This window comes from Sciurus carolinensis, chromosome 3 (assembly GCF_902686445.1).
Source record: "Sciurus carolinensis chromosome 3, mSciCar1.2, whole genome shotgun sequence".
NCBI classification, from domain to species: Eukaryota; Metazoa; Chordata; class Mammalia; order Rodentia; family Sciuridae; genus Sciurus; species Sciurus carolinensis.
In genome coordinates, this window is record NC_062215.1 from 8,202,198 (window position 1) to 8,273,328 (window position 71,131).

Sequence of the window (71,131 nt, forward strand, 5' to 3'; positions counted from 1 at the left end):
AGCACTGCGAGGCACCTGCAAAGCTAGGACATGACGGTTCTCAAGCCAGGGGACGTCAGAGTCACTGGAGCCCTACATGAAGACATCCACGTGCAAGGCTCATTGCAGAAAGGTTGAACCCCAGATGGGGGATGGGGTGCCAGTGTCCGCCCTCCACCCCTCCCTCTTTCTCTTTTCCTTTCTTCTTTTCTTTTGACGCGTCTGTGCACAGTTGGAGTGGAGAGCCCCCCATCTGGGGGAAAACACACTCAGGAGCTGGGCAGGGTGGTCTGCAGGGCCGAGAGCTGTCCCTCTGTCTGGTCTTCCAGTCGACTTTCTGTCTCTCGCTGCCTTCCCAGCCCTGCCTTGGAGAGCCATTCGGAAGGGAAGTAGATCCAGAGTGGAGAATGGATGGCGGGTCACGGTGAGTGGCCACAGTGCCAGCCCACAGGCAGCGCGGACATGAAGGGGATGTCCGCTGTCGCAGGGCGCGCACCGCTGCCCATCCGTGAGGTCCAGATTAATATTTGACCAGCCCTTGATGAGCTCTCATTTCCTTCCGGCAACCTCTTTCCCATCGGCGGAGCGGTGGAGAGCCACGGGGGTGCTGGGGTATAAACCCAAACTTCCCTCTCCTTGTCTTCAATGACTGGGCTTGGAATGGAGGAGGTGACGTGTTCTGGGCAGTTCCTCATCGTGTCATGAGGATGGAAATGGATTCGGTGCTTGGTCATAGATCCCTTCCCCCTAGGTTGTATGACATGGTAACATCCCCATTTTGCAAGGGGAGACTGAGGCACAGCGAGGTTCAGAAACTTGTCAGAAGTAACACAGCCAGGTAGCGTCAAAGGAAGTGGTTCTCAAACCAGGTCTACGCAGCTCCAAACCCAAGCTCTCTTCTGCTGCCTTCTTCCAATAGGAGTCGAGGATGTTCTCCTGATTTCTGTAGGACTACCTTACAGCCTGTCCTGTGTCCTTGACAACGGTCATCTTTGATGGAGTCCAAAACCTTGACTGCCCTTCCCCTGGGAAGGCAGAAAAGAATCTCTGTATTGTCTGCCCTTGTTTTCAGATTAGCCTTTGGGTTTTTCACTTCCAATGAAGCCACTATGACTTTTTGTGGCACTGGACCCAGGCATTCTTCAAAAAGTTCCTTTTGAAGCCCTGTAAATGCCACCTGCCGTAACAACATGACAGCAGCCCTGACAGTTACCAGGTGTGCAGAAATGTCGCCCCTGTGCCTCATCTAGCGTCATTCCACCTCATTCGATAAGCAAATGTGGCCTCTGAGAACTTCGCTCAGCCACCCGAGGCTGCCCCACCCGCAAGTGGTCAAACCGGATTCCAATTCGAGTCTGATCTGTGGATGCTGTGCTCAGCGCCGCCCGGCCCCCTCTGGTGAAAGTTCCAGCAGAACTTTCTTTTCCACTCACTGGTGGATCTCTCCACCCTCCCCTCACTATGCCCCCAAACACTGCAACCGTTTAAGTCTCTTTCTGACCCTCCCAAGGCTGGGGAGAAGGAGGCCACGGTGCATGTAGGGACAGGACAGTTAACCCATGTCTTCCCCCACGGGCCAAATTCCAGACATGAGACTGGGGCAGAGCCTGGAGGAGGGTTAATGTCGCTGCACAGGAAAGCTGTGTGCTTTGTTGTAAAACACGGGGACAGAGGGCCATTAGCATGCAGATGCACTTTGCCCCCTGCCTTTTAATGTTTGACTTTTCTTAATTGCCGAAACCGGTTGTAATTTCTGGGCTCTGCTGGCTTCAGGGAGGCAGTTTCCTCTGAAAGGAGCTGTCATTGCACCTGGAAGGTTCTGAATTCTAATTTTATTAACCAATTGAACCACACATTTTCTCTTCTGCTCATCGAAGGCGGGGTGGTGGTGGTGGTGGGGTTCCCAGGTTGAAGTTAGAAACCTTCTTGTTTGCTCCAGAGTTGAGCTGTTTTCCTCTGAGTACTTGGGTTTAGAACTTGGCATACTCCAAAAGATCAAAAATTGCATAGGCGATTTGATGAAGATAAGAGGGAGTTTAATAAAGATTTTAGATATCCAGCCCCTGGTTATGACTTTGCAGTGAAAAATATTTTGAAATATAACCTGGATTGGAGCATAACCTAGTGTCTCGTTTCAGAGATATTCCAGATGAGCAAGGGACTTTCCGGGTGACTTCCGATGCTAAAACTTTGTTTTCAATAAAGCAGAAATGACTAGAGGAAGGAACTACTTATATGTCCTATAAGACGTGTGTTGCCATTAGCCCTGTGCTAGCCTTCTTAGCCAACTTAAGGAAAATAATCGTCCCCTTTTCCGGCACCCTGTCCACACATAACACCTCCCCACTGAGTTTTTTACTTGAGTCGGTAGTGCACAGAGAAGCTCAGAAACCAGGCTCAAGTTCTGGAAAAACAGATCATGGTTCTAGATCTCCCATGAATGCCATGGAGGGTCTAAGCCCTTTTATTTTCTAGAGGTAGTTGAATTTGGAGCTCTTGAAGGCAATCGGCTCGTCCTGAAGTTTGTCATCCGGTAGGAACACAGTCCGACGGAGCCCGACACCCCCTCAAAGGCAATGGCTCCCCTTCAAGGACCACAGGTCTGTGCTGGAGAAAGGGAGAAGCCAGCAGTGTCCACAGTGCAAGGCAAGGACCAGTGACCATGACCAGCCCCACCACCTGAAGCAAAAGAGGTCCTGTAAATGCAAACGCCGCCTCTGCTGAGTTTGTTCAGTCAATACTTACATTCCATTTGCTGTGCAGGAAGGATTAGGGTGTCTTGCTTGGCAATTATTTATCCACTACTTTGGGCAGTTCGCCTGGCTGGAATTTAGCTCTGTTGAATTCTGAGTTTCTGGAAGCCCAAGTGCAAAGGGAGAGGACAGAGAACCACGTTCTCTACCCAACGAAGGAAAGAGGAGAACACCTCCTGCAGCTGAGGCTCAGGAACCTTCTCCTGCTTGGGTTCCTTCTTCCTTGGCACCTGCCCGATCCTCTCTGTGGCCTCAGATGCGCGTCCTTGTGAGGTCCTGATCAGGGTCTGAGCCACGGTAACCTCCTCGTAGCCACGTGTTAATCAAAGCCAGGATGACGACACAAAACAGAAAATAAACCATGAGTTTTCGTGTTGACTGATTAAGGCACAAATTTTCCAGGTTGAGGGACGGCAGGAATCGGGGCAAGAAGATATTCTAAATCCCCAAAACCCCCGTTTGCCCTGAGCCTCCGAGGAAGCTGAACTGAGGGCAAGAAGCATCAGTGACCTGGGTGGAGGACCTGGGGACGTGGTCTGTGAATGAAGGGATGGGCTTCAAAGATGGCTCTACCGTCCACCCACTGCGTCCATCCCGGTCTTCCCCTTTCCCTTCTGACGTGTTCTTCCAGTGGGAGCGGGAGGGGGCGGGTGCTCCCCTTTCTTGAGCACCTCATTTATAGCAGGCACTCTACACTTTTCGACAAAGCAGAGAAATCCAACAGGTAGATTGTATCTCCATTTTGCATGAAGAAGAAACTGGGGCTCAGAGTGTCCCCAGGATGCACAGGTCATACCACCAGTGACCGTGGTGGAACCAGGGCTCACATCAATTCTCCCTGATTCCAAGACTTTCCCTTCTCCTCACTGCTTCCCGGACAGGGACCGGACTCTTCCATTTATCTCAGCAAATCCCAGAGTAGAGCTGGTGGTGGGGAGGCGCTCCCCAAGGCCAACGTGGTTACAAGTGACCTGGCAGTGTCCCCAAGCCACCCCACAAGCCTTTCCCCTCCCCGACAATTTCAACTTGTTTCCTTCAGAGAAAACATGACTTTTCCCATTGATGGAACTCACAGGCCAACAATAGGGGCCCATGGCATGCCCCCCCTCGGGGACCAGTCTTTAAGGCTGGCTTGTCCCCCCCAGGCCCCCGCCCCACCTGCCCTGACCTTCCCTTGGGGGGAACTTTCTGCATAACAATGTGCCATCGGGCTGCCCTCTTGCTATTAGCACCTAATGAAAATGTAACCATATTTAACCCCCCACCGTCCTGATCGGCCAGAGAGCCCAAGTGGGCTTAATTCCTTTGTATGATAAGCACCCTGCTCTCCATGTGGATGGTCCATCCCCTTTCTCCCTGGAGAGGACTCTGAGCTGTGTATGGCTAACCGGACTCTCAGCTGTCCGGGGCACAATGGGGAAAGTATCTTTTGTGGCATTAACGGCTTTGGGGAAGGGAGAGGGGAGGGTTCGGTTGGTGGGGAGGGGGTGCCGCTGAAGAGGAGCAGAACAATGTGTGAGAAGCTGAGGCTGTGGGTTTCCCACACGGACCAATATGTGCCCCCCGCCCCCCTCTGGGAGAGACAGACCTGCGGCGACCAGCACACAGCTGATCCCGCCTTGATTGGCTTTTTTTTTTTTTTCCTCATTGTGCTCTCAAGGGACGAAAATCCTTTTGTGGCGTGAAAGGAGAGGCGTTCCTGCCATCCCCTCCCTCGAACTGATTGGCTATGTCACAAGATGGCCAAATCCACCCGGATTAATGTGCGGCCGGCCGGCCCGCGGTGTGGGGACGTCTGAGTCCGCCCCTTCGGGCAAGCGTGTCTGCTGCCCTGGGAGCAGGGGAGGGGACACGGAGGGGCCGGCCACCACCTTCTTCGTATTTATTATTCCCCCAACCCCGCGGCCCCGCGGGGATGTTTATTCATGGGCCACATCTGCTGGCTGGCAGGCGACATGTCTCTTGTTAGAAAGAATGCCTGGGAGTCCCCAAGGAGCCAGAAAAATGGGGCACATTCCGTAGGACCTGCCTCTCTGCTTGGCTGGGGCAGTCCTTCCGCTCTCTAGACCCACCTGTAATCTTAGCCCCCCGACTGCACGGCTTCCAGCCCTGCGGGGACCCCGCTCCTCACCCGGAGGTGCTGGGCGCCCAGTCCAGGAGGACCCCCTCTCTGCTCCTCTCCTCTCTCCCCTCTTACCTGGATCGTTCTTTCCTGCCTCGCTTCTGGCACGCATGGCTCCCAGGCCTGTGAGGGACGGTTCAGCTTGGTGTCCCCGACTCTCCCAGTGGAAAGAAGGTGGCTTTCTCTGATGTCTTACATTGCTTTCGAACCTCTTCCATCACGCTTACCAATTTTTACCTTAAGTAACCATGATGTGAGGGTTTGCTGTCCCTTGAGGGACCGCCTGTCACCTCCCCTGCCCCATCCGGTGTGGGTTGCACATGAGTGTGCTGGGGTGGCATCCTTCAAGAGCTGTTGGCTGAGTGACATGGGTGGAGGTGAGGAGAGGCTTACAGCCCAGGGCCCCTCTGGGATGCTGGGATCAGTCTGGAAGATAGGCAACACCTCTTTCCCTGTTTGCACTGGGTTTGTTCTAACTCGGCTCTCAATTTGTCCTGCATGCAGCTTTATCGGAAACACACGTTTCAAAAGATTAGAGACCCAGGGCACAGGAAGGTCCCTACACCAGGAAGGAAGAAACCCCTAGGCTCAGGTTTGGGGGGACGAGATGGTCCACTGAACCCCTCAGAGGTCCATCTGCCAGCTACATGGAGTCAGGCTGATGATTAGTTTTGGATTGGCACCTGGGAATGTCTTGCCTCTTTTCTTACAAAATTGATGCAGACTTTTGGAAATGAGGTGGCCTCCAATGTAGGAATGTGGATAAGGGAGAAAAAGAGAAAACAAACAAACAAACAAAACGGAGGGAATTGTAGCATTTTTACGGACAAGCCAGGTTAAGACTTCACAAGTTTTAAGTGAAGAAGTAATAGTTGCCATGCACGATGGTGCATGCCTGTAATCCCAGCAGCTGAGGAGGCTGAGGCAGGAGGATTGCAAGCTCAAAGCCAGCCTCGGCAATCTAGTGAGGCCCTAAGTAACTTGGTGAGACCCTGTCTCAATAAAAAATAAAAGACTTGGGATGTGGCTCAGAGGTTAAGTGCCCTTGGGTTCAATCCCTGTACCTAAAAAGAAAAGGGAAAAAAAAGTAACAGTAGATAAGTTGTGTTGGAGTCCTGTCATTTTAATGCTAGCACAAGTTCTGATTGGATAGCGGGTGGTTCTGGTTCTGCATGGGAGTTATGTCAGTAAGATTGTGGCAAAGGGTGGGTGTGGTTCTCAGTGGGATGGCCGACTTTAAGATGGGAGACACCAGACCTCTCAGGTGTCTGGTTGAGTATGGAAAGCTCCTTCTCAGAGAAACTGTAGGAATGGAGCGTGAAAGAGACATTTTCACCTCTAAGTTCTCCTTCAGTATATTGCTCTACTGTATCAGGCATTCACACTTTAGCAAGAACTGACCCAATCAAATTGCCTCTTTCATAAATCTCAGCTGTAATCAACTCTTGAGTGATGGGAACTTGATTTCTAGGAGTAGACCAGCAAGGAGCCAAATGAAGGCAAACAGAGAAAGAACCTTAGGAGAAAGGAAGGGGTGTAGTTATTGAGCAAATTTCTCTTATTTATGTTTTCCAACATTTTGTCTAAGATCATTCCCATCTGGGAAGTGTGGCAGTGACTTTTCAGTTTTTTCTTCTTCTGCTCCCTGAGTCCTATATCCAGTAGCTACTGGGACAATGTTGCTCCCTTCTAGGTTAAATAAGGAGGCCTCAGAACCAAAGCACCATTTGAAAAGAAAGAAAGGAAGGAAGGAAGGAAGAAAAAGAAAGAAAGAAAGAAATCAAGAAATCAAGAAAGAAAGAAAGAAAGAAAGAGAAAGAAAAAGAGAAAGTAAAGCCAGTGAGCCCTTGGTTCCAATTAAGCACTGCTGGAATACAATCCGTCCCTAAGGTGGGATCAGTGCTCAGACTGGATGTGGGGACCTGAGGGGAATCAGGGATGGAGGGCCTCTGATCCTCCTTGCTCCCTCAGTGCAGAATCCAGGGGTTCTGCAGAGCACACACCCCAAAGCGTCAGTCACCTGGTGTTAAGATGAAAGTGCATGTCTAGCAGCCAGGGAGACCCAGGTCATCAGCACCTGGGGTGGGGTCCCGGGATTCTGCCTCCTCCAGGTGCCCCAGGTGATCCTGACCCACCCCGGGGTTTGAGAACACTGCTGTGGCTAGCCAAACCCAGCCCCTGTGTGCCCTGCGGAGCCCGGGGTGGTCCCAGCTGTGCCCTCCTGAGCAGCCGGCCCTGAGCAGAGAGGAGCCGATGGAGGTTTCTGAGTGAAGCTGCATCAGAGTGGTGACCACCTAAAAGTGAAAAACACTTTTGATGAATAAGTTACAAAAGCCCACTTAAAAAAACATCAGTTTGTTCTAATGAGTTGTACATGACAGAATACACTGGAACATTTTGATAGGTCATACATAAATGAAGCCAACTTATTTTTTAAAAAGAGGATTGGTTTTTAATAGAAAGCAGTTAATATTCATCTGTGAGAATCTGTTCTCCAAGTCATAGGCAGTTAAAAAGGTAGATTTGGGCTGGGCACCGTGGCGCACACCTGTAATCCCAGCGACTCTGGAGGCTGAGGCAGGAGGATGGCAAGTTGGAGGCCCACCTCAGCATCTTAGTGAGGCCCTAAGCAACTCAGACCTTATCTTAAGACAAAACAGCAACAGCCAAAAGGGCTGTGGATGTGACTCTGGGTTCAATCCCCATACCAAAAGAGCAAAGGTAGATTTGGAAAAGTAATAGGATAATGAAATAGTTGAGAAGATGTTTTTAAAGATAAAATGTCTATGAAATGAAAGCCCTCTGTCGCCATGAGAAAGTTGAAGACCTCTCTCTATGTAGGCTTATGCAAACTTGGACGCACTTGCCATCTGCATATATGCATAAGTAATACACGGACTCGTCCCAGCCTTCTAAGAGCTCAGACTTGAGGAGAGAGATCTGGTTGCGAACCCGCACTGCCCGGGTTTACGAGTCTCCACCTGTGTCTGAGGGTCGGGTCGGGCTGCCTGGGATGCATGCTCGGGAAGAGGTGGTCCAATGTTCATTATGAAAAAAAGAAATCACGAGCAAGCTGGTTTTAGTCTACCAAAAGGAAGCATTGATACTCTTTTTCTAAAATTAATCTGTTAGCTCTTTTATACTTCACACACAATTTTTTTTTCTCGATTAAGGAAATTGCTTCAACTCTGATCCTGGTCTTAAGAAAATCTGCACACGTTTTATAAATGCTGAGTTAATTAGAGCCCTGTTAGTGATGTCGCTAGGAATTATTTCCCACCAAAGTGGAGGGATCCAGTGCAACCTGTCAGGACAAGCAGAGCTTACTCCCCAAAGTGAGCAAATGTTTTCTAGACCTAGTGTCTCAACAAGGTAGTTTCCTAGAACGTTCTTTGCTTCCAGTTTTTAAAACGCAACAGAGGCGGAATGTTATAAGCCTTAGAGACACTTTGTAAAATACATGTGGCTTCCTCTATCTATTATTTGGGTTTTAGTTTTAGTTCTCTGGTTCTTGGCTTTTTCTTTTTAAATATAGTAATATGTCTACAGAGAAGTGTGGGAATCATGGATGAGCAAATGGGTGAATTCCACAAATTGAACACTTTGCGCCTGGCATCCGGATCCCGAAACAGAACCTCAGGAGAAGCCCCTTCACAACCCCATCCGGCTCCTCCTGCCTCCGGCCCAGGAAGCCGGGTCCTCAGCTCTGACACCGCCCATTCACTTTGCTTACTTTTGAATTTTAAACAAAAGCACACCATGCTTTTACATACAGTTTGGGGTCTGGATCCTACTCAGCCCTCATGATGATCCTACTCATGATCCTACTCAGCCTACTCAGTCTGATGATGGTGTAAAGTCTCGGATAATTTATTCTTATTTTGGCAAAATATTCCATTGTGTAAAAATGCTGCAACCTGTCATTTTTCCGTTCTACCAGATGGATGTTTGGATGGTTCCCAGCTTGAGCTAGTCTGTTTAGGATGCACAGTCTGAAAGTCAACTTTTTTTTTTTTTTTTTGAGCCAGTTGACAAAATTTGTGAGGTGAGCACATTCTTTAATTGCTAAAATCCTCTGGAATTCTCAAAATATGATGCTAAAACTCCCACAAACTCCCAAACTGTAAACACATCCTGGTGCTAGGTGTTGTACTAAGAGAAAACAAACAGAAATGGCCCCCGGTCCCCAGAGATGATAAACTAACACAGGCAAGAGCGTCAGCGTGGGCAAGCACATTGGGGACAGAGATGTGCTGAATGAACTTGGATTGATGACCTAACATACTGAAATGTTCACAAGGAGCACTTCTGAGTTTTTACTTAGAACTATTAATGTCGCTTGTATTACCACTGCCTCAAGAGTGTTTTAGTTACCCTCGTCCTTGTTTACTCAGGGAAAGCCTAGAAAGTCTCTGGACCTCTCTCTCATCTCTCAGGAGCAAATGGTCTCTCCTCTCTGCTTTGCTCAACCCCTACATCTATTTCGCAACCCCCTTTCAGAATCGCTTGGCTGTATTTACTTGTGGTTTCTGCTGCTCTGTGACTTTGCGGCCCTGGGTCTGCTTTCTCACCTCTTGACTCTCCCAGTGGATGGGCTGCAAGGTGTCCTCTCCACTTTCCAATCCCCAGGTGCCCAGGTGGACTCTGCTTGGTCTTGCTCGTCTTTGGTCCACATGATGAATAGAGTCACTTGCCTGTGGGTCCGGGGATCCAATCAGCTCTCATTTGTGTGGTGGATCCAGATTACCTGCCTGTGCAGGGCAGGGGCCATGGAAGGGGTGGCCGGGGGTGGGGGTGAGTCCTTCAGAAGGGAGAACTGGCCAGCTTGCATCTTGGATATGCAATGAGACTCTGTGTTCCCAACTGAACTTGAATTTCTCAGAAATACCTGGGAAATAAGCTTTATCCTGCTCCATGGTGTTTCTATTGGATTTTACCCCAAAGAGAAGATTTCCTGGACAGGGTGCTAAGGAATGTCAAGTACATTCTTTAAACACTCAGCTGGCAAAGCTTCATAAACACAGGGCAAAACTAAAACTGGAACACCCTGACGTTCGCCTCTAGATCTTAACACTTTTAGGAGCAAACGCCACATGAGGCCTGGTTTAGGAGAGGTCGAGAGGAGAGCGTGACCGTCCCCTCCAAACTGGGCAGGCAGTGAGCCCACAGGTGAAGCCGGGCCCTCCAGCTCTGTGGCAGGCCCCGGATGAAGAAAGTCCTCTCTGGATACTGGAGACGGCTTTGATGTCCTCCATCATTATCATCATCAATAATCTGGATATTAAAATTAAGCAATTAACTTACTAATTTAGTACTTTTATGTACTTTTATGACCTTTCCCCTGGGTTTCCCAGAAACAAAAGCACTATCCCAGGTGCACAGGGGGGACAGTAGGCACACGTGGTGGGGTGGGGGTGTCAGTGAAAGGAAGAGATGTCCCTAAGCCTTGTTGAGACTGGGACCAGGGAAATGATTCCGGGGACATTCCGCCACCACCACCAGGGGCCCAGCCCTAAAACACTGGTCCTGTCCCAAGAGCAGTGCAGAGGTTCCTGACTCCAGCTGAGTGGAGAGCAAGGTGGGCCCCGGGCTTTTTTACGGAGAAGATGATCTATGACAGAGAACGCTGCTTCTTATCAGAAGTTGTCTGTGATTGATTAATTAATTAATTGATTTTGGTCCTGGAGATCGAACCCAGGGTGCTTAACCACTGAGCCACATCTCCAGCTTTTTTTATTTACTTATTGTTTATTTTGAAACAGGGTCTCACTAAGTTTCTTAGGGCCTCGCTAAATTGCTGAGGCCGGCCTTGAACTTGCAATCCTCCTGCCTCAGTCTCCCAAGCAGCTGGGATTATAGGTATGCGTTACCATTCCAGGTTAAGATGTCTGTATCTTTCCCGCGAATCTCTCTGCTTCTGTTCACATCAGCTCTGGTGATAATTTTTTTTTTTGGTACCGGGGATTGAACCCAGGGGCACTTTACCACTGAGGTCCATCCCCCGCCCTTTTGTTTTTATTTTGAGATAGGAGTCTCCCTAAGTTGTCCAGGCTGACTTCAAACTTGCAATCCTCCTGCCTCAGCCCCCCAAATCACTGGGATTATAGGCAGGGATTACGTCACTGCACCTGGCTACTTGGCTTTTTCAAAAAGTGATGCACGCACGTGTCCGTGTCTGCCTGTGGACATGCCACGTATTTGTATTAAAGGGATAACACACGCGCATACACCTATGTGTAGACCTGTCCGTTTGTATCAGGATTTTGTCAGAAGGTGGTCGTCAGAGCCCCTGTGACTTGCCATCCCACTTAGTTCCTAGGACATTGGCACTGGAAGATCCCTTTGCTCTGTAAAGAGAAACGAGGCCAAGTTGAAGTGCCTGAGGTCACAGGACAAGTGACGGGAGAAGAGAAGAAGGTCTCCCACCTTCCAAGCCAGCATGCTCCCTTCTGCTCTAGTCGCTTCCCTGTGCTGTGAGCCAGGAGGGCCGAGTCCAGGGCCAGGCTGGGAACCGGGCGGGGGGTGCACAGGAGGCCTCGTGAGGGGTTGTGCCCAGGCTGCTTCCTGCCCTGCAGAAGAGCAGTGACCCTGGGGCCATCCAGGAGCAGTGGCCCTGGGACTCTCTAGAGGCTGATAGCTAACATGGCCCAGGTGTGTCCTTAGGGGAGGGCTGGGGCATTTCTGTCCACTCTGCCTTCTTAGAGACGGCCTCAGTGCTTGGGAACACAGAGCTCGGCAGGCGTGGGCTGAACTTTTTGTTTTAAGTAACTTTCGAACGCTGTGGAGTGGGCACGCTTTCTTTTATTTATTGATTTTTGCAGTGTCGGGATGGAACCGGGGCCTGGCGCGTGCGAGAAGAGCCCCCTCCCAGCCCTGAAAGGAAGCGTTTTAAACTGCAACCTGTCTCCTGTTCCCACGTCGTCGATCGATGACTGAATGTTTGAGACCAGGTTTTAAGGCAGGGAAAAGGAGAGGGTGTGATATCACCGGGTTCTGGGAAGAAGGATAAAAACCGACGTTAGGACTAGTACGGACCAGAAAGACGGTAACACTGAACACTGATGTCAACAGTTTCCACATACTTTGTGCCTGGACTGTCCTGTCCTGTCTCCTGGCCTCTCTCTACAGCTGATCCAGGGCCCTGGAGACATGCAGAACCCCTACCACCTTTCTTGGCATTTGCCCATTTCTTGTTTCCTCCGAGTTAGAAGCTGTTCCCTCTCCTTCCTCAAATGGCCTTCATGTCACCATTGGTCACTTGAGACCAAGTTGTACTCCTACTCTTTGATCAGCCACTGCTATGGTAACTGCTGCAGATCCTATCCCCACATACCCTGGCACTGATCTGCTGGCCCACTGAGACCTTCAGTCCCTTCCTTAGTTCTAACCCCTGTCTACTCTGTTGTATTCCTGGCCATTGATGTTCTCCTGGCCCAGGCTCGATAGCTATGTGTTCATTACATTTAACCATCTCAACAGCCTTGTGAAATAGGAGGAGCTTGTTTTTACAGGTGAGGAAACTGAGGTTTCCTAGTAAGTGGTAGAGTTAGAATTCCAACTTTCAGTTGCCTGACATCAAAGACACCTGCCTTTGTCCTGCCCTTGAATTTTAAAACTGCTCTTCAGTAACACCAGAAAACGATCGGTGGTGGATCTTCAGCAACCTGATCCTGCTAAGATCTGTCACCTTCTTCCTTTCAGCCTGGACGCAACCTCTCTGCCCTCGTATCTGGCTGGGCTCCTCAAACCTCTGCTTTCCTGCCAGGGGTGAGGGTGCATCAGTAATTTTTTGGAGTTTCCTTTGTGCCTCAGACTATGGGTTTCATTAGTTCCAGAGCCGAGCTGGTATTTTTAAATGAAATGAGGGACCAGGGGCTTGATAATCCAATGATGTTGTGAGCAAGAGTTAACTTGGGGCAGAGAAAGTCCAGGCTTGTGTGTCCAGGTCATTCATTCAACCCACCGGCCATTTAAGCATCCCCCGAACCCAGCTGCTGAAAGAGAAGTCCCGGGTACCAATACCAGCAGAACACGGAGGCTAAGAAGCCTCACTCTTGGGACAACTTAAAGGGGTTCTGGAGAAAGACGTGAAGGTCCTCGCCAACAACGGCATCCTCGGTGACACTGTTAGACTAACCTTCCTACCAGGAAGGAGTCCTCTTCACGTTCACTGCCCCCTGCCCTCTCCCGCAGGCATCAGCGGCCGAGACAGGCTGGGAGGCATTCGGCCAAAATCAAGGGCAGATTTCTAGTCCAGACTGCAGGAGGAACACAGCGGTTTGACTCTCAGGTCCGAAGTGCTAAGGATACCTTCAGGCAGCATGCCTTGCTGCTCTGTCCTGCCAAGTTTCCAGAAGGTTAAGGAGGAATACAAAGATCGTCCAAAATACAGCAGGACAAAGAGAGAGGTGCAGAGGCAGGGTGATTTGAGGAGAGGGAACAGCTACCTTTAGGCCTGTGGGGATCAGAAACTAGGCAGGCTTCTCCCCCTGAGCCCCACAACATCCCAGAGAGATTGAGATTATCACTGGACTTTCCAACCTGAAGAAAGAGGGGCTGGCCCCAGGGGTGCAGCATGTCCCCTGCAGGGCTGGCTCTGATCAACCTTGCTTCACCCTCCCCCAGAGCAGCCCTCTCCTCTGAGGAGGGCAGTTCCATCTTGTTCCATCCTTTGCAAACTGAAGGCTTTGTGATTTGGATTCAGAATTCAGTGGAGGAGAAGGGATTCAGAAAACTCAAGCTCAAGGGTTTTGTGGGTAGGCAGACCCAGTTTCAGATCTGGACTGTACCAAAATTTTCCTGTTTACTACTTACGCAGCCTTAGGAGAATTGTTTTTTTTTTTTGGGGGGGGGGGAGGTGCGGTTGGGAATTTGACCACTGAGCCACATCCCCAGCCCTTTTTTGTATTTTATTCAGAGACAGGGTCTCACTGAGTTGCTAAGCACCTCACTTTTGGCTGAGGCTGGCTTTGATTTCACAATCCTCCTGCCTCAGCCTCCCGAGTCCCTGGGATTACAGGCATGCGTGCACCACCGCGCCCAGCAGGAGAGTTTTGAGCCTCATCTTTCCTATCTATGATGGACAGATGAAGCTTCAATGTTGAGTATAAGTTGTAAGCAATGCTTAACATGTGAGACCGGTCTCTTAACCCGCAGGCGTTGCTAATATCGGGGTCTTCACTGAGTTCAGAATTTGTGATGAATTTTCTCCTGTTGTCTTAGAAGTAGAAAATCTAGGAGTGGTGAAACATTTGGGTATCCTCTTATGCCATTGTAAACGTGAAAATTTGTAAAAGTCAAACCCAGGGAAGTTGGAAGCCTTCTGTGTTCTGTTGCAAAGGATTCCGACTCATCCCCTCTGGCTTTCAGATCTCAGAATTGGATGGGAGGAGATGGTCTGGGAGCCCACGTCGTGTCTTCCTCTACCTTACCTTTCAAAGAAGTGGAGCAGGGACCTGCAGGTGCCTCCCTGTGACTCCAGCTGGCTTAAGGACCATAAGGGGCACATAATTTGGAAATACCTTCTTTGCATCAGGCCACGGAGACCTGGCTGCAGGCAGGGACCATACATGCTGATGCCTCTCGGTGGTCTGCCCGCTGTAGAGGGCTGACCAGTCTCCCACGAGGGGGAACAACCAGCATCTCTGTGCTGCAGCTACAGGTTCCCTCCCCTCAACCCTCAAGCTTCCCCCGCTTTCCCTATCAGGGACCCCACAACAACCGGAGCTGGAAGACCATCCAAGGCAATGACTTTGGCTATTGATAGATGAAAAAGAAAAATATTTAGACAAGAACAAAAACCAGAAAACCTTCCACCTTTGAGGGGTTTCACTCATCCTTCTCTGGAGGATGCAAATATATTAAATGCATATGCAAATCCAACAATAGTTTGGCATTTTTTAAACATTGACATGGAACCAATGAACGTTCAGTTCCAACAAGAGCTCTGCAAAGATGACATGTATGTCCTCACGTGGAGGTCAGATCAGAGCTCTGCATTTAAGGTGCTGGGGAAACATCTTGCAGTGTTCTCCGTCATGCTTGGCTGGCTCGGCTGGGAATAAGAAATCTTGACTGCGTGGTCTTGCTGAGGCTCCAGGCCCCCAGGTCTTTTTTTGTAGCTTCCACTTACTATGTGAGAGTTCTTCTCAGACTCAGGACCGGGGTCAGGGTGGAGTTTTCCAGTACTCCAGCATAAAACTCAGCACGAACCTGGTTGGAATGAAAGAAGAACAGCAAAATCTGACCTCCCAAATCCCAAATGTGGCCTCCTTTATGCCTGCAGCTCCGCCCCGCCTCCATCCTGGTACCGCTCCCTCTGTATTCACGCTGCCCCCTGCAACTACCCTGGTAGCAACCGGAGCCCCAGTGTGGCAACCCCCCTCACCCCACTCCCGAAGTTCTCTGGACACTGCTCCAGCGGACTGGGGGCTGTGGAGGAGATTCGATTGTCCCGATGGAGGTGAAGTGGCCTTTGAGGCCCCTTGGAAGGGGGTGGTGGCGGGAGGCGGCAGCCTGGCCGGACGGCTGACTGTGAATGTAGCCGGCTCATTGTTCCTCAGCTTTATTCTTCAGGCCTCGATGGGGCTGATTTAGAAATCCTAATCAGGGAGTGCTCAGGGCTTCCCGGGTGTGACACAACTTGAGCAGCTCTGGGGGACTCTTTGTTCTCCGATGACAGCTGACTTGGTCGCCAGTGGGAACAGTTTGAGCATAACTCTACCCCGCGGGCGAGCACGCTGGCAGCTGCGGCCTTAACTCTTTGTTATCCACTCCTGAGGTCCCTTCACTTGCCTGATCCTTCCTCAGAATGACAGCTCTTAAAATCACCTTCCTGTGGATGCAGGAGGAGGGGGGTTGGTACTGCAGCGGGAGGGCCGCACTGTGACCCATGCCGGGTCTCTCTCTCTCCAGCCAGTTCCACTTTGCTAGCAGTGAAAGCTGCTGGGTCTGGGTCTGGTGTGGACTGTGACCACTCACCACCCCCACCAGTGTTTCCATTTCTGACCTGGCAGAAGTGACTAGCAGCGAAGGGATGGGGATTTTAAATACATACTCACATTCTGGGACTTTGATCAAAGACAGCCAAGCAGCACAGGACACCTAGTGAGAAGATCCCAGAAGGAAAAAAGTCTAAGAGTGCTGGATTTGGAGCCAGGCAGAGCTGGACTGGAGTTGGAGCAATCCCACGTGACCAATCTTGGGCGAGCTGTTTTGCCTCCGCAGGCCTCCGTACAGTCACGTGTGAAAAGGGAGATGCTTACAACAGCAGGACCCCTCCAGATCGGATGAGCTAGTGCATGTGAATGGCTGTTGCAGGCTTTGCTGAACTCAGTGCCCGGTGCTCTTGCTAGAACTCCTGAGCTTTCCCCACAGGAAGGATGCTGTTGCTCCAGGAGGCAAAGAAGTCGTGAAACCTGGGAAAGTCTCTTAGATCAGATTGTTGCGCAGAGTTTTTTTTGATTCTGAGTTAGAAATGCAGCCAACTAAATTATTCATTCAACAAACTTTGAGTGCCAGCAACGAGGTAGGCACCGAGGATCACAATGACCCCAACGTCAACCTGGCCTCAGGGAGCCAAGATGATAAAAGTGGGTACATAGTTAGGACCGCTGAGTGCAAACACAAATGCACAACTCCAGCCTGCATAAAAGAGAAGCCAGGGGGAGAAATACTACTGCAGCTCCTGGAGCCCAAGGAAGTGTTGATCAGGGTGCCCCTGCAAGGGGAGGGGTGTAACTTTGCTTCAGGTCCACTGGGACCAGAGAGTCAAGTATGACCAGGTCCACCTTTTGGCTCCACTTCCTACTCCTGTTTGCAGGCTCCATTGTCCTCCCAGCAGGTTCCTGTCAAGAACAGTGGACAGCACAGGTAGGAACCAAGCCTGAGCTTAACACCGTTGCACACACCAGGAAGCCTGCAGACTGAACCAGGGCCAAATGCCCACTAGGGCCAAGCTGCGCCATGCAGTGGGCTGGTGTTCTAACAGGGTCTCCTTGTCTGAACCCTGTGAATAGGGAGGGGCACGTGGGCCAATTCTCAAAAAGAGCTTCTGGGGAGAAAACTGTAGAGGAGACCATTATGGGAGCAAGGGCCAGATATGAAGGGAGTTTGGATTTGGCCTCTAGGCCAAAGGGAACTATGAAAAATATAAGCTGAGGAATCACATGGCCATATTTATATTCTTCCACTCTAAAGCTGTAAGCAAACGGAAATGAGGGGGATGATTTGGGGAGCAGAGAGACCTATCAGTAGCTACCATAACAGCCCCAGCATTAGATGATAAGACCCTGAAGCCAGGGAAGGAACAGCAGAGATGGCCAGAAGAGGCAGATAGGAGAGATTTAGAAGGTGCAATCAAAAGAAACTGTTCACTTCATATTGGAGGAAGGAAGGGAAATATTAATTTTCTTTTTTTTTTTTTCAGGGCTGGGGATGGAACCCAAGACTCACGCATGCTTGGTGAGTGCTCTCCCACTGAGCTGCATCCCCCGCCCAGAGTGAAATACCGAGGATGATTCCCAAGTCTCCATTTGGAAAACAAGTTTATAGACATGGACTGTAGCTGCTGTTCTTGACTGGTGGTTTCTGATGAACTCATGGTTCAGCCAACTCCCCTAGAGAGATCCATATCTGTATTTATATCTATGTATCCTTCTACCATCTTCGATCATCTATCATTTATCTTCTATCATCTATCACTTATCTTCTATCTCTGTCTGTCTCTCTGTCATCAAATCATCTATCTGAAGTATGAAAGGCTTGTTTGGTCCCCAGGACGCGGATGACAGGACAGGGACAGGAAACCAACAGAACGGTGACTGCTCTCTGCCTGGACCCAGACACAGGCCTGTTTCCCTGTAGAAAAAGCAGCCGCGAAAGTTCAAAGTCAGAAGCGAGGTTCATGCAGACGACGCTGCGATCCCAAGTGGGGAGACGGAATGCCCCGTTGCTTCCAGGTTGTAGGAGTGACTGTAACCCAGTGGGGAGAAGGGACACTCAGCAGCCTTCCCAAGCCAGCAGCGGCAGCGGCAGCAGAAGTGAGGTTCCAATGCCAAGGACTCCAGGACTATCCTGGGGGGGACACCTGGGCTACTCCTCTGCACATTCCAGCCCTATCCAGAGCGACTTGGCTGTTTTTCCATCTTATGAACAAATTTAACTGGAAACAATGGATTCTGTTGACATAGAATCATATTTTCTCATGAATGGGGGGACAGTGGAAATGAGGGAGACTGGTTTAGAAGCAATTGATCCTGACTGAGTGAGAAGCCATCGCCCTCAAGTAGGCGATGGCCGTGGAAATGGAAAGGTGGGCTCTTACAGGCTTGCGGGCTGCCTGTGGGGGCCGTGGAAGCCAGGAGCTGTTAGGATTTCCTCATCTGGAGCATTGGCAAAGGAAAATGGTGGTTCTACGACCAGAATTAGTAGAGTTGGCAAGTAGACATGGTTCAGTATGGAAGTCAATGACTCTGAGGCACATGCAAGTCCTTTTTTGAAGAGAGAAGAAAAGAAATAAAAGGTATATGAATTAGATCTGGGACGTGTAAATCCAAGATAGTAGAAGTGGCCTTCCACGAGGATACCTGTGGAGGCATCTGTGGCCATGATTATAGGCCAGGGTAACTGACAAATACTGTTATGATTTGGGTCTGGAATGTTCCCCCAAAGCTCATGTGTTGAAAAGTGTGGTCCCCAATGCAGCAAGATTCAAAGGTGGGGCTTTTAGGCAATGATTGAATCAGGAGGACTCTGACCTCATTGGCTAATGGATTAATCCACTGGTTTGAAAAAAATTTTGTTTTAAATCCACCGATAACTGGATAGACTACAGGACGATGGGACCTAGTTGGAAAAAGTTGGTCAGTTGGGGCATGCCCTGGAAGGCACTGTCCTATCCCTGGTCCTTTCCTCCCCACCCCGCTCCCTCTCTCTCTGCTGCCTGCTTCCCTGCTGCTATGAGGTGAGCAGCTCTCCTTCTGCCACACCTTTCCACCATGATGTTGTGCCTCACCAGAGCAATGGATCTGGCCAACCATGGACTGAATCCTCTGAAACCATGAGCCAAAATGAATCTTTCCTCCTCCAAGTTGTTTTGGTCCCAGCAACAAAAAGCTAAAAAACACAAATGCTATTGGAGAACGTGTTTGGGACTAGAACTGTCTTCCTGTCTTGGGGAAGAATGTTTAGGACTAGAAGGTATGATATAGATTTGTGTCCTTTCCAGGGAAGTCTCCAACTCCCATTGATTCCATTCCATCCATCATTCCATCCCTCCCTCCATCCATCCATCCACCTATCCACCTGTCTACCCATCTCGATCACCTACTGTATCTATTACACATCTACCTCTATCATCCTCTTTCTCTCTTTCTGTCCATCCAGCCAGCTAGCCGTTACTTCCTGAACATCTTTTTTTTTTAACTTTGCCCTTTTGGAGAGTCAAAGAACAAAATACAAGTTCATCCCTGAAGTTTCAGAACTGCCAGTAAATCATAAAATTTCCCCAAAGAACATTTGCCACAACTTCTCAGTACTTCTTGCTGTGTACCTGGTCAGAGTAACTAGAGGGCCTTTCTGCAGACTGATGGTCTAGTTAATGCTTCCTTTTCAGTCAAATAATAAATAGTTTAATTCCAGTGGAATGTGTAAACATCTTTCTTGGCAAACAGTCTTGGGATTATCTACATATTACTCGTTTCAAGGGTAAATTCCTTATTTTTCTGGATGGATTGAGCACCTTCGACATCTGTCCTTCACAATGATCCACATTTTATGTTTGGAGAATGAAAATTCATTTGATATTAGCCTTTGCCACATATAAAGATGGATTTGTTTGCCGGAGTGCATGCAATACACTTCTATCTTCTAACATTCCCCCATCCGTCCTTCGACAAGGACTTTGAGGAGCCCACTGTGCTTAAATACTTTTGTCAATACCTAGCCTACTCTTCAGAGAGAAGATCTCATTGATCACCTCAATCTCCATGACTTCAAAACTTTTTTTTGTTAATCATTAAGAGTAAAACCATCAAACTGATGACTGTTTTAGTAAATGTATTAGTTAGAATCTTTTATTATTAAAAAAAATAAGAACTATTTATTAGGACTTTTATTTAAAAATTAAATTAGTAAACAAAAAACCCACTTTAAACTGATAAATAAAAAAAAAAATGGGGTTTATTGGCTTACGCTACTGGAAGGGTGATGGATTAAGTGGCATTCAGGGTTGGTTTGATCCAACACAAAATTAAGTCATCAAGAACTGGGTTTTATTTTGTCCCTTTGTTCTGTATTTATTGGTTTCACTTTTATCTTCAGGCTAGTTTCCTTCAGGAAGGTGACATGGCCTATGCACTAGGTTTGTCATCTTTCAACTATGCTGGCCACAAACCAGGAGGTGGGTTGGGGTTGCCTCCTCTAACAAAGTAGAAACTTCCTTTCTTAGAAGCCCTATGGAGCCTGTCACAGGAGTCAGATGAGGAAACCGGCATTTGACCTTTGGCATAGACTTCATTTACCTTAACCAATCACTGAAGCAGGGGGATAGGCATCCCATCTCTGATTGGTTCAACCTTGCAAATGGGTGGAGTCACCCTCCAGGTAATCACAGGACGGTTTTACAATGGAAGAAAAAAGAGAAAGTGGAAATTTAACTGTAATTTCTACTATAGTAAGAATTTAAATTTTTTCAGTATTCAATGAGTTGACATGTTTTGAGTGTTTTCTAGAAGCAAAGAGCTTTGCTAGGTTTTTGCCAATCTACTATAAATATCCTGATCTTGACATTGATGATTACACAAATAACAAATCTATGACCTGGAAACCTAGAGCAAGGAAGCGGCTGAACTTGCCCCCAGATTCTGTGGGCTTCCTGTGGAATTACAAGAATCATGCTGGATGCTTAGACTTTGAAAAATTCAAATGGCACTGGAAATAGGAACGTTTGCATTAAAAAGTAGGGATTACTGGAAGTTCTTTTCTTCCCTTCCTCCTATGTTGATAACAGCTGTTTGGGGGAAATTATCTCCACTAGACCTGTTGGGCTGTGGTACAATTCCAGTTAATATTTGACTATTGGTTTCCTGTTGCTCAGAAAACTAGTAGTGAAAAATAAACCACAATATAAGTTGTCTCCTCTTCTTTCTCCCTCCAACTTGTAAGTCTCTGCCCTTTTAAAGAGATACTTTGCTAGCTGTAAATTTCAAGGAGATGTTCGCTGTTTGTTCCAAAGGGAGGGAATCGGAAAAGAATCTTTTGGCAGTTCCAGGGAACTCGTTGCCTATTTTCCAAAGTGGTAGGAGAAGTGCTGGAGATCAAGTTTCTGGAACATTCTTCTACCTGGTTTCATGGCTTTATGAGCATATACCCAGAGGCCCATCTTAGAGTTTAAGTGGGTTCTGTAGGTAGATGAGAAAATTAGGAATGGAAATTGAAAAGAGCTTTGGTGAATAATGTCACACGTTTCAGTGTGACTGAGGGAGAGAAATGAGGCTTCCAGCCCAAGGACAACACCCATCTCTGTACCTTAGTCCCCAGTTCCCTCTCTCACCCTCAGCTGATTGAAGGATCTTACCGATGCATTGGTACCCCAAGCACCTGTGTCCACCAGACCGTCCTTTATGGACATTTCCTGATCTCCTGGCTTCGGCTGGCTGGTGTCTCCATGGTAACAGAGAGTGGGGAGGGGACGTGGGGGCAGCTCAGTCCATTTGTCATCAATTGCCACTGTTTTGTTCCGCCTGGTGTGTGCTCTCCATTGTGTCCTGGAGGAGGCAGAGCAGAAGAATTCAGGAAGGAGCTGCGCCTGCTCTTTGAGACTGGGGGCGGGGGACTTATAACCCAGGACACTGCCTAGAGAGAGCAAGGCATGGGGGCTGTGGCAGAGTGCCCAGCTTCCTGGGAGAAGGCTTTTCCTGTAGCTGGGATTTTGTTTTAGGAGGGAAGGTGGCGTTGGAGTCAGCCTGGAGACCTTTACTTTCTCACTGAATTAAGAAGCAGGGAATTCAGACACAGCTTCCCCGTGACACAGACCGAGAGGAGATGCTACCCTTCCCATTCCGGGTTGACGCTCTGCTTCTAAACACAGCGTGCTCGGTTGGGCTGCCATTCTGGCACTGCCCTCGCCAGAGCAAGGCCGAGTCCTCGCTCTGTGTGGCACCCCTCTGTCTGCTGGGCCTTCTTTTCTGCCACTGGAGAAAAGATGGTCCCATCTGGCCTGAGCAGTTTGAGCCAGGAGTTGGTTGGAAGCGTTTCTGGTTGGCTGGGCCGACGAACATCCCTGCTGCCGCGGTCCTGGGCCTAGGAGGTCTTCCTTTTGCTTCACTCCTGTTTTTGAGCTTAGTAAAGGCTCAGCCCAAGTTGCTCCAGGCCCATGGCAGGTTGGTGGTGGCCTTGTTTCGTTCTGAGAAGAGCTGGGCTGCGGCTGGCTCCAGGGGCGCCTTCTCTGCCCGTTGGTGATTTGACCTCCGCTTTTGGCTTCTCTGCGCCTCCCTCCCGTGGAGTGCGCCCACCCTCTTCCTTCCTCCCTGGTGGCTCTGGCTCCATCATCCTCTTGCCTTTTCTTTTTTATCTCCTCCCGCTCTGACAGTTGGGACTGCCCAAGCGTCTGTCCTTGACCTCTCTTCTCAGGGCGTTCCTCCTCTGCGGCCGCAGCCCTGGGTTCAAGCCCGCTTCCAGCCCAGCTCACAGCTCTGCAGGGGTGTGTACGGTCCAACTATCCAGAACAAATCGGGCTTTCTCCTCCAATCTCCCTGCTCCCTTATCCTCCCGCACCGTCAGCATCTCTAGCCTTCCAGCACAGACTTCAAATCTCTGCATCATCTCTAACGACTCCCTGGAGGACATGCCCTGCCCTGCCTTGCTGCTCCTGCTCCGGTTCTTACTCTCCTGCCTTCCCTCTCCCCGCCCCCACCATCCCTGCCGCCCATTTCCCTGCTCTCCGTTCTTCAAGCAGATAGACGGGGGCTCTGTGCCATTTCTGGGCCTCTGCTTTGTCCCTCTTGCTGCTTCTGCTGTGGGTCAAGTAAGGCTCTGTTCAAAAACATTAGAACCTCTCTAAAATCAGAGAAAATCAGAGTCCAGTCTTCAACTCAAGTCACACCGGGTCCCCCGAGATACGACCTGCACCCCGTCACTCTGACTGCCCCCTACAGCTAGCGCATTGATTGGTTAAGCCCTCAGACTCCTGGAGTCCGCTGCCGGGGCTGCACAGGGACACGCCCTCTGGCAGGTGCACTGAGGGGTGACCTGACCAAGTTCCTGCACTTCCAGGAATTTATCTTAAGGAAATAATCAAACAGCCACACAAGGATATGCTCAGAAGCATCATGACAGCATTATTTGTGATGATATAAAGTGCAAAAGAAAATACCAGTGTCCACTATGATCAATACAACGGAACACTAGGCAACTGTTAAAAAGGAGTACACACCGATTTACTGACGTGGAAAGCTATTGTCATCATTTTTTTGAGTTCTAAGTAAACAAGAAGTTATGGAATATTTTAGATACTTTATGTAATATTTATAGCATAATGGGATAGAAAAGCTCAATATATGTATAATATATACATGCGTATATTCACATTGCACACACACATATAAACGCCTACTTGTTAGTGGCTGCTATTGTAATTAGTGGTGTATTGTTTTTCCTTTAGCTTGTCGGTGTTTGAACAACTTCTATCCTAACTGTGGGCCAGCTTCACATGATGATGAAAAGTTAAAGCTGCAGTGTGCCGGGACCAAGCAATTCTAAGAACTAACATGACCTCACTCTTTGGTCCCCTTGACATTGCAAGCCTGGCCACTGTGACTGTAGGTCTCATGTCCCTTGTCCTGGCTCAGCCTCATCCATTCCCTTCTGCAAGGGAGGAGCCAGACAGAGGCCTGAGGTCTGTGTCCTCCGGCCGCTCTCTCCCCTGTGCAGGAGGGAGGGCAGTGTGCCGAGGCCCGGCCAAGGGGGCAGAGCATGCGCGTGAAAGGCATCTAGAGGACCAAACATCAGCAGCAGCAAGGGCGTGCGTGATTATCGCTGAGGCCCCTGAGCCTGCCTCTGTGGACCGTTGCCACATGAGGACCTGGCACGGTCTCAGCCTCAGCCCTGAACCCTGTAAGGATGGACACAGCCCACGCTGCACATGGATGGGTTGGGGTCCCGGCCCCCAGGTTGGGGGGCATCATGGCTCCCTACGTGCCCCAGTACTCCCGGCTCCTTCCAGTGTTTCCAAAGTGATGTTTAACTTGAGGAGTCACGGACAAGATCTGTGTCCTGAGCCAGCCTGTCTGGTAGCCACATGGAGCCTTTGGAGCTGCTTGGCTGTCTCTTTGATGGTTTCCAGTTCTGTCCTTGGGATCTCAGGGACTGACTGGTCCCCAGGAGCTGGGACCCTCAGAGCTGCTGGCTGTGGCTGATAAATAAGCAGGCCTCCATTCCCCATCGTGGCTTTGACTGGAGAACAAGCTGACCCTCTCTCTCTCTCTCTCTCTCTCTCTCTCCCTCTCTCTCTCTCCCTCTCTCTCTCTTCCTCTCTCTCTCTCTCTGTTCCTTAACTAGTTAAAAGTCTCCTCTGCACACAAGAGGTTGGGGCCTACCTCATGATTTTTAATAGGAGTCAAGATTCAGATCCATTTACTTAGGTCCTGAAGAGTTCCAGAGGGAAGGAGAGAGTCTGGGAAGAAGTAAGGAAGGGCCAGAGACGGATGCCAAGCTCCAAGATGGCCAGGATGGGGGGCGTGGAGAGTAGTAACGGTCTCGTTTATCCTGGTTTGTTCACTTGCCCACGAGGGAAATCATGGCCTGGAACTGATCCATGGGGAGCCTTGGAGGTGGACTACAGTCCAGGAGAAGGACCTGGAGGCAGAGGGGAGTGGAGCCCGAGACCATTCGTCTCAGTCTGGTTGGGAGGCTGCTTGGCCAGCCCGCCTGGACCTGTCAACAGCTAGAATGTGAGGGCAGATGGGGCTGGAGGCCTCGTTAGCTATCAGCAGAGCTCGCATCTCAACCTCTTGAGTCATCCATGATGAAACCCTCTATCTGCCTGGGAGGAGCCAGCCCCAGAGAACAGGACTCCTGTGCAAAGCCTGGTTTTGAGCAAGGCCACATCCGGAAGGACCGGCCAGGATGAGTTAGCCCCAGTGCAGTGCACACTACAAGATAACCAAACAAGTTCCCCAACTGAAGCGATTTCTTCCACGCTCTCCATCTGGAATCGAGGGAGCATCCATGTTCTTGCAGAACCAGGCTAACTTAGCCCTCGAGTACCAGGCTGGGGATCTCCCAGGGCGAATCTTCCTCTCCTTGGGACTTCCACTCCCACTCTCCAAAGAGATTCAGAAAAACCACCCTCTAAGGGATGGGACATGGAAACAATTTGACTTCTGTAGATAGATTAGGCCTTGTTATGGAGCCGGGAGCGATAACCCTGAGGGAGAGTCTGCTAAAAGGAAACAGTTTTAGTCCTCCAGCAACACGTGTGGGAGATAGGAGAGGGACTGCCGTGCACCTCCCATGTCTCCAAATGCTTCAAGGCCACCCCAAAGGGCACGGGGGAGCGGCTGGCCTCTGGGGCTAGCTTGTGAGTGACAGGCTGTGCCTGAAATGGTAATTTGGGTGTTGGAATCATAAGGGAGGCTGGAATTTTTAGTACAGCCTTGAAAAAAAATATCAGTCGGCCCCACCCCTGGGATGGGAATGGGGTAGGAGGTGAACGAAATAACTAAAATCTGCTGTCTGTACCGACCAGGCACAGATTGTTACTTGAATGGCAAAGGAGAAATCAAATGTGCCAGATAGTGTTCTCCTGCTTGTTTTCTATCTTTCCAACCTCGTGCTCCTTATCAGGATTTCTTGAGAAGTTCCAAAGGGACTGCATGAGGGGTACGAGGGGACAGAGTCCCAGGAAATGAAGCCTAGAGCTGAGAGGAGCCAGCAGAGGAGGCTGGGGCCCTGCAGCACCCTCGGGCCAGCTCCCACCCAGGAGGACCCTGTGGGCTGAGAGCTTCAGAGGGGACCTGCTTGCGTTCAGGGCTAAATTGTCCCAGTCTTTGAAAAATCTTGCCTTCAGCAAGCAGCCAGGAAAATGGCGGAGGGCGATCTCTCACACCAAGCTTTTCAGTTCTACTGGCGTAGGCCGTCCATAGCAATGGCTGGGGGTTGCTTTAGGGGTGTCAGTAATCTCATCAGAAAGTGTTTACGTGCTTAGGTGATTGTCAGGCTCTGGGGCCGATGAGAAGAGCCAGGTCAGTCACAGAAGGGCGTGCTCTTTGTTTTGTCCAGCGTTGCTGGACATCCGGGCAAACCCAGGCACAGCGGCATGAGAACCACCTCCCATCACCACCCCAGGTGGGCTCTGAGATGGGTGATCTTAGCTTGGGCTCCAAGACCTTGAAGTGACAAGAAGAAGAGGTGAAACGACACTACACCCACTTCCACGCGGAAGCAAGTCAGAACTCCAGGGGGCTTGGCCTCTGGAAGGTGTCTTCTAAGTCGTCCCAGCCTTTTGAGCTACTCAGAGTCATGACGTGGGTAGCCAACCCTCGGGCTGAGTGACTGCGAAGCTTCAGGAAGTAAGCTCTGTAAGCTGGCTGCTGGCTAAACTTCCTGTGTTCTCTTTGTTTGTTTTCCTTTTGGTTTTCTTGTCCCAGTCTTTCTCTCTCCCTCTCTCTTTGGAATTCCAGTCTCTCAGATGAGCTAAGAAGAACCCAGGGAGAGATGCTAAGCCACACTTGGGCCAGAGCTCTGAGGGAATATGCCTGATCCCTGGGCTGACCTGATCCTGGATGTGAGAGTCGAGGGGAGAAGAGTAGGGGTAAGAGGAAACTCAGGGGCGACGCTGTGTGGCCCACTCGTCTCCATCTCATCTCCACCTGGAGAGGCAGCTTCCAGTTCTAAAGCCTTGGGCATGTGTGTTTTGTTTGACTAAGGGAAGCTGTTTCCCTTACATCCTTTCAAAAATAAATAAATAAGAGGCTGTCATATCGTCTTACAGATGTTGCTACCAAGAAACCAAAGTCCAGAGTTCTGCTTTTTTTTTTTTTTTTAACAAAATCAGATCAGAAGACAGGGAGTGGGATGCAAGGGAGGATGTTAGACAAGGAGAAAGCCCCCTGGCTGGTTCATCAATGCCTTACGTTACTCCCACCACTGCTGGTAGTGACAAGAAGAGCGAGCCGCCATCACCACCATCACCACCAACCACCGCCACTACTGCCATTCACCACCCACCGCGTACACCACCACTGCAACCACCACCACCACCATCACTGTCACCGTCACCATGGTTACAATCACCACCAACACGACTCCCCACCACCACAACTGCAGGCATCACCACCATCACCATCAGTACCTCACCACCAACATCGCCATCACCATCACCATCATCATCTGTCACCTCTCCCAACACCACCACCACCACCACCACCATCTCCACCACGGCTGCAGCCGCCCCCGCCACTCCACTCCCGTCTCCCACCACCATTACCACCACCAGTAGCCTAACTTAGGGGCTACCAGCCTTGGCTAAATGATGCAGACCTGACCATTGAACCAACGGGGACCACTGAGTCTATAGAGGCATCACTCCGGTTGGTGGGACTGAAAAAGTGAATTATATAGAGAGTTAACCTCAGAGTTATTGGATGACAGCAGCAACTGAATATAAGTTCCTGGCCTTGGAGCTGGAAGACCTGGGCTCCAGTCTTTGCGCTGCCATTTACCACCCAAGTCATCTTGGGCAAGTCCCTTCTCTTTGGGGCAATATCTTAGATGTAAAATGGAAATAATCAAAATCTAAGACCATCTAGAGTTTTAAGGGAAAAACACATGCATCATCTGACCGACAAAGGTGCCAAGGGTCCCTCCCTGGGTCCCTCCCTCCAGGGGTTCCTCTTTCTTCCTCTCCCTTTTTTCTTCCTGCTTCTCCTCTTCTCATGGATGTGAGATTCTCATCCATCTCCAAACCTCAAACTCAGTCTGAGAACCATGAATATAGGATGATATCAAAATTGCATAACTAGTCTTATGGCTCCTAACACTATGTTCACAACGTGCTCTCTCTTTTCTCAAAGGAGATAGCAGTTCGTGGCAGGACCCAGGATTCCAGTGTGTGGAAAATGGCTGAGAAGGATGTCAGGGCCCTGGAGGGAGGAGGACCAGCTCTTCCAGAGAGCAAGGTCAGGCTGGGTGAGGGCCACTGGAGAGGTCGGCCTTCATTTCTTGTCCCCCAACAGGGTTCCCAGGGTGAGCAGGCGGAGGAAGGCCTAGGTTTCCTGAAAGAGCCTCCAACTCTGCATTGCAGCTGCTTGCTGGAGGCTGGCTCCAGAGCACTGTTTGCTTTGGCTGGATGTGCTACACAGAAACAGTAGTAGGACAGTATTGGGGCAGTGGTGGGGGACAGGGCAGCGGGGGGCCCTGTGCGTTTTCTTGACAGGGAGTGTCAGGCCTCAGGCTGCCTCAAGGACCGGCTGTGACTTGGGTTCAAGATGCTGGCTCATAGGAATGTGGGATGCTGAGGCGGAGCGTGGCAGGAACAGCAGCCATACCTGGGGGCGTGCTCGGGGTGCCTCCTGGAAGTCAGGCAAGGGCCGGAGGAGAGCCAGACTTGGGCATATTTTGCCTGTCTCCATTTGCATTGAGTTTTCATGGGATGGCAAAGAGCTATGGCTAGTGGGCATATGTATGCTCTCAACTTGAGAGGGGATGACCTTGCACTGGGGACAGGAGCCGTGTGGCTGGGAGTAGCATTGACATTGGTAAATGAGGCAGATCCAATAGGGGTTTTAAGATGTCCCTCTTAGCATGTTTAACTTTATTGCAATAATAAAGACATGTGCTACTCAAAGTATCAACGGTTTTACGTACACAATCACATTCAATCTTTAAAAAATAAATTTGGAGATGACTGCCCTAAAGCTCATGCTGCTCAGAGGAGGCAGGTCATGAGGTGACCTACCTTGTGAGGTCAGAGGTGAAGGCAGAGACTCAGACCTCTCTGCCTGTAAGCCTGGCTTCTCCTGTGCTACACAGGAAGCCATAGTACCCAGCAGCTTCCTCTTAGGCCCGCCCAAATATGGAACCCATAGAGGCTGAGAACATCACATGTGAGCCAGGTGCAGTATTACGCCTTATTCCCAGCTACTTGGGAGACTGAGGCAGGAGGATCACAAGTTCGAGGCCAGTGGGGCAACTTAGTGAGACTCTATCTCTAAATAACAAATGAAAAAGGCTGGGATGTCACTCAGTGGCAGAGTACCTCCAGTACCAAAATATTAGTGATAATGATAATACAGAGGGAGGGAGTGATTGTGGTAAAGCAGAACAGAAGCTTGATAGCTCCCTCTCTTGCCAAAGGGAAAAGCATCCTTCGGCATTAGGCAGAATCAGTGTTTTCGAGAAGCAAACTTGATCTGCAAGAGCCATTTGATGTCTTCCTACATCACGGGGCTGAAGGGAAGAGAGGGTTAGGTAGGAGAAGGACCTGCCTGGGTCCTCTGTGGAGCTGCTGGGAAGCTCATCCTTGGTGCTGTGAGCAACTCCAAAGGCGAGGACTTCCTTGTGAGCTCAGTCAGTGGAAGAAACCACTGAATTTCCAGGCCCCCCAAATTGGGACTTCTCCTTCCCCTGGTAGAAGGCAATCGATTGTTCCTGGTCTCTTGATCATGTATCTTTGTTGCCCTCCAGGGGAAATAAATACCCAGGAAGGATATTTTTGCTTCTTCTGCTCTCTCAGAAGATTCAAAACAGCTGGGAGGGGAAGCAGCAGCGGCCTTGGGTTGTCTTGGGGGCCTCAGGACAAGAAAGAGGGGGCTAGAGAAAAGATCGGCTCCTCCATCCTTTAAGGAGAAGCCCAACTGAGACCATTTCCTCTTAACTTCCGGTCACCACAGTGGGTCTCCTGCCTGGCCAGCCAACAGCTGATCTCTGCAGAAGGACTGCCGGGCCCCATCCTTTGTCCAGGGAGGAAGTTCGGACTCCAGCCCAGAGCCTGACCCCAGCCTGCTGCTCGCTGTAATCTTCTCCTCCCCCTCCTTCCTCTGGTCTGACTCTCCGGACGCCTCAGAGAGGGGGGGTTCAAAAATAAGAGGCTAACACACCCTTGGCAAGTGCTGGGAAGAGGGAAATGTGTTTGACACATGCTCACCCCGGTGCAGAGGGCTCCCAGCAGGATACAATTAATGATCAAGGGGGAGGAGGGATTGCAACAATATGTTTTTTTCCCCCCTCCCTGTATCCCTAGTTCCTGGAGTTTGGCAACATTCCAAGGTGGGGAGAGGACCCAAGGATCTGTGAGCAAATAGCTGTGCACATGGCCTCAGGTGTCAGCTGAGGGGAGTCCAAGGTGTGCTGCTCCTCCTGCCCTGCCCTTCCTAGGCCTCCAAGGAAAATGAGGTGTAGATGGGAAGCCACTCCAAGAGTCTTATCTTGGAGCCTCCAGGCTAAGGAAGGAAGGAGAGAGAGAGAAAGAAGAAAAAAAGAAAGGACGGAAGAAAAATGGGGGAGGAAGGAAGGAGAGAGAAAAGAAAGAGAAGAGGGAGGAAAAGGAAGGAAGGAAGGAATGGAAAATAAGTGGAGCAGGGTAATTAAAGTTACTAAAAACTGCTTACAAAAATAATAACATTAAAGTCAATTAAAATTTTAAAAAAAAACCTCCCATCCTGGCTGAGGTTACCAGTGCCCAAGAGAAGTTAGGCTAAGAAATCCTCAGGCACCTAAGTCTCCTAGGCAGTCAGATCAAAAAATGGGAGCAGGACTTTATTCTACATCATTACAGGTGTGGTCTCTGGCCATCTCAGGGCTCTAGGAAGCTAAAAGGCTCCTTGAGAAAACCCTCCTTGTTTCACTGAATTACAAAGGGTTTTCTTGTGCCACAAAGAGATGACACCCTAGAGGAGGAGAGTCATTGGTCTCCTTAGTCACAGGTCTCTGGGTCTGGGAGGTCTCTCCTTGCTGAGCACCCTGTCTGTGGACAGAAAGACTGAGGAATCCCCATTTCCTTTACTTCTTTTATGGTTTGGATATGAAGTGAAAGGCTCACGGATTGAAGGCTTTTGATCCCCATGCAGCGATGTCCAGAGCTGGGGCTTCTGAGAAGTGACGCGCTCATGAGAGTTCTGACTTCTTCAGTGGATTAATCCATTGATAGCTGAATGGACTGACTACTGAGAGGCAGTGGAAACTGTAGGAGGTGGGAGTTGGTTGAAGACAGTAGGTCACTAGGGGTGTGCCCTGGAAGGTCATCCCCCGCCCCCCACGGCTTCCTGGCTGCCATGAGCTGAGCAGCTTCTCTGCCCATGTCCTTCCGCCATGATGTTCTGCCTCACCTCAGGCCCAGAGCAAAGGAGCCAGGTGACCATGGACTGAAACCTTTGGAATCATGAGCCAAAATATATCTTTCCTTCTTTAAGCTATTTTTCTCAGGTATCTGCCACTTCCAATCCCTTAGGAAAGACAAAGGGAAATAAAAGGTGAAAATCAACTCGAGGGACCAAACTGGAGATGACCTGGACAACTCTGCATGTAGGGGTCAGCTGGAAAATACTCCAGGGAAGTCTGTCCTTCCCGGGCTGGTTTCAACTGAGGTGGTAACAATACTCAGCACCTATCTGGTCCAGCCAGCTCCTGTGTGTGATGTCCTTTGTGACTCTTGATAAACTCACCAGGGTAAGTAGTGTAGACTTCAAATTCCCAATTTTATAAAGAAAATAATACAAGCAAACAAATATGACTTGAGAAGTTTCCTTGGCTTTTGAGGATTTGGGTTGGGACCAGATGCCGGCACTGAGGCTTTGCAGGTTTGTTTTATTCTAGTCCAGTTCCTTTCCCTTTGCCGTGATGCTGGGGCATAGAGAGACGATCTAGATGCTTCAGTAAAGATCGAGTGGGCGGTAGTTGAATGAAGCCCAGCCGGAAGGTCTTAGGGCCTGTCCTTTCCCTTTCTCTCCTCCCACCTCTCCTCCAGGCAGGGCTTTCCTGGAAGCCCAGTACCCCAGGCACTCGGTTGTGCATGTAATAATCATCTTCTAGCATTCTGCACAGATTAAGGAAGTTGGGGAGAAAGAAACAGATATCAGACACCGATGCCCCATCTTTCCTCTCCCTTAGCAACTGCAGGTTAGCCTGGTCTGCTCTTGGGAGGTGTTACCTATGGATTGTTTTATCTGGGGGATCATGTCTGCTGCCATCTTGCTTTATGGTATGGAATCTGAAGTTGGGCTGAGGTGTGAACTGGGTGGATGGGTGGGGCAAGGCGACTGCCTCCAAGCCAAAATCCATGGGGCATTTCAAAGACCATACCTGGGAGGATCAGCCGTAAATAGCAAGGCCCAGTTGGAAGTGCCCCGGGTCCAGACTGGTGCTGGGAGTTGGACAATGACCGTAACCAGTAGCAACTAGCACGTCTGCTTTTCTTTCTTATACAGGAAGGAGGCGCAACTCAGTTGCAAACTGAGAGGGTTCAGGCCTTTGCAAGGACTGATCACTACATAATGGCTGGCAGGCATTGGCGATGTGGCTGAGAATTCCACATTCCTCTGCCCAGCCCTTCCCTTGTTCAATCTCGTCTCCTCCCCCCCTTTCCCCACATGACAGTCACTGTCATAGAAAAGCCTTCAACAAATATTAGCACAAGCCGAATCTGGCTACCGTACATCTTGCTTACTGTATCGTCCCAACGTTTGGTGAGCCGCCCCTGGGTGCCCGGCCCCCTGCAGAGATTCATAGAGAATTCCAGAACTGGGAGTGACCCTAACATTCTTACTGTCCAACCCCTCCTCCTGGGACAGAGCCAAGCACCGCCCCCGCCCCCCCACCTGTGCGGTTCTGCACGCCACAGCTAACCTCCTCACCTTGGCCAGTGTATAAAGAGCTATTTTAGGGGGTCTCCAAGCTTCTAAACAGTGGATGTTGAACAAACTACTGCGGGTGGGACAAATCCTCCACCCTAATCTTGGCCCTTGAAGTGAGAGTTGCCTGAATACAACTGCTGTTTATGCAAATCTCATGCAAATCAGGGTTGTTGGATTAACTGGGGGGGAAAAAAAATCCCATGGTCTTTCTGAGCCTTCCCAGCACTCTGTGTTGGGCACAATAAAGATGAGGGAGTTCTTTGGTGTATGAGCTGCTGTTTTCTGTTTTTGAAACTTCTCTTGGGCACTGGTAACCTCAGCCAGGATGGGATCAGTCTCCCAACCTGGCTCTTCCCAGCTGCAGGGCTGTGTGTGGACAGGGAGGTTTGTTCTAAACTCTGTCAACAGGGGCCTGTTGGGAGTCACCACACCTTAGGCAGCCTTGCCAAGGTCCCTGTAGGGGGTGAGCATGGGGAAGCAGCTGGCAGTGGTCAGGGGACAGGGAGGGCTCCTTCCAGGGACATTTGTTCAGCCAAGATCAGGGTGTCTCGCCATAATCAGGACAGATGAGGAGGCGTCTTCTGGGTGGGAATCTTGTGTTTGTAAGGTCCCGAATATTCTATTTGAAAACACAGCCAGTTGCCATTTGACATCCTTGGAGACTCCAGCTCAGCCACTCGGCTTGCATATTTATGCAAAACAAAATGCAAATGAGCCCATTGAACCCTTTGTCTATGTCCTGCCAAGCTGGAAACCTGGGTCTCCCAACAGAGTCCCCCACGCCTTTGTCCTCTCCAGAAGAGCTTTTCTAAGTAGGACATGGAGTCTCTAAAATTTTGCTAGTTCAGTGAAATTCAACCCAATAAACATGTTTACTGAGCTCCTATTAAGCACAAAGTACCATGTTAGGCTCTAGTGAGTTTGCAAAAAGGAAAAAAATTTGAAGTTATGGCCCTTGAAGAGATCATGACATCTTTAATAAGACTTCCAGTTCTGATTAGTTTCTCGCTTAATTATTCATTCAACAAACACATAAGGAGTACCTGCTACGGGCCAGGCCCTAAGCTCAACCCTGGGGATACAGCAGTGAGCAAGTACAAGCAGGTTCTTTCCCTTGTGAGCTTGCATCTAATGGAGGAGACAAACCAAAAGAGGTAGTTAGACATACAAGGACAACATCTTCACAGACTCTGATAATTGCTGGGAAGAAAATAAACAGTGGTGCTCTGTTGTGTCAGAAATGTGTGATGGCTTCCTTTGCTGAGTCTTTATAACTATTAGATCTTACTTTGGAATGAATTTAAATGCCACAAAAAGGGAAAGGGGCAGAAGATCCTTTTGGCTGATCATCAGCATCCTTGTTTGCCTTGATTGGAGTAACCATGTTCCATTGGTTAATTAAACTCATAAATATTTATGGAGTGTCTGCTGGGCCCAGTGGTGTTCTAGGCCCCAAAGTTCATGGTACAGATGCTAAGCAAGTGCAGGGACATGCTGGGAGGCAGGAGGATGGAGAGAGGCAAGCCAGGCAGTGATGGTGGCATAGGGTGGCAGGTAGGGGGCAAAAGTGACATTAAAATGAAGTTCGGTCCAGTTGCCAAGAATGGCAAGGGATCAGATGGGCCTGGTGGTTGGGGGAAGGCAAGGGTCTTGAGTGGCCTGCAATAGGCCAGGGGGTCAGGTAAGCGGGAGCAGAGGCCGGGCCAAGTGGGGCTGTGCAGAACTTGATGTAAAGTCTTGGTGGGTCCGGAACAGGGGAGCCATCTGACCGGGTTTCCTGGTTTCTGGAAGATCACTTGGGTTGCTGCCTGATGATCAGACAGGAGGAAGGACAGAGAGAGGAAGCTAGGATGGTTGTGGCCGTAGTCTGGGCAGTGGCGCGGGATGCTGGTGCGAGGGGACCAGCTCCACTTTGTTTTGAAGGTAGAGCTCACCCGACGAGTTCTGGGTTGGACGTGGAAAGAGAAAAATCGAGAACGGCTCTGAGGTTTTTATCTTGAGCGGAGAGGTGAACAGGGGTGCCGCCATATGCTTTGGGAAGACTGGAAGGCGTGGTTGGAGGGGAGCTGAGCTCTGCTGAAGCTATCCAGAGGGCAGGCTGCCTCCTGGACATTTGGTTGGAGATGCTGAGAAGGCACCGGCTTTTATGTAAGTGTAGAGCTCAGAGGGCTCGGCTAGCTTAGAGCCCAGTCTGACATATTACTTCCGACATACCTCCTGCCCCATTTCCTAAAACGACTGGATGAAGTGGAGTGAGGTTCTTGTGACTCATGGGAGAGAGAGGATGCTCCGAGGATGGGGGACCCACATATCCAAGCAGCAACAGGACTTGGAAGACCCTCTCTCCTGCTCATTGCCAGTGTCCTGACCTTCCACAGATTCATCAGGTTTAGGCCTCAGAGTTGCCCTTCTGGACACAGAATGAGGGCATCATAATCCTAATCCGAGGGTGAACTTGGAGCCCCCATGCTCCTTCCTGAGGCAGGGGCAGAAAGAGGGAAGAAGAAAGCAGCCTTGTCTTTTAGGCCACCACAGCTCATGGCATTGCAGACAAGGAAACTGAGACCTGGAGAAGAGACAGGCCCTGACCGAGGCCATGCTGTTCAACTTGTGCAGAGCTAAGCCTTGGACCCTGGGCTTCATTTGGTTCCTGCAACATTCCCTGACTTTGCAGACAGGACCACCATGGATGTTGTCCATGGTGTGACACAGGCCAGGGCAAGTTCCCCTGGCACCCACCCTGTGCAGTTGACGATGGGCTCATAAGGAAGTGCAGCAGATGCACTTGGTGGCTTTGCATGTTTCCTGTGCTGCCAGTCACAATTGTCAGCTCATCTGTGAACGTGACTGCCAATCAAACCATGAGAAAATGAGGCAGAACGAAAGGCAAGCAAGGTGTCCTCACTCCTAGGGATCTTCCTCTGTGAGGCTAGCACCACTCTTTAGTAGAGGAAGGACCAGCCACCCCATCACGAAGCTGGCCCTGGGTGTTGGGAGACGGCTTCAGATGCAAAATGTAAAACCTGAATTTTTAATTAAAATCTGGTCCCTCTTGCCATTAAGAGTCTAGATAATGAACGGTCATCGCGTGCAAGGCGTGAAACTTGATTGGCTCCAGGTCAGGGTGTGGGTCCACCCCAGGTGCCTAGGATGGAGTTTGGGGGTGTTTTCAAGTTGTTTAATGCCAAGACTGGGACACACCCAGGCAATGTCCAAAATACAGGAAATCTGTCACCTTACTTCCAGTTCAAAGGGAAAAACTGAAAGAGCTGTGGAAAGACATTTTGAAGGCAGTTGGGGAATTTTGAGGAGAGCCAGGTAGCAGCTAACAGTGAGCAGCCCTGGTGCCCTTCCTCAGGTGCCACGGTGGCGTGTGGGTACCAGGCACAGGCGGATGATCTGGACTTGAAGAGGAGGTGTCTGATGCTGCAGTTCCTCCTCACGCAGCTCAGCAGCAGAACAAAGCAAACCCAAGTCACCCCTACAGACAGAGATAAAGCAAGCAGGACGAAAACATTGATGTTACCAAGTTCAGGGGCAGACGATATGTTGTTCCTTGTACAGTTCTTTCAATTTTCCTGCAAGTTTGAACATGTTTTTACCACAAAGTTAAGAAAATGCTTTTGAGTAGAAAGGCCTCTGCTGCCTCCTTTTTAGGGACAAAGTTTCTTGTATCAGCTGAGAACTTGTCACTCAGTTCTTGGTCACAGTGGCCTCCTAAAGGTTGTGGGATGCTGAGAGAATGTGTATACACACACGGCAGGAGGCAGAGACCTATTGAAGTCCTCCATCAGCAGTGGGGGAAACCATAAGCCAGCCTCCACCCTATGAAGAAACAAACAGATGGGCAGGTGGCGGGTGCCAGATGCCAGGAGACAGCTAAGTGGGGGGTGGTCTTTCAGGGTTCAGGCAGGAGCAGTAGAGAGACACAACACAACACAGGCACTGAGGGCACGCCTATAACCCCAGTGGAGGCTGAGGCAGGAGGATCACAAGTCCAAAGCCAGCCTCAGCAAATTAGTGAGGCCCTAATCAAATTAGTGAGACTCTATCTCAAAATAAAAAATCAAAAGGACTGGGAATGTGGCTCAAATAGCAAACAATAACTACTGCAATGGTTTTTTAGTGCCTGAAATGTAATGGAAACTAAGATAATAATACTAATGTTTGCTAAAATGTTTAATTAAGCATACTTGACTCTGAAGGTCATGAGAGAAGTATCTGACTTTGCTAGACAGAGAATGGGAAAAAAATTTCCTTATCAAGTCCAGACCCAAAGGTAAGAGCAATATGAGCACCCAGGAATAAAAAGTTAGTATGCCCCAAATGATAGCCATTTGGGGGTTTCTTTTAAAAGTATATTTATTCCTTTTATGAGCCTTTCAGGCTGTTGAATAAAATTTTCATATTAATTTTGAAAGTAAGGTATAAAAATGTGTCTTTCTGATCTTATTTTCAGATTGCAATCAAGGTAACTGCTCAATAAATCTTAAACTGATTTTCTCTGACTGTGGACAGTGCATGCCGGGGATCACTATTCTCCTGGTCACGTGATCCTTCAGTCAAGCACACCAAAGGGGGAGCATATGAATTTGAAGAGCTTGAGCTCTTGAGGGAATCTCAAGTCCACTTGCTCAGGGCTACGTGCTCTTAGACACCAACTTAACCCTCTGAATGTCAGTTTCCTCGCCTGTCAAACGAGAGATAATAGTATAGTCTTCCCAAGAGTTTGTGAGACCTCTATGTTTCCATGCAGGTAAAGTCATTAGCATGAGGTCCAAAATACAGCAGGCTTCCAACGAAGAGCAATTCCTGTTGTATCGTTTATTCTGATTCAAAAGCAAATGGATAAAATGGACCATCTTCAACTTGCAACCCTCAGACACATCACTCCGCCACAGAATGATCCTCCCGTGACCCAGGCGTGGATGACGCTCTGGAGAACACACTGAGGACCCCTCTCCTGCGAGAACTTCTGTAGTCACAGCTGTGGTGTTCTTCTAGACTCTGACCTCAGTCAACTATTCGCGGTTCTTAACACACTGCATTGTTATTATTATCATTATTATTATTATCGTTATTATTTCTGAAACGATACTCTCATTTAGAAAGACCTGAAAATGGCCACAGTCTTGGAATTCAGGGTTAAATCCTGGGAATGAGGGGAACGAGAACTCAGGACTGAACGGGAGAGAATGCCACGTGAGAAAAACAGAGAAGTAATATTCTGCCCCTTGGCAGGATACCTGGCCCCAAGCGCTCACCATGGAGGGCAGGTGAGCCAGGCAGGGCGCTGGGACACTTTATGGTGCATAATAACCATCGCAGCTGTGCAAGCAGAGATCAAAGATCAAATCAAATTTCAAGCTGCGGGGACCTCAATCCGATCACCTGCAGAGGTCAGGGAAAGGAATTTTCTTCCCTGGAGAGCCCCAAGATTGGCTGAATTCCCAACAGGGGGGTTTGGCGCTGCCTTGAAGGATCACATTACTGGCTACTGCCCAGAAGCAAGGGAACTCGGCCTGGGGGTTGATGGTACTGGGGGGGCACTCTATTGTTCCCCTGCAGAGTGTCTGCCAAACAGAAGGGAGAAACTCAGAGCGTCCAGGGCCTCCAGCAGGGCCAGAGCTCAAAGGCCTCCTCTCCAGTGTCCACCCTCAAGGTAGGTGCCTCGAATGCTGAGTGTCATGGCAGCTTTGGAGGGCGTTGTGTTGGTTTCTTAAAAACATGTAGCTGAGGAGCCCAGGGTGAGACTGGGCATCTGCCAGAAGGAGGTCAGGCAGTGGACTGCAGGGCTATCCCTCACCCGCTCTCCATAAGCAGACACACACACTAGAGAAGGCAGCCGCGGCTGGGAAACTCAGGCCTGGGCCCAGCTTCTGGTGCAGAGGAACACGGTGGCACCCCTGAGCAATCAGGGAGAAGAAGGTGGTCCCCAGCACTTGCTGAACACGTGTCTTCAACTCAGCCCTCTCTCTGGGTCTTGCTTCTCCCCTCCCACTTGGTGACATTCCACGTTGGGAGCGCACTCAGGGAGATTTATTGCAAGGGTGGGAAGAGAGTTTAATCTGATGATAAAGAGAGAACAGAACTTAGTTCTTGAGAGATTTAGCGGATTGTTTTTAAAGTACCCCCCCAAATGGCACTCCCATGTCCTTTCTCAGAGGGTGACCTTCAGAATGAGGAGGAGGGGAGAGTTAGGCGCGGGGGCCGGAGGACCAAGTGTGTCATCAAGTGAACAGAGAGAAGAAGCCAGAGAGGGTGAGCTTGGCCGCTTGGGCTGTGGATGTCAATCAAACTAATGTGTTGGGGGAAGGGGGGAGGAAGTTTGTCACCCGTTTTAATATCAGAAATTCCTTTACGTGGGTGGTAACTGGGGAACAGCTGTAGGTAGCTGAATCACAGCCCAAATCCTTGCAAAAACGCTGGTGGGACCCCTGCCAACAACTGAGCAATAGCTTTTCAAGCTGGAATGGAGCAAGTCCCACTAAGTAAGGCGAAGTGGGGGGGTGGTGGCTGGGGGTGGGGAAGCCAGTTTTTAAAAAGCTGAGTTTTGAGGCCGGTGCATATTTAATAGGATTAGAACACACGAGTTGGAGGCTGAAAATTCTCAACCTGCCTCGTTAAACAGCCAGCCTGCAGGAAGGCCCGGCTCTGGGAGCAAGGGCAGAAGAGCAGCCGGGGAGGGAAGCGGAACACCTGGGCCCTCTCCAGGGGTGGCCGGGCTGGAGGAGGGATCTGGGAAGTTCTTTGCTCCCCTGCGCTCTGTCTGTGGCCAGGAGCTTCCCTTCTCCCCGTTCTCGCCCCGGCTGGCCCTCTAACACACCCAGTTTGTCAACACTGCCTTCGGTGCCCCGTCCCCGTTTGACTTGGCCCGGGCTGCTCTGCCCAGGGCCTCGGTTGGTGGTGCTGGGCGAGTGGGCCCCGCCCAGCCTCAAGGTCTGCTTGACTCTTCGCTGGGTCTGTCTCTGAGTCCGGGGTTTGCAGGTGACGTGGGAGGAAGGCGCAGAGTGAGCTGGAACATGCTTTCTTCTTCTAAATATGGATCCTATCTCCTGGCCTGAATGGCTTTAGCCCATGGTTAAAGAAGGCCGCCTGACCCTGGGCCCTGGGCGGAAGGACCAGCCATGCCAGGGGACTCTCCTGACCGCAGGCCCCTTGCTAACTCTGTGAGCCACTTCAGAGAGGACCACTTGCCTCCTCGGCCTCTTGCTTCCTTGTTTCATTTAGAGGTCACAGGCCATTCGAGCCTTTCTTAGGACCACTGTCCCTGCCACTGAGTTGAGAAGCCAGTCCCAGCGTTACCATAACGATTTGGCCCAAACCCTATAATGGGGACCAGGGATTACCAGTGCAACCGTGTTTACAAGACTGAGGACCCACTGGGTGCTCCTGCTATGGTACCCAGCCTGTCTTGGCTCAGATCAGCTGTTTGTTCTTTACAACACCCTGGGTACCGCTCTTAGCAGAAATTCATCTGCCCTTAAAACAATGCCTAGGAGTCGTTGAGGCTCCGTTGTGTGAAGCACCTCCTTCCTGGAAGCTTCCTGAGGCACACCGGCCCCTTCCCGTTGTGCAAGGATGGAGAGAAAAGAGTTGACTCGCTGGGAGGCCGGGAGGGGATGGCTTGCTTTCATCCCTCGCGGGGAGGAAGAGCCCGAGAGCAAGAGCTCGGAGATCCAGAACCCAAGTTCAGGACCGGTGGACTGGGGTTCAAATTCTGGCCCTGACGTAGAACTGCACCACTTCTGGAGAGGGAGGGAATCTTCGTAGTCTTCAGCTTTTTCACTCCAGAAATCAGTCAAAAATGGAGGATCCCATGAACCGAGGTGCGGGCGACGTGGCTGGTGAGCAGGTGCACACTTCCGCAGGCGCAGAGCGGTGAGTGTCCCCGGGCTCGGGCCCGCGGCTGGCACTTCACACGACTCACTCCTTTGCCATGCTCAGCCCAGAGTCCCGCTCCAGTCTCTTCCTTCTTGGTCCCGGTAACCATTTCCTGAGTCCTCCTTCCCCATTTGACACCCAGGTCCAGGACTTGAGTTAGATAAAGATCTAGACCCTGACTGAGAAGGTCCCAGAGGCCCCCAGCTCTGAACAACCCAATGGGATTCTTGGGGGAGAGGTGGGGCTCCAGCCCCCGGATGTGGGGGCCGCAGGAATCCAGGAAAGCAGGGACCACTCTGAGAGCTCTGGGGAGCTCCTGGCCATCGCTGTGTGTCCTGCCGGCTGTGTAAACACAGTAACCAAATACGCTGAAGGTCCAGGGCCCACCAGATGGCAACAAGCAGAATGGGTGATGCAGTTTCTGTTTCTTCTCATTCCTTATTTTCATTTGCTCCTTGTGCCTTGGGGTAGGACAGAAAGAGAGACGCCCAGGAAGCTTTGTGGGTTTAGGATCTTTATGGATCGTCCTTCACATTGCTCCTTAGGACTCTACAAGGTCACCTTGGGCAGAGATGCCTTCTCAGACCCAAATCAGGGACTTCCTCTGACCCTCTGTCTTTTCTTCCGTACCATTCACTGTCTGATGTCCCTGCGTTTGAACTCTTCTTTCCTTGGAAGTTTTTGGACTCCCTTCCCCTGCTCTACTAAGCGGCTTCTCAGAGGATAAGAATTTTTGTCTCTTTGTCCATTACTGCATGTCAGAGCCCACAGCAGCCGCTGTGGTTTTAAATGAAAGCAAGTGCAAGGTTCTCCCCCAGGGCCAGGCAGGACAGGAAGCTGAGTCCTGCTGAAATATTTGCTGGAGTCCTGGGGATATCATATGTTGTATTTCCAGACTTTTCTAGGAGATCTGGGCAACACGGGTCAAAACTGAAATTGTCGCACTGGAGTTTCTAAGATAGAGAAAAGTGCCTGGCCTGAACGTAGGGATCGGTGGGTAGGCCTGAGCTCGGCCGTTGGCACTGTCACGTCCCGCTCTGCCGAAGCCCGGGGGGTAATTTATGGAGGCTGTCAATCAGAGCTAAGGATGCGGCCACCACAGCTGTTTCTGAAAATGGACACGGAGTGTCCCCTGACACATTGGCTCCACCCCACCCTTCCCCGAGCACCCGATCATCGCTCTTACCGGAGGCTGGAGCCGGTGACAGACGCTCTGGCGTGGTCCTTGCTGGGCAGCCCGCCCTGGGCTCCATCCCAGGCCCTTCTCCCCTGCAGAGTTCCTCCACCTTCCCTGTCCCAGAGGGACTCCGATATTTTATGTCACACGTCTTGGTTTTGGGATTCCTGGGTTGTGAGGGTGGAGATAGCAGCAGAGGCAGGGTCCTGGACAGGAACCCACGGTCAGCGATCAGCGTGGCTGGCTCTGTCTCCTCCGGCAAGGGGTCATCAAACAAACAAACAAACAACAGAGCAGAGCAAGGCAAAGGAAGCTGGTCTTGGAGCAAACGGGGTTACTGGATGGGAAGGCTGGGAGGAGGAGAGGGGAGGGAGAGGAGGGAGAGGAGGAAGGCCGGCCGGAGAGGGCAGCTGAGGAGGGCGTGGGCGGGTCCCAGGGGTTCTGATCTCCCCACGAGTCTCCCAGTCACTCCAGAGGAGTGAAAGTCAAAGCCCAGAGTGATGTCCAGGCCACGTTGGGCTTCTGGCCATTTCCACTCATCGGACATGCCCAGTGGCTCCCCGCAGTGGGTGCAGTGACCGGCCAGCTTCTCTGCCCTCTGAGTTCAGCCTTCAGTTATGTAATCAATGTGGTAAAGACGCAAAGGCTGGTCGTCTGGTTTTCTTTTTCACACTTGGATGAAAAATTCCTCTCACCTCCGAGTTTCTTTCCTCTGTGCATGCATGTGTGTGTGTGTGTGTGTGTGTGCACATGTGTGCATGTATGTGTGCATATGTGAGGTGTGTGCATGTCTGTACATATGTGGTGTGTGTGCATGTGTGTGCACGTGTGTGCATGTGTGTGCATATGTGATGTGTGTGTACATATGTGGTGTGTGCATGTGTGTGCACATGTGCACATGTATGTGTACATATGTGGTGTGTGTGCATGTGTGTGTGCATATGTGGTGTGTGTGCATGTGTGTGTGCATATGTGGTGTGTGTGCATGTGTGTGTGCATGTGTGGTGTGTGTGCATTGTGTGTGCATGTGTGTGTGTGTGTGGTGTGTGTGCATTGTGTGTGCACATGTGTGTGAGTGTGTGCGTGTGTGTGCATGTGTGTCTGCAGGGTCATGAAAAGCAGGTCGTCGAGGACAGATGTAGAGAGTCTGTCTTCATTTCTCTCTCCAGTTTCACTTTATGAGATAAAAATTCCCAAGATGAAAGAAGGATTTTTTTCCCCAGTGCTGTCAACGTGAGTGTCCCTACAGCGTGATGGGTCAGGGTAGGGCTCCCTGCTCCAGGGCCAAGGGAGGGTCCAGATGAGCACATGGGGGTGCACTCTAAGCAGCTTCTGTCACCGGTGGGAGAGGTGACGTCAGGGCAGACAATGGAGGCTGGTGGATGGAGGAGGGATGCCTTTCCAGGTCAGGGAGAGAGGGCCATCGTAGACCCATGAACACCTCCGTGAAGGTCTTGAGTGTGGACAGAGCACGGCGTGTCCCGGGAACCCACAGTCATTGCGTGTGGCTGACCCGGGGGGCGGGGGAAGCCTGAGGCCTGGGACGAGGCTTTGGGAGAGGAGGCTGCGGAGTGGGCCATGGGCCACCGTGCGTGCCAAGGTCACATGCCGGGATATTTGTAGATAACAACGAGAACTGGGAGCATTTCAGGGGTCAAATAATGCCGTCGAATCTGCATTTCAGAAAACAAATCTCACCGATGCACAGGATGGGCGGGCGGATGGGTGAGGGTGGAGGGAGGGCACCTGCCTCTTCATTCATGAAGCAAATGTGTACAGACACCTTTTTGCATATAAGGCATCATTTCGGGTCCTGGGATACCACAAGAATCCTCAGCAGGATTCTGTGTTCTGGAAGAGAAAACCAACGATAAATGATATCTGTGATTAAATACGGGACATAGAGAAGTACAGGTTATATACATAGATCTCAGGTGTCGGCATGTACATATAGATCAGAGTTGTGAATGAAGCCGGGGGAAGGGGGAGGGGCCAGGGACAAGAGGGGTGGGAGTCACTTGCAGAGGGAGCACTTGGAGAAGGGGGTCCGGGACGAGGCGGCCTCAGAGCGGAGAGCTGGCGGAAGGGAGCCCATGTTGCAGGAAACAACAGTGACACTGTGGAGGGAATAAGCATGGCCCACCCTGCCCGGGGACGCTAGGCAGAGAGGAGACATCTCCGGAAGTGGTGAGAGAGCTCCCGGCTATGGCAGAGGACAAGGAACAAGCTCGCCATGGGGCTGGTTTTCTGGCTCGGTCATCTGGGGTCCTGGGTCTCATTTGCCTAGGGCAGAAACGGGGGACGAACAGTGACGTCATCAGTGTGCTGTTCTGCAGGGGCTGGTGGCTCATCCGGGGACTCCTTCATGTCTGGCTATGGCTCCAGCCCCGAGGGAAGGTTCATATAATCTTCATGCTCCTTTCTGGAAAGAATGGAAGATGTCAGCTGCCGATATTGCAAGCTTAGGGGCTCATCGAAACCCTACTTGGTTTGTTCTCTTTCCCCCTTCTCCATGTGTTTTCTTTTTGATTCCAGCTGAAGTGAACACCTACTGGGCAAGATGGAGTCTTAGGTCTTAGGAGACTATGGTGCAGGCAGTCCTGCTGGAGTTAGGATTGCCTTGTGAGGACAGGCCATCTGCTTGCTGCCTCTCTGAGACCCGCAGTGCTGTCTCCAGCCTGAGTTTAAAGCCATTCTAAGCAGATCCTGCAGACTGAAGTCCAGAGGGAGACGGTAAGGAGACAACGAATTTTCTGAGCTGGATTCCTTTTTTTTTTTTTTAATTTTTAAATTTAAATTTTTATTTTGGTTCATCATACACAAATGGGGTGCAACTTTTCATTTCTACCATTGTGCATGATGGAGATTCACACTATTCATGTAATCATACTTGGACATAGAGTAATATTGTCTGTCTTATTCTACTATCTTTCCATCCCCCATCCCCTCCCTCCCCATTTTCCTCTACACTATCCAAAGTTCCTTTATTCTTCTCTTCCTCCCCCACCACTCGCCCCCTCATTATGTATTGCCATCCACTTATCAGAGAAAACATTTGGCCTTTTTTGGGCTTGGCCTATTTCTCTTAGCATGATATTTTCCAACTCCATCCATTTACAAGCAAATGCCATAATTTTATCCTTCTTTATGGCTGATTAATATTCCATTGTGTATATATACTAGTTTCTTTATCCATTCATCTATTGAAGGGCATGTCGGTTAGTTGCATAATCTAGCTATTGTGAATTGAGCAGCTATGAACATTGATGTGGCTGTGTCACTGTAGTATGCTGATTTTAAGTCCTTTAAACTGAGGAGTGGGATAACGGGGTCAAATGGTGGGTCCATTCCAAGTTTCTTGGGGAATCTCCACACTGCTTTCCAGAGTAACTGCACCAATTTGTAAGCAGGATTCTTGAAGAAGCTTTCAAAACAGGTGTGCCATCCTTGTGAGATTCCTAAATAGACGATCGTGAAATCGCCCAGCTGGTCGGAGGCGTGAGCCTCCCCTCTCCCCAGGCACTAGGTGCGGATCCTGTGTTCCTCTGAGGGTGCTTCTAAGAGCTCCTGGCTTATGTACGCGTTTCCCCATCATTTTTGCCAATTGCTCTGCCGTTCATTTCACCTTCTAAGCAATTGCTAATCTGGAAAGGGTGGCTGTGAACAAAGTCACTTTCCCAAGGGGCAGGGACGGTGCCAGGACTTGCAGGAAGGGCTTGGTGAACCCTCGGGCTGGCCTGGAGTGAGCATGTGCTAGCCCAGTGACAGGCGGCTCAGCGACCTAGCTCACCTTCTACCATGCCATCCACCACGTTTCAGACAGAACCGGAGAGGAAGCCGGCTTCCAACTGGGTCTCCTTTACGCTTGTTTTCCAACCTGGCTGAAATTCTGGTCCAGTGCCGGGACCCTCGACCCTCCCAAGACGTCTCACCGCTGACCTCGGGGACTTTGAGGACCTGCTCTCTCTTCTTCTCACGGGGCAAGTGATGGAAGGAACGACTGTGGGTGGCCTAGCATGGAAGACGCTCTCTGGTTTGGGGGAATGAATCTTACTGTGGATGGAAGTAACATTTGAACTTGAATCATAAGAGCGTGTCCCCTCTGGATGAGGCTGGATCCATGGTTTCTTTTAGGCTGAACTCCCGAACTTTTAGGATGAATTCCAGGGTCCTCCAGCCCCAAAGAAGCCAACTTTGCCTGGCTCTCAGATTCATCTGTGCCCCTGCTTCCAGTGGCACTGAAGTTCCATCTGCTCCAGCCCTTTGTCTGCCTCTGTTGTGAACTCCGTAAGGTCGGGATCCTGCCAGTTGCTCACCCATCTTTGCTGGCTGGATGAATGAAAGTCTGTGAATGAATGAATGAGTGACTGACTCGGGAACTTGAAGGTGGAATACTATTCACTCCACGTTTCACAGCTCAGAATTCCAAGCTGGGGCTCAGAAACAAATCAACAATAACAAGAATCTTTTTAAATAAAATACCCAGGAGTGAAAAGGTGAGGAGCTACTTTGATAAGGGAAACTGACTCGGTGGAGATCCGATAACTTCGTCCTGCTGAGACGTGGTGACTGAGGATCTTGCACGATGGGAGAAGTGTTTCTCCCTCATCGATGTGGGGCTGGGCCTGAGCTGTTACTAAGCAGTGCTTCTGCGCGTGCACGTGGACATCAGGGGACCCAGTTTTTAAAAGCAAGGCATGGCTGGTGAAGCGTGGGTAGCTAAATGCCACACCCATATTAGAAGGGGACCCTGGGACGTGGCAGGTGACTTGTGTAAAAGTGACACGAGCTTCATTTTGAAGCTTGAAAACCAAGCAGAAAACTCACCGTCACTCTCGTAAGAGGAAAGTACCAACGAAATCATCCGAAGCTACTCTTGGGTCACCTGGACAGAGTGCGTGTGACCTTATGCAGTTTCCTGTGTTGGGAGGCTGATCACCGGCGAAGAGCTCAGGAAGAGCTGGACGGGCAGTCCTGCGGTCGCTGCAGAGAGCCGGGAGGGCTGGCGCACAGTCCTGCGGAGGAGGAGCGCTTATTGACTGATGGTAACGTCCTCCGGCAACTTTCAGCTTTTATATTCTTTGAGCCTAAGAGGACCTTGGAGTTGAAAAGCAAATTCTCCAACAGGTAGGCTATGTTGACTTTGGACTAGAGAAGCAGGGCCGGGGTAGTGCCTGGCTGTGGGCACTAAGCAGGATCGGACACGGCTGACGGACGTCCCATCAGCTGCTGGAGGCCCACCAAGCATTCGAAGTCCGTTCTGCAGATTCTCCAGAAGTTATGAAAACACGCACACAATTCAGCTCCTACGGTCCAGCATCTGACCTCTGATCCCTACGGCAAGCTCTCTTGAGGTCCTCAGTGCTGTTTTTCTACCCCTCGGGTTCATCCGCCGCGGCTTCTGCAAAAGACTCTAAGAGTGAGGGGCTCAGATGGGGAGGGCGGACGGAGGCAGGGACCTGAGGCACTGGGCCTGGCTGTTCGTGCGGCAGCATGTGATGTCGTGTGGCTGTGCTGTGTGTGTTGGGAAGGAAGCCGGTCTGGGCGTCCAGTCCCCTGCACGTCCCCGCTGTCCCCACTTCCCAGGAGCGAGGCTGGCTCTGATTGGGTCTTGGGTTGCATGTCCGTAGGAGCAGACTGTGGGATGGGAGGGACCATCACTTCACATCTGTCACCTGTCACGGTCTCTGCTGGGGAGCTGGTCCCGGCACACTTGTGCAGAGGGCGGGGAGAAAATGCTGACGCTTTAGGTTGAGAGCCTCATGCGGGATTCTTGACGAACCCACAGGGCCCGGGCGCGTACGGTGTAGGATGATGGAGTGTGCGGAGGCAGACTGGGGGTTGTAAACAGTGTATATCCTCCCTCTCTCTCTCTCTCTCTCTCTCTCTGTACACACACACACACACACACACACACACACACACGTACCTGAGCCGGAGTCTGCACTCATGTCTTAGTCTATCACTGAGTCATTGTGAGCACAGTTACTCCAACCTAATGTCAGAGGAACAGGGATTGGAAGGCAGGGCTTCTGTGACCAGAGTCCAGGGGTTCCCCTTAGATTTGCCTCCAAAGGCTGGAGAACACCAGCCCCGTGCCAGGGCAGCAGTGTAACCCTGGGGTAGGAAGGGGATGTGTTCCAAAGGGGCCAAGTACATACTGAAACGTCTCCCCTCCGTTTCCCTGGCCTCTGCTCCTCCCTGTGACATCTCCCGCTGCCTCCTCCCGGCTCAGCCGTCTTGCTGTGGAGGGAACGGCTCTCAGAGCCGGGCCTTGTTTCCTGCAGCTCTGGAGCAGCTCCGGCCTCGCAGAGGCCAGAAGTCGTGAATTAAAGGCTGTTACTGAAGCCAGAAGGTTGCAATCAGGAGCTGGCTGGCGAGGCTATGGGTCACCAGAAGGGTCACCCCTGACTTATTTCCATGTCCCCCGGTCCTGTCAGGAGGTCTGCGGAGGCACAGAAAGCAAACAGAGTGGAGGGCTCCAATCAGAAACAGCTCATGACCTTCTCTGGCCTGGAGAATCCGCCACAGGCAACCCCCCTGAAGCTCCCAGGGAAGGGTGCAGACAGGAGGCGTGCATCTGTGTGGCTGTGGGTCTGTCCGTGCCGCGCGCTTCTGCCGACACAGACAGATCTGGACAAAACGTGCGAGCATTGGTGCCAGCGTGTCACACTCACGGGATGAGGGCTTTCAGGGGACACAAAAGCCTGGGGACGTCTTGCGTGTGGTGCCAGCGGGTTCAAAGTGACCAGCCTCGCTGGCTCTGTCTCGGAGGGCCTTGCTCTTTTGTTAGAAGGCTGGAAGGAGCCATCCTGAATAGCGTGGCTAATGGACAAGCGGATCAGTCGGCCTCCCTGTCACTCAGTGGATTTGACCGATCAATCAGTATCAGGTCTGATCGGGATGGGAAGGCCATGACAGAGGACGTGTTTGTAATGCAGCGTGGGATGGGCTGGGCAGCGTGGGCCACCGTCCCCGGTTCTCTCTCCCGGAGCCCCTGGCTGTCCTGCTTCATGCCTGGTGACATTCTTTGGCAAAGGCGTTCTCTCTTTGACGCTCAGATTCCTTTAGGAATGGAAGGTCCCCTGCTAGTCTTATGAGCCTCTCCTGCCTCTTTTGGAACTCTTGTCCTGTACTTTTGATATGCACAGTACCTCACCTATTGACTTCATATAATGGTTCCAATTTACATGTTGCTTTGCATGTGATTTGCATTACATTGGGTCATTCCCCCTTCCAATGAATATTTATCAACAGTCACATACCATGGAAGATGCTATATAATGAGGAGGAGGACGCGGGACACAAAAATCCTCTACTCCAAACCTTTGTTGATTTTCACTGGCAGACTGGAGACCCTTTCCCGTCCACTAATCCATCTCTCCACCTACTTTTCTTTGACAAGTTCTTAATAAAAGTTGATCTTCTTGGGATAATCACTGCTTCAACTTCTCAGCGTTCAGCTCAGCCTGGAGAACGTACCTGGCAAGTCAGAGACTACGGAAAGTGTATACAGTGTGGCTCTTGAAATAATTTCTACCAGTAGCAGAGTAGGTTCCTTGCGCTCTTCCATTTAGGTTATCAGGTCTGCTGTGCTTTAAGATCACACACTCCTGAAGAAGAGCTGGGAGCTTTATTCCGCTCTCATGGAAGAAAAGCAATCAAGACACGCACCTTAGTGAGCATTCTCCGAGGGCTGTTACACCCAGTTCAAGCCCACTCCGAAGCCAGTCGGGATTCAATTCAAAATGTATTTTCTGGATTCTCTTCTGCCTGAGAATTTTCTTGGATCAGGAGAGAGACACAAAAGAAGCCTTCAAGGGTTCCTGGTATCTTTACTACCCACACACAGTCCTTCTGAATTCGTTTTGGGTAGTGTACTTGCTCCAGGGTTGTGCTGAACCTGATGGCCCTCTGTGACATTTGGGTCCCATGCTTCGAAGGTCCCCCACGGGTGCTTTCTAGAAGTCAGAGTCGCTTTATCACACTTGGGCAACACATCCACTCAAGTTTATCAGTTCCATAATCCAAATGGACGGCAAACTGTCTTCCAAGCAGTTATGCAAAGATCCTAGCTCCCTCTATTTTTCTACCCAGCCATCTTGGAGGCTTCTGCTTCTGGTCATAGGGACAGGCGTTTGCAAGACACTCCCCTGGGGTCCAGCTGCAGCGTGGTGTGCTTGACTTCAGGGCACATTCCAGAACTCAGCACGCAACCAACATACTCGCAAGGACGACTAAAAACTGCTGCTAAACACAGATATGGGTGAACACTAATGATCTCTGCTCTGCCTCCTTAGCTGTGGCCCCAGGCAAATCTCCCAAGCTCTCCGAGCCTCACCTCTGCATCTGTAAGATAAGCTCGTCGGATTCCCGTGAGGGTCAAGAAAGACGACATAGGAAGCAGGTACCTGTCAGCACGGAGTCAGGCACAGAAGAGAGGCTGAAAAAGGGTTCTTCCCTTTTCTCTCTTCCCTCCTCCCTTCTAGTTGTTTCGGAGGGCTTGTAGGGCAAGAGGAGGCAGCGTGGGCTGCATATGGTTTTAATTGGATAAATCAGGATGCAGGGAGAATCCTTTTGCTTTCCTTGCTGACCTTCCCAAGACAAATGAGTACCATGGAGCTGTTAGAAAAAAGAAAATAAAAAAAGAAGAGAGGTCATGCTAGCCCATGCTGGGCCCTTCCTGACATTCCGAGGCCGAATCTTCAAGAAGGGATCAAGGATGCTGCCCAGGAGCACTAGGCAGCTAAAAGCCGCAGTCATAGCAATTGGCTGGGTCGTTCTTGCAAGTTGCACATGGAGAGAGCCAGGGTGCATGGTCTCCCCATTATGGGCACCGGTGCCAGGAGCTGACTCAGCCAGGTTTTGCTTGCTGGGCAAGCCGGAGGTGGGTGGAGGTGTGTGCACAGACGGCTCCCCTGACTCAAGTCCCTAGGGTGTCGACACCCAGGACACAGCTGTGGGAAACCGCCTGTTTAGGAAGCCTTGGCCAAGGTTGAGGCTGCATTCTTGTCATGCAGAATATGCTAGAAAAGTCAATAGCTTGGAACCTGGTCTTCTTCCTCCTTGATCCCCTCATCTATGCTGGCTGGCAGGAAATACTTTTTCTCTGTGATCCCATGACAATTCGGGTTTATTTTTTAATTTTTAAAGTTAAAAAAAAAATAAAGTAATTGTGGAAATCAGTATGGGCCCAAGACCTAAAAGAAACCAAATGACAGTCGTAAATGGTTGCATTAGAAAATCATGAGCTGCAAATAATAAACCTAAATAACAGTGGTTTACAAATATAAGTGGTTTAAAATTTTAATTGTTCCACAAGAAAGTCAGTACTGGTTCTGCAGGGCTGGTTCTGCACTTAGCCTTGATCTCCAGATCCATGCTTCCTTCTACCTGTCTATACTTCCTTCCTTAGCTTGGCTTCTTTGCGCCTCACCCTCTTACTCACAAAATGACTTCTGCAGCTCCAGGCATCACATATGAACTCAAGGCCAGAAGAGGGGAGAATTGAATAAGCACTAGTTCTATCTACCCCTTTTATCAGGATAGCAAAAATCAATTTTAAAATGTAGACTGGGAAAAATAAACAATCATTTTCAAGTGAAGTCAATACATAGTAACTCTAGTTTCAGATTTTTGGATTCACTCTGTTTTCTGGAATATCCTTTCCTCCTTATTTCTTTGTGGAGGGAACCCTAGCCCATATATAATTCATATATACATTTCTTTCCTTTCCTCTGGCCTGTCTGGAAGATGGAGAAAGAGACTTTTGAGAATAAAAGAGCTAGAGTAATTTCAAACACAGAGAGTGGTGTTTTCCTCTATTCCAATGTTGTAAAGTTGTTTCAATGCAAATTAATACCTTCAGTCACCCCTGTCCTTAATTATGTCTTTTAAATCACCTGCTCTGAGTTCACTGGCTCTCCAGGTGTGGTCCTTCAGCTCAGTATTTGATAGTAGGATTTCAGAGTCAAGTTCTGATACAAGAACTCCTGAGCCTGTGGTTGGGAGGCCAGCCTTACTGATAAATCATTTTAGGGAGGCCAAAAAAAAAAGAGAGAAATCTGTTCAGACATAGTCGTCAACTTTAACTTAACTGTCTAGGCCTAGACCTTGTGTTTGGAGGATAGGTTTCCATATTTGCCTTAACAGGTATGAATAAAAACTGCCCTCAGGTACCAGTTCATTCAAATTGACAACAAAAACCACATCATCCATCAGTTCTTCTCTTCTCCTTTCTATATTTTAAGAAGGTGGAAATGAAAAGGACCCGGAGTTTTAAGGAACTCTTCAAAGATCCCTTGGAATAGCCAGACTTTAAAACCTACAAATTTTATTTGGACACATATCCAAATCTGAGACTCACGGCAGACATCGCTAATCACTTGCCACCAGCTTCCTGCCACACATATGGCAGACATTGCTAGTCAATCTCAGCCAGTCTTGTGCAGGTTTGTGGCTTCGCCATCTTGCTTGGGGAATCTACCACAACCCATCGGGGTTGCTGAGACACAACAAAAGCTGATTGTTGTTTCAATAGATTTAAAAACCAAAGCACTAGTTCATTTATTCAATTAAATTTTGTTAATTAATTTATTTATTTTTCCTAGGAGGAGAATCCTCCATTCAAATGTATTCTACCCACACACCCATGCCATAAAGATCTCTGGTAAGCCCTGGGGTTACGGAGCGTGGAGCATGCTCTACTCTAAACTGTGAGGACTATGCTTCAAACTCTGTGAGCATTGCCTGGTGGCCTTAAGAGCTTGCCTCAGAGACATTCTCTAGAGACGTAGCGACTTCCGTGCCGGAAGCTCTCCAGAAAAGAAGAGTACTGTGGATGGTGTTTTCCCTCTTCCCTCCTCCCCAAAGGCGGGGATATTTGTTGGTGGGTGGGTGTCTTTTGTAGAGAGGCCTCACCTCAGAATTGGGGTGGCTCCTGGACAATGAGGTCCTGATGCCTGGGCAGGTGACCCACGTGGAGCTGGGCTGGAAAGACCTGGGAATTCCTGGCCTTTGGATTATACAGGAGCAGTGAGGAGCTGGTTTGGGAGGGGAGAGGCAGAAGGCGTGATGTTCCACGGGTGGGCAAGGGTGACCGCGCAGTTGGCGTTGCTACCTGTCCTCAGTGACTAACGAGCATGTGAGGGCAGGACCAGGAGCCCCGTTTGGGCCATCTCTCTCTCTCAAGACAGCCGTTTTTTTATTTAAGTCTTTGCCCTTCCTCAGATGGATTGTTAAGTCTGGCTTTAGATGGGAGCAATGAGGAATATGGAATTTGCATGTTGTTTGTATAGTGCGATTTTCATTTGCAAATGACCGTCACTTCAGATGACAGTCTCAGAGGGTGAACACACACAGGGTGCTTTCTGTCTGGCCCTCCCTAGGGGGACCTTCTACAGGGCGCCTATTTATTCTTCCAAATTGGCATCAAAGTAGTGGCTAACGTTTATTGAGTTCTGACTCTGGCCAGGCAGTGTCGTAAATGCATTATAAGAGAATGTTTCATCCTCGCAGCCCTTTAAGACCAGTGCCACTATCAACCTTAGCTCAGAAAATGAAACCCAGAGAAACTGAGTGACTTTGCCAGGGTCACACAGTTATGAAGCAGAACAACGTAGACGCGAACCCAGTTGGAATGGCCTCAAAGCCAGCCATCTGAAACCCAACCCTTTACCGTCCCTTTTGCCTGTGAAGTGACCTGATTGTTGCTTGACATCCATTTTCATTGAAAGAAGGCGAACATTTCCCCATGGGCTTCCCTGGCGCAGGCTGGTTCTGGGCATGGGTCACCCCGGCTGGTGTTTTCTGTTTCTCCACGGCCGTGAAGAACACACCCTCCGCCTAACGCACAGCTGTGAGATTGGTCCCCATCTGGACGTTTTCCCAGCCTGCCGAGTGGAGGCCCTCTGCGGCTGTCTCCTCCTTCCCCACCAAGTCCACTGGGCCGACATTCCAAGGGCAGGAGAAAACCTTCAGCCGGGAGCCAGTTGTTGTTTTTCAACTGCCTTTGATCCTGTTTTGTGGTTGACTTGGCCAACGTCCACATCTGTCACCAACGGGCTTTAAAGAGGCTGCAACTCAAAGCCCATATCGGATTTGACCTCGACATGCCCAGTTCTGAGGCATCCGTTTCCTCTGACCGCCGGTGACTGATCGGGGTTTCGGGGGTTGGCTCATCTCCGTGCTGCGGGCCCTCCCTTCCTCCGTCCCTCCCTCCCTCCGTCCCTCCCTCCCCTCCCCCTGGGCCATCCTGCAGACCCAGGAAGGCTGAGCCTGCTTCTGCTGCTGTGCACATATGTTGAGCTCTGATCCTTCCTGTGTTTGCTGTAGGTATGGCTCCCCTCCAAGACAAATTACTGATGCTGTCGAGGAGGTCACCAGGCCGCCATTCTGGGGGGATGGGAGGGAGCTGGCCCTCCTGATAGGCGCCCAGCTGCCTCCGCACTTGGCCTGATTGGTGCTTGTACGAGGCTAAAGTGCTGGACCCCGGGACCCCAAGCTGCGCGCTGGCAGCAGGGCAAGGAAGAGATAGTTTTACCTACCGCTCCTGTCATTCGATGACGGCGTAGCTTGCATGGGGCAGGCTTCGGGCAACAGATGTTGGTGGATGACCTGCCAAAATTGTGTGGAGGGCGCGGGAGTGATGCCTATGTTACTTGACACGGGAGGATTAGGGAAACCATGAGGAAGCACGGCTCGTCCCTTCACACTGTGACACCTCGGGGAAGTGAATTATGAGGACAGAGGAGCACAGTCCGTGCGGCCCAGGGGCTCGGGCCAAGGCCCCGGCAGCTGGAACGGTGCCTCTGCCTCTCCCACCCCACCAACTGGCCCCCTCCCCTGCTGGGGCGATTGGCAGGCGTGGTGGCGAGATGTATTGTGTGAGCTGCGAATCAAAGGCAGGGGTCCCTCTCGGAAGAGCTGCCTTCGGGGTTGTCTGCCCTCGTTCTGCCCTGTTAGCCTTGCCCGCCCAGCTCCGCATTGATAAGGGGTCCTGATGTGATGCCCCGGCCCTTTTCTCCTGGACTCTGCAAATGAAGTCGTGGGGAAGGCGGCCAGAGGGTCCAGCCATCTGTCTTTGTGGATGGCACTGGGGAACGTTTAGGAAAGCCAACACTCTTCAACAGGCCCGGGCCTCACAGAGAGCGGGCGGTGGGACCATGGAGATCTAAGACGGGCTACGTGAGATCCGGGCAACAAGTGGGAAGAAACGGGCTCCATTCCACGCTTTCTTTCCTTCTCTTTGTGTTGGGTGCTCCTGGGTCTCCGGACCCCCCTGATGGGGCTAGAAGAAAGCAAGACTCTGGAGCTCTAGTCTGCCGTCGCCCATCTGTGAAATGGTGCCTGGCCGGAGCAGAGGCTGGTGTAGAGGGAGGCCGTAGGAGGCTGGCTGTGGCAGGAATGCTTTTTGGTAATGAAATGACTTTTGGGAATGAGCCCAGGACCTGCATTTCTGTCCCTGACCATCATACTCCTGGAGGAGGGCAAAGGACCACCCAGTTGAGACCTTCGCTGGATCCAGTGAAGCCAGGAGGGTGGTCTATGCTGGGGACCCCGTTCTGGAGAGAGAGGTCCCAGTTCACTCCCATCAGCTGAAGCAAGCCTCTCCAACAAGTCTGCGTTGCCTTCTGGAACTCTAACCCATTTCCATGGGAGACAGGAAGTTTGGAGAAAATGGTCACCCGACAGAGAAAGCATGAAAGGCCCAGAGAGGTAGAAGAGGGAGCCAGTAAGTGTGTGAGGAGGAGTGAGGAGGAAGCCGAGGTCTGAGAGAGAAACACCTCGCTGGTGGAGGAGTGCTGCGGCCGAGAGATTCTGGGGCTGTGTTGGAGGTGGCCTGCTTAGCTCCTGGACCTGGTGCCTCCATACTGCAGCCCAGAGCGCCCTACAGAGACACGTGTGGGACACAGACAAGAGCACTCTGGCTCCTTTACCTTTCCTGCGTAAATTTGACTGATGGCTTGTCCTGTGTCCTCAGACGGCACAGGGTGCTTCCAGATTGCAATTGAGATTTCGTGGGGATCTCGTCAAAATGGCGAGATTTTTGTGTGCAGGAGAAAGAGGCCAAGGGTGTTTCTTCCACTGCCTGTTGTTACTGTCAGCATGCTCCCTTAAGATTCATCCATTAGATCCCAAATGTGTTCTAGAAGTTTCTACGGAACTTTTAAAATGACACTGGGAAGTCTGTACCTCAGTCACAACAAAGTACTTAACCAAAATCTATCTTCTCACGGTTCTAGAAGCTAGAAGTCTGAGGTCAAGGTATCCACAAGTGGCTTCTTCTGAGGTCTGTGTGGTTTGGAGATGGTTGTCTTCTCCCTATGCCCCACATGGGCATCCCTGTGTGTGTGTGTGTGTGTGTGTGTACATCTTCTTGTTATAAAGACACCAGTCATATTGATTAGGGTCCACTCATACGACCTCACTTTACCTTATTACATCTTGAAAGTTCTGCTGTCCAATACAACTTCATTCTGAAGTACTGGGATTAGGACTCCAACATATGAATTTTTTTTTTTTTTTAATTTTCTAGGGGAGGCCCAGTTCAGTCCATAACAGAGGAAGACTAACCCAAGTCTTGGTTATCCATTCTCAGTTTAGCAGGGGATTGACGCTGGCGGAGAACAAGGCCCACACAGTGGGGGGAACCCAGGCTCAGAGGCGTTCAGTCACCTGCCCAAGGGCTCAGAGTTTGTCAAGGGAAAAGCTGGAATTTCAACACAGGTCAGTGGAATTCAGATGTTTGCTCTGCTTTCGTCATGTAGAGAAGGAGTCAAATGGAAGAGATGTGAGGGGTGGCATCCAAATTCAGGAGGGGACTTTGGGGCTTTGTAAGGAGAAGCAGTGAGGCTGAGATGGCACCCTGGAAAGACATCCCTGCTCCTGAATTATCCCACCAATACTGACAGTGGCCAACACCCTGATGTCACACCTAAGGGGTCATTCACATGGTCTGCTACTCTCCAGCCCCTTCCCTGCTCCTCACCTATTTCTAGTTTTAAAATATGACCAGTACTATAATCTATTGAACAAATTAAATTTGTACAACATGCCTGCATTTCTCATTCTTCAAAGGGATTATAAATTCTCAAGGGTACCATGTAAGAGCAGTTTTGAATAATTGTCAAAGCTCCTGAAATCAGTCAGGTTTTCATTACTATAATGAAGTAGTAGAGGCAGGCTACTTTGTAAAGAAAGAAAGGTTTACTTCTGCTCATGGTCCTGGAGTTTCAAAGTCCAAGGTTAAATGGCCCAATTGGTTCAGACTTTGGTGGGGGCCTTCTTGTTGGCAGAGTCTCAAGGTGCCATAAGGTTCACATGGCAAGAGATATAGGGTGTCTCATTCCTTGTAGAATGTTGAGTAGCATCCCTGGCTTATACCCACTAGATGCCAAGAACACTTGCACTTTCTGCAGTTGTGACAACCCAAACTCAATTTTAGACCTTATTAAACGTCCCCTGCGGGTGAAATTGGCCCATAGTTGAGAGCTATTGCTCCCTGCCCTTGACCCTCGCGTGGTGCTGACCTTGGAGTTGGAGGGGTAGCCCTTTCACAGGTGGTTCCTCTAACACACTCTTCTTCAGCAGCTTCTTTCATCCAGCCAGCAGGTCTTCCCTGGATTTTGCTTACCATACAACCAGGAGAATTTAAGAATGGGACCAGTCAAATAAAGGCTTCTATCCTGGTCTCCACCCTATGCATAATACTACTGCTATACTAATTAATAAGTTATCACTTTTTTAAGTATTTGCTTTGTATTAGGAAATAGATGAAACCCATCATCTCCATAACCCTGAGAATCTTTATTATCTACTAGTATCATTTGTTTAAAGAGGAACCAATGCATAGATTATAGCACAACCGGCCATCTTAATAAGTTGGAAATAGACCTTTGTAAATTACAGATTCCTCACTCTAAATCTTTTTTGCCTTTATGTGAGGTTTTTCTTTTTTTATAAAGTCTAGATTCTGGCAGCTTGACAAACGCACATTTAACATGACCGATTCAGTTGTGTTGACTGACACAGGCCATCATGACTGACTTGCCTGCTGACAGAGTCTGGGGTTACCTGCCTCCCCACACTCCCTACCACCGGGAGAGTGTCAGGCCCTTCAGTTTTTGCAGATGTTTAGACCAGCACCATCAGACACAGTAGCCACTAGCTATGTTTAGCTATTTCTGTGTATTAGAATGAAAGAGTTAAACATTCAGCTCCGGAATCACACAAGCTGCATTTCAAGGCTCCCAGCCACTCTTGCTCTCGTGGCTACCACATTGGAAAGTGCAGAGAACCTCCACAGCACAGAGAGTTCTGCTGCTCCTGGACAAAAGGGAGGACCTCCTGGGTTTTAGGTACATGGCCCTGATGCTAGTGAGGCTGATCAGCTTTGCATAACACGATATAACACGACATAACACGATATAACAACACAACCCAATGGAACATAATAGAGCAAACTCCTAGGCACACTTGCTGTGTAGGGGGCGTTAGTCCAGTGGAGGTGATCTATTTAATGTATCTCTGAACCTGTTGTTCAAACGCTGTAGAGAAGGCTCAAGAACTAAAAGGGGGTCAGGCATGGTGGCACACGCCTGTAATCTCAGCTCTCAGGAGACCCTGTCTCAAAATAAAAAATAAAAAAGGACTGGAGTAGTGGCTCATTGGCAGAGCACTTGCCTAACCTGTGTGAGCCCCTGGATTCAATCCCAAGTGCTAAAAAAAAAGAAAAAGAAAAGAAAAGAAAGAGAGAGAGAAAGAGAAAGAAAGAAGAAAGAAAGAAAGAAAGAAAGAAAGAAAGAAAGAAAGAAAGAATAAAAAGGAAAAGAACAGGAATTTGAAGTTGTCCAGAGAGAGGACTGCGTGGTCCTGGGGAAGATCTGGACAATTGGTCTTTAATAGGAAGGACGAGAGACTTGTCTTCCCGTGGAGCCCCAGAGAAAGAGAAGGAGATGGGTAAGACAAGACGTGGCTGGCTCCCATCTTCTCTGCCAGTCATTACCATCCCTCTGGAGTGAGGGGCAGGGGGAAGAGGGGAGGGTGAGGAGGGCTGAGATAAGGCCTGCCGTTCATTAGAATGGGGAACGAGTCCACTGAAGAAACACCCATATTTTTTTGGCCACTTTGAGGGCCCAGCTGAGGCTGAGGATCAGGAGTCTATGATGACAGTGGTCTGACGGCAGCGTTTCCTCCAACACCTGTGCTCAGGGGACACAGAGAGCAAGGTTTGTGCTCTGTGCTGAGTTCCCTGTGGGAAGCTTAGTGAAATTCCCTAGGCTGTGGCCGGGAACTGACCATACCTCATAGGACCCGGGTAAAATTCTGTTGAATTGAATGAATGAATGAATGAATGAATGAATGAATACAGTGGTCAAGGTTTCTCTTTTCTATTTCCTGCCCCCACTTCCAACCAAGTTCCTGTAGCTTCCTCTCCATTTTGGTTAAAGAAACAAAAAGTGTCGGTAAATCTTGGCAGAGAAGCACCAAGCAAGTGGTGCTAGTGCATCCAGGTCAAGGAGGATGCAGGACAGCACCCGGGGGTCAGCCTCTCCTCAGTCCAGCCAAGGGCCCGAGGCTGTAGCTGTCCTCTCTGGGCCTTGCTGGGCTGTCTGACCTTAGTGGATGCCCCTCTTCCTCCTGGGTAGGGGCAGGGTGATCAGATCCCTGTCTGCCCTGGAAGGCTTAGCTGGGGGACTTCCCTCCCTGAGAGCTCTTCAGCCTCTGACCTTTGACACCAGGTAAAATGGACTCCTTCTGAGAATCCTGTGCACCTTTGAATCTTTATAATGAATTCCCAACCGACCAATCAGAAAATGGAAATGCAGCTTGGGAAGGAGGGGAGAAGGGAATGGGAACTTCTCAAGGATTTTCTCCCGGGGCTAGGCTCGAAGTATTTACATTCAGATTTGCATGTGATTTGCATATAATTTGTGTCTGACTACAAAGCCTTTCTGTTGCTGAGATAATGTGTAAGCTAAAGTTATTTCTAGCATGTTCCTCTCCACCCCTGTCTTTCCTCACCCCATCTACTCAGCTGTGCAGTAGAAATTTCGGGATCCTCAGGAGCAGGTGGAAAGTCTGGGACCTGGGTAGGCCCTGGGTCACATGCTTTCTGTGTCAGCAAGGCTACATGATAGCGTGCATTTTATTGTTGCAAAACATGTTGGACATCAAAAGAAACCGGAATAGGGCTCCCTGGAGGCTTGGAAGCAATAAATAGAGGAGTGAACTTGGCTGAATCCGGAAGGGGAAATTAGCCAGGTCCGTCAAATAAAGGTAAAGTCTGGGAAAATTAATTAATGACACCAGCAAACATTTATTTAAATCGCTGCCAGCGGCCCAGGTCCTGTTTCAGGGCTTCATGTGTGTTACCTGTCAAATTGTCACCGTGACCCCATGAGGTGTCCCTTCCAGCCCCCCTTTAGAGATGAGTCAATGAGTTCCAGAGGGACTTGCCCGAAGTCAACTTGATCTCCAGACCCCTGGAGCTGCTTTTAACTGGTCCACCTGCTGTGTGCCAGAAGGAGCCCTATCCCTGGCACTGAGAGGGAGGACCCGCCCTTCACGTTAGTCAGGCCAGCAGAGGGTGGGTGGGCAGGCAGGTGGGGTGAGAGGTGGCTAGGTGACCCAGAGAGCCTGTGGCTGCAGCAGAAGCCACTGAGCCTTTGCTCTGCTTTCAGGCTTCTGGCTTTGGTGGAAGCCATGCTGTGGACTCTTTCTCTTGGCTCCCGGGTTAGAGCTGCCAGAGAACTCCCTTCAGGGCAGAAACTAGCCTCAGCCGGTGACAGTGGCCGGTGGCTCAGTTTAAGCCTGCTGATGTGGACAGTGGGAATTCTTGGTCAGTGGCCGAGAGCAGGAGGTTGACAGCACAAACAATGTGTGCATGAGTCACCCGAGCAGTTAACCCTGGAGAATCTGCCTCCTCGGCCGGCGGGACGGCCGGGGGATGTGGCTCATGGGAACCGAGATGGGAGGAAAGAGGAGTCACTGCTCCACGGGGGCCTGGAAGTGACTCTGGCGAGTCACGCTGTTCCTGCTCTGTATCGATCCGGAATGTGCACGCTGCTCTGGCTTCTCTGTATTTAAAAAATATTGAATGTCGTCGATGGGGATGATGTCAACCGCTCGGGGATGAAAAGCCTCCAGCAGCAGCTGGGGAGTGAAGGGGGACGTGGCTGAGAACAAACCTTGTGAAGGGCAGAGAAATAATTAATGAAAGATGGCGCGGAGGCCGTGGGTATTGGCTGCGGCAGTGTGAGAAACTTGCCCGGGCCGGGCGGTGTTGTCCAGGAGAGTGTTGTCATCTGAATTGATTTGCATGACAATGGCCGACCTCTTATTATGCATAGGGATGCTAATGGGCACCAGCCACCCTGCATTTCCATGGGAAAAGGCTCTTCCTTTGAGGAGGCAGCTCTTCCTCCTCCTCCTCCCTCCCCTCCCCCTGCCCCTCCCCTCTCCTCTCCCTCCTCCTCTCTCCTCTCCCTCCCTCTTCTCCACTCCTCCTCCTCCCGGGCTGGCAGTGGAAGGCCCAGGTCCCTCACCAGAGAGCATTCCCCAGAGGCACCCACACTCCTAGTGGGAAGCAAAGGGTGCTGGGATTTGGAAGGAATGCCACCCTTCTCCCTCCCTCCTCCTAGGAAATGACCCAGGAGGCGTAAGTGCGTGGAGCAGAATCCAAGACACATGGATGCTTCATGTTGCCACCCCTGTAATTGGTGACACTAGGGGAGAAGGGCTGAGGTCTGAGTGGGAGCGGGGTGTGCAGGATGGGGCACCGGACAGCAGGCTGTCCTCCACCGCTCTTCCTTCCACCCTCCCTTGAAGAGATTGAAAGGGTGGACGCTGAGGTTGCTCTGCACAGCACCCCCTCTGAACCTGGGCAGGCTGCAGAGTTCAAGGTGGAGTTTGGGGTCGGGTGATTTGGGTTCAAACCCCATCCTTGCTATTTACCTGCCACCTGACTTCAACCCTGAGGCTTAATTCTTTCTCTCTTTCTTTTCTGTCCTTTTTTTTTTTTTTTTTGCCCTGGTTTCTTCACAGGTAGAATGGGAAGAACTGTCCACTTCGCCCTTAGGCCCTTGCCTGGCTGAGACAAGGCTGTGAAGCACTCAGAACTTGCCTGGCCTGTCTTAAGCACCCACTGCCTCTGAGGCCTTACCCTCTGCCTTCTCCAGTTAGCTCTCCTTCCGCTCGGTGGCCTCCACTGTCCTCCTGTTCCTTTATAAAATGTCCTACCAGGTGCCTGATGGCACTGACCAGCTCCCCACCCTTCCTCCATACTGTGCTGGTGGCCAAAGAAGTGAATCCTAAGCTTTGTGAAGTCGGATGGCGAGTGGTCCTCCGGTGCCCTGGGGAAGGATTGGCTCAGTTGTCACACAGGGCAGCGGAGGAGCCTGCCTCTCCTGGGGCTGCTGTAAGTTGCATGGCTGTCCCCTCCCCAGAACCAGACTAGACTGCCAGACTTGAAATGGTCACATCACTGAAGTAAATTCTATTTGCCTAGCTTTGCCTCACAGCGTCCCCGAGGAGGACAAATAAGGACATATCTTTCGTGGGGTTCCTGACCGACCAGGGACTTGAAGAATGAGACCTGGCACTTCTCACATTAAACAAACAAACAAACAAACAAAAACTCAATGTTGAGAAACACAAATATCTGGTTTTCTATACTGTCATTAGATATTTCAAAATAGATCTTTCGGTAAGTGTAATTCAAGCAGATCGTAATTCTAAATGTACTTTTTCTGAGACCTTGATCAGAGGTATGGGGAAGGTCAATCAACCCTCTGGTCTCAATCGTGGTACGATGCTCTAGCAACACACCTGCTAGTTCCCACGGCAGGATGGAGGGACCTGGGGCAGATGCAAGGGCCACTGTCCTTGTGCTAACACAGCCATCCCTAAAAACATTTTCCAGGTATTGAATGCTAGGTTGATGTTGATTGGAAGGAAAATCTCCAGGAAGGATCATCTAGGATCTACCTTGCTGTGGTTCTACTCAATGCTATGGTCAATGATGGGAAAGGATCAATCAAAATTCAGAATAATCTGAGGAGTCGGTAGCCACGGATCAGAAGATGAATGACCTTCAGTGGAGTCAAAAGCAAAGTCCTGGGAATTTTAGTTTCAAGTATCAGTTGCACGAAGATAATTGTGAGAAAGAACATGAAACCTGGTAAGAAATTTTATATGGAAATAAAATGGGATATTTGGGTTAATGACAATCTCAGTAAGAACTGTCAGTAATAAGAAAGTGACTAAAATGTCGATTTCAATTTCATGGCTTATTAATGAAGATTGATGTAATCTCCGCCTTAAAAAAAAAAAAAAGAGACTCTTTTCCAAAATTTTGTTAGCAACCTTGTTTGGAACTCAGGATGCATATTTTCCTCTCTAGAAACATGTTATAAATTACCCAGGCTTTGATACTGCTTCAGTCAAACTCTAGCTGAACAACGGTATAAATAATAACTTTTGATTCCGATTTGCAGACAGAAGGACATCCCGGGCCTAATTGCCTCCAGACTGCACAGCTGTTTGCTCTTTCTTAGTCTCCACAGACCCTTCCCCTCATATCCTCAAACTCCTTTCCTGCAATATGTCCCATTTGTTCCTGGACAGCTGGCTGTAGGCGGGAGGGAAGGTGGTCACTGGAGCAACCATGGTGAAGAAAGATCCAGAGAGGAGGTCAACATAGGGGGACAAAATTCAAGCACAGACCAGGCCCTGTTTTGGGAAAAGCCTTTCTTTAACTTGGTCACAAAACAGAATAGTAATCCCAGGTCCTCAGGTTGAAGATTTAGATAGATTTCCCCAAAAAAAGATCCAAGCCCAAACTGCATTCTGCTGGTATTTCAGCATTTGGCAATTTCCCTCTATATTCTTTGGAGACCTTTGAATTGTTGGATTTTTCTGCTAGTATTGGCATTTCCAGTCCAAGGGCGAGGAAGTCTGTCAATCTCGTGAAGATTTCTAGTTTTGAGAGGGTTGAAAATTCCTTCTCAATTGGAGGAAACTTTGGTGTTGTTTATTTCACATGATTTTATTGTTTTTATTTCTTTAGTTGGCTTTCTAATTCTCGGAACATCTAAGTTTTGAATATGGTTAAAATAATAACCTGTCACTCACGAAGACACCTTATGATGAGAGCCGCTGGTCTGGGTGCAGGGAAACGCGTGTTGCCATCAACTCTCCGATCATGCCAGGATGAGCCAGACAGAAGGTACCAGCCGGGCCAGGGTCCTGGAGCGTTAAGTTTTCCTTCTGAATCTTTGGAAGAAAGGGGAATCATTGACGGGGACCATTCTACCAAAGTTTCTTATTGCCCTACGTTACATTCGCAAAAGTGACCCAGAAGGAAGGGGCTACTCTTTGCTCTGGCTGCAAATATCAATAAAATGCTGATGTCATCTTTAAAGGTTCATTTAGTGGGAAAGACAGTTATGAAAGCAAAGATTTCAGTGCAGGACGGTGGATGGTAGAAGAAAGGGGACAATAATGTGCTCTAAAGGCACAGAGAGGCTGACCCAGCTTAGGAGCAGGAGTCTTCCAGGAGAGGGCTCCCAGCAGGACTTGGAGGAGAGGAGAAGGGGTCAGAGGATCAGCAGAGAGAACTCTATTCAGGTGCATCCTCAGCTTGGAATGGCAAGTGGTGTGGTTTTGCTTTCCTCCCAAAGAGCAAAGCACAGAGAGGCAAGAGAGGAAGCTGCTGAGCATAGAGAGACCAGGTCTCAAAGAGATCTCCAGGCTGGATGGAGGAGATTGGACTTTATTACCTAAACAAGGGAGCCTGTGAAACATTTTATCATGGACGATCAGTATGGTCAGAAGAGTTTTAGAAGGATCATTCTTCAGGAAATGTGGAGAATAAATGGGGGAGTGTAACCTCAAAGCTGGTGACCCTGTGAGAAGGCTGACCCAGTCATCCAGGAGGAAGAATGGCTGAGCGAAAGCAGTGGTAGTTGGGAAGGACCACAAGTTAAAGAAAACTTAGGGAGTGATTGAATGTGAAGATAAAGGAGTCGGGAAGAGCTGAGGATGGACTTTTAACTGGATGGGTAGTGGAGCCTCTGACTCTAATAGGAAACAAAGATTTGGGGGATTTGGTTTTTGGCCTTGGTCAAGTTGAAAAAGTCTATGTAGATGCCACCCAACCAGTATTACCTATCTGTTCGACTGTATCTCCACAGTTCCATGAATGTGTTGGTGTATCCACTATGTGCTATATTTAAGGCATCAGCCTATTAATTCCAAATCTGTCAGGATGAAATGAATTTGACTTGCCTTCCAAGAGTGCACGATCTGATAATGGAAGACAAGATGTGAGGACAGCGATCACTACTCCAAGGAAAACTGATTGCTATGAAAAGAGATTCAGAAGAAGTGACAGAAGGCTGCATGCAGGAGGTCACAATGGAAACCCAGGTGGAAGTTGAAGATGCCCACAGAGCAGAAAGGCATTACAGATGGAGAGAGCAAGAGAAGAGAAAATAGAGATATGAAGACAAAGAAGAGGGACGAAAAGGAGAGGGAGGAGGAGGAGGAGGACAGGGGGAGAGAGAAGAGGAAGTGGGGTGAAACGGAAGAGAAAGAAAGACCAGATCCTTAAATGAGAATGGAGCATGGGGGATTTGAAGAGCAGGAGAATAGGGAGAAATCAAACCAGCAATGTAAGTTGAGCCAAGAGAACGGAAGTCTTGCCTATTGGTCTTTTATCCACATAGCTCCCGCCATCTTGGTTCATGCCAATCGTCTGAATAATGCTTAGGCTTGCTCTGTCTTTCCCTGGGGATGACTTTTGCTCTTGGCATTGTTCTCCTAATGCGTGGTTGAGGGGTTGGGGTTCTTGTCTTCTGAGTTGGTGGCCAGGGGTTCAATACTAAGGGTGAGAGTTTTGTCTCCCCACCAATATTTCTTTCTGCATCACTCCAGGAAAGACCTGTAGACTCTGGGATCTGGGTAGGTGGTCTCAGCCACAGGCAAGCGTGTCCACTTGGCTGCTTCACCATTTGCATGTGAATTTCCAGGGGCAGATCAGACTGGCCAGTATTGTGCAGGACTTACTGGCACGACTACTATAATAAAGTGATTTGAATTAAAAAAAATAAAACAGCTGGTGCCTACTGTGATTGCTGATGTACATGTGCCTGTGACATGTGCCTGGCCTTCCCTCCCCTGGCTGGTCCATCTCCCCTTTTGGACTTCCTCCTCTCTCCATAGCCTCTGCGAGATTCTAGTTGTGAGAGTTCAGGAAGCTTTCTAAGCTTTCCTTAATGTAAAGGAGTTTGGACATGAACTTGAATGGCTATTGAGCTGATTTTCCAGCTGACAGGAGATGGTTAATTGTATGCTGTCTATAGGAGTTTTAAAAATCTGTCTGGCCATGTTAATAGCGGCTTGAAATTTATGCCTTGAGACCATTGGGGGCAATAAGGAACTCTGGGCCCAAGCAACTCAGGATATACAGTAGAGCCCAGTGGTCACGTCCAGAGCCCTGTGAAGAGAGATGAAAGGCAAACGTGGTGCGAGCTCCGCCCCTCTGGTGGGGTTCAGCCTTTCTTTCTGGGTGTCATCTACGTGTTCAAAAGCATTTACAGTCAGTTGAATGTAGGACTAAGAGCTGGGGGTTGTGGAGTGGTCTGCTTAGATGCTACCACGTAGGAGCTCTGTCTCCTTTTCAGGAATTAATCTTTCACCTGATACGATCTTTTATTAACAACTGAAAGGTGAGAGAGCAATGAATGACTAGATAGGTTTTTGTTCTCTTTTAATTCCTGAGTCAAAACATAATATTGACATGCTTGGAATGAAGAGACCCAGTCTGTCTAAGGAAGAATGTGGGGACCTTCTCCGGAGTTAGTCTGCTGAGAGAAACACCCTAAAAGGTGTCCTTGGGGACTGGACAGCATCTGCCGTGGGGTAGCTGCAGCCTCTGCAGAAGCCCGGCCTCAGAGGCAGAATCCGGTTGCTGGTCCTGAGCGGCCGACTCCTTGCTTTCTGGGCCTCGTTCAGCTTCCCCGTCTCATTTGCTCCTCTGACTGCTACTTCCTCACCTGTAGACCCAGAAAACGTCACTCAAGAGCCCTGCCTCACAGGCCCATAGGAACCACCGAATGTCAAGGGCTGGGCATCAGATGCTAACGGGAAGTCTGACAAGGGGTGTGGCCTTACTTCTCTTTTCCGCTCTTACAGGGCACACAGGCCATGGAAGGGAGCATGTGCAGCCCCTCGACACACAGGGACACAATCCACTTTAAATCAGCTCGGCGTCCCCCAGGTTGCTCCTGGCCCATGACAGAGTGCAGTAAGCAAGCCCTGCTGGGTCACTTGCCCTGGGGAGCCCAACTTTGGCTGGGGACTCACCCAGTGGGCTTTTCTTCCCTGTCTCTCTCTTCCTCAGGGTCGGGTGTGCAGCCTGATCTGATGGCTCTACCCACTTTTCCAGCCTCCTCCTTATTTCTCTCACAGGCATTTCCTCTAGAGAATTCCATGCTAACCAGTTTGATTTTGTTTGTTTGTTTTCCTGTTTGCCACCTCCAGGGAGCCCCTTGGGAAGGTCCTTGCTGATTTTATCCACTAAGGAAGGTGGAAAATGGCTTGATTCGCTGCATGATCCTGGAACCTGAGGGATGCCCTACCTCCCTCCTTGAGTGACAGCAGAGCAACGCTGGGTTTGACAGCAAGATCTGGTCATTTCTAGAAGAGTGAATACATCTTTGATGAAGGAACTAGATGAGACACCATTTAGGTATTCTGGAACTCAGACTTAGAATCCAGTGCTTAGTAGGTACTCAGGAGCGATCTGTTTTAATACTTTGTCACCTTTGTGTTCTTTCTTGTTTATTTGCATAAATGTCTCTAGTTTGTCAATGTTAGTTCATATTTCTGAATACATGGGCTAGGCTGTTAGTTAGATATAGTACACATTTTTATGACAAAAACCTAATCAACTGAATATGTGTGCAAGGATTCTGGAAGGCGGGAATGTCATTGTTTCCTGTACATATAAATAGATGCTTCTGTCTGCGTTTATAAATGTAGCCCTGCACGGCACTGGTGTCCATGAGGAGCACAGAAATTGAGGCTGTCATAAATGGCACCTGTAAGGAGACTACAGTCCAGAGGGGAAGAAGGCCACACACATGATAGCCACGACTTCGGTTAAAGATGTGGAAGAGATGAGCATCGGAACGCGTTCATTTCATGGACTCCGAAACGCACATTGTGTCTCATTCAATGGCTCTGTAGAGGTGACCGAAGACAACAGTCCGTTCCCTATACTTAAGCAGTGTGTGCTTCTGACTTGGTCTTGAGAGTGGAGGAGAAGAAGGCTCAGGAAAGGCTTCAACTTGTGGGATGGACAGGGTTTGTGGAAGGCGATGGGGACAGGGTATTTTAAGGGAGCGTCGCATCAAGCACAGAGCCATGTAAGGGACATGGCAAGAACCTGAGGATGATGGACGTGCAGGGACCTCAAAAGGGAGTAGTGGGTAGCCAGTGAGCCGAGCAAGGCAGGAGGGACGGATGTGGGGGTCCTGAGGTTTTGTCTGAGGGCTGCTGGGACGATCTGCAGGAAGGGGTGGAGAACGGCAGTTCCCCTGGATTTGATTCCAAGCAGCCAGCGTGTAAGGTAACAGGGAGGTAACACTGGAGGTGACCTGCAAGGCTAGTGCAAGAACCTGGAAGGGAAGGGACAGGTAGATGCGGAAGTCCAATTCTTAGTCTTATACAAGGCAGCGAACATCATCTCGGGTGCCTTTCAAATGACCTTGGAAGTTGTTAGGAAAACTGAATGAAATGGGCCCCGACTTCTTTCCTGGCCTCAGTTGCTCCCTTCAGACCCACTTCAAGCTTGGACAGACCTTGCTCCCTGGCTGAGAGAGTGACTGTGCCTCTCTGACAGTGGGCAGCGGTTGGGCAATTCAGCTGCCCGGGGTTTTGATCCGCCGTATCTTCCGCTGGCAGCCTTCCCAGCCCATCTGGAGGTGGCCTTATTTCTTCAGGATTTGCGTCAATGAGACCCAAGGCCTGGACTCTACTGTAACGGCTACGGAATGAGTTCAGCCATGGAAAAAGAAAAATACATCATGCCATCGCTTTTGGTTTAAGACTTGTTGCATTTCGGGAGGTTTGCAAATTGGAACCTGCCGATTGATCAGAAAGCAAGGGACTATTTGCATCCCTGCCTCCAGGCAGGGCTACCCAGACTTGAGCCTTCTGATGGTTCCAGCGATTTGGGAAGCAGGAACCCCTAATGGAACAAGAATGCTTGGGAGAAGACAGATAATTCTCTCATTCTACCAAGAGTCAATTGGTATCTTACCTCCCTTACTCCTTCCTGCCCCAGTCCTCTCTTCCTTTCTTCCTTTGCTTAATATTTATTGAAGGCTCATTATATACCAAGCACCCTGGGACAAGGAGATACTATGTTAATTGCTAAGTACCCGAAAAAGAAGGAAATGTCACCCCAATGGTCTAGAAACTTGAGAGCTATTGCTTTAAAGAAGAGAAACCCTTATAAGACAGTTGAGAAGCAATGACCAAGCAAGTGAATACCCAGGCATTAGTTATCTAAGTGGTACAAAGGGACTGAGGGTGGACCAGCCCAGGAGTGACTCGCTCCAGCCCTTTGGGGGAAAGATGATTCAAATAGCCAAAGTTCTAAATAAGGAGCAGGTCCCAGACCAAGAATGGCAAGAACACAGATGCACAGCAATGATTCTCAACCAGGGCAATTCTGTCCTCTGTTCCCAACCCCCAGGGACACTTGGCAATATCCAGAGATGATTTTTGGATAGTAAAACGGGGCAGGGACATTCCTGGCATCTAAGAAGTAGAGACCAAGGATATTGCTGAGTACCCCATAATACACAGGACAGCTCCCTGCAACAAAATGTCATTAGTCCAAGGTTGAAACCTCTGCTTTATAAGATGAATGACCCTGCAATGTGACAGGAAGTGGGGCAATTATCCAGGTGGCTGGAGATGGGTCCGCTGAAGAGAAGGGGTGCTTGAAAAAGAACCCTAAGGTCTACTTGGCTCAGAGCTGTGTTTAGGCTGTAGTGCTGTAGGTTCCTGAACAATCCCGGTAACATAAGAGAATTGGCACTCCGGAAAATTCCGATAACAGCAGAGACAAGGAGACTGCTGTGCTAACTTCAGCATGGGTGGTAACAGCGACCGCTGGGTGGGTGACTCTGGGCCCACTGAGAAAGAACAGGCAGAGCGTGAGAACTGACTCCTGCCATCCAGCGAAGAAAAACGGTGCAAAAACAAAAACAAAAACAAAAACAAAAACAAAATCCAAAAAACTGATATTGGGTCTTCTGTGTAACAATGTCCTCAAAGACCTAGCTTTGACCTTGGGGCCTTAGGAGCTTGAACTGGCTTTAACTGTGCTATTCTTCATAGGAACAACATTCTTCTGCTCCATTTGGAGAGAAAAGTTCTCATTCAACCAGTTTCTAACTTTTCATTAGAGGTTTTTGGGACTTGGGGTAACTTGCCCTGTGCGTTATTCCACTAGTTCTCTTTTGGTTTTGTCCATTTTGTTGGGAATGTTCCAGCAAAAGCAAGAGCAAAAGAGAAAGTCCTCCTGGGAAGAGAAGCTGTTGTTTTGGTGGGCAGGTTTGCTCCTGGACACCACGCTCTTCCTCTAAGGACGTCTGAGGACCCCACCTCCTCCTTCAAGGTTGAGTCTCCTTTCAGCTCCTTGGAGTGCTGGTGGCACAGAGGTTGACGGTCACTTCTGGTTCCTGTTCTTGATCCTGAAGGGAGTTTGTGGTGGTCTGGTGTGGAGTGAGTGTGTACGCGTGTGTGCTTTGCTTCTGGGAACAGGGAAGAGGGCAAGAGAGGAACAGATGGGCCCCCTGAGCTTCTCCTTGGCCTGGAAAATGAAAGGCGGAGAAAATCGTAATAAAAAACGGAAACAGCTGTGGCAGGAGGGCAGCAGCTTGAGGGGTGGGTCCCAGCCCGAGGAGGTTTGCAGTCTGTCAAGCCTCTGCTCCTGGGCTGGGGTGTCACAGGAAACAGTGTCCCGGCATGACGCTGCCCCCTCCGCAGATCCTACAGCCCCCCTGTTTGTTGCTTCACTGTCCAAGGCAGATCGGAGGATGGAGACTGAAGTTCTTTGAAGACAGAGAAGAAGATGAACAGGTCCTGTGACCGCTGGGCTGTTAACTCTGAGCGGTGGGACTGTTTCCTCCACCACATTCAAATCCCCCTGCCTTGTTTAAACCTGCTTTTTGCTGAGCTCTTGGCGTGGAAAGTCAACAGCAGGTTAAGGCACCATTTGTCCACAGTCGACCAGGATGATGCGTGGAAGAGGCAGAAAAGACACTTAGTCATAATTGCTGGCTCCCGT

At 49.9% G+C, this 71,131-nt stretch overlaps 1 long non-coding RNA gene across 2 annotated transcripts; it reads right to left on the minus strand.

The window, feature by feature from the left end:
* Positions 1-14,665: 14,665 nt before the first annotated feature.
* LOC124981121 (uncharacterized) lies at positions 14,666-42,210 on the minus strand. 2 transcript variants are annotated; one of them, XR_007107925.1, is made up of 4 exons: positions 41,773-42,210; positions 21,431-21,620; positions 15,915-15,957; positions 14,666-15,066 (listed from the first exon to the last, which is right to left on the minus strand). It is a non-coding gene; the product is annotated as an uncharacterized LOC124981121 (long non-coding RNA). The 2 variants fall into 2 exon arrangements; XR_007107926.1 differs by having other exon boundaries at positions 15,915-16,700.
* Between the last annotated feature and the right edge of the window lie 28,921 nt (positions 42,211-71,131).